At 37.1% G+C, this 57,656-nt stretch overlaps 2 protein-coding genes and 1 long non-coding RNA gene across 3 annotated transcripts; 1 reads left to right on the forward strand and 2 right to left on the reverse strand.

Annotated features, from left to right (window-relative positions):
• Positions 1–10,304: 10,304 nt before the first annotated feature.
• Positions 10,305–17,457, reverse strand: LOC139116132 (uncharacterized). Its single transcript, XR_011548248.1, has 3 exons — positions 17,241–17,457; positions 14,058–14,139; positions 10,305–13,440 (listed from the first exon to the last, which is right to left on the reverse strand). It is a non-coding gene; the product is annotated as an uncharacterized lncRNA (long non-coding RNA).
• An 8,035-nt stretch (positions 17,458–25,492) lies between these two features.
• On the forward strand, positions 25,493–39,681 carry LOC139116130 (transmembrane protein 180-like). Its single transcript, XM_070678674.1, has 5 exons — positions 25,493–25,725; positions 26,232–26,342; positions 34,401–34,552; positions 34,920–35,003; positions 37,948–39,681. Exons 2-5 carry the CDS (start codon positions 26,235–26,237, stop codon positions 38,246–38,248), a joined length of 645 nt encoding a protein of 214 aa, XP_070534775.1. The 5' UTR covers positions 25,493–25,725; positions 26,232–26,234; the 3' UTR covers positions 38,249–39,681.
• A 984-nt stretch (positions 39,682–40,665) lies between these two features.
• Positions 40,666–51,985, reverse strand: LOC139116131 (squalene synthase-like). The gene is given in 9 exon segments (XM_070678675.1): positions 40,666–43,760; positions 45,456–45,490; positions 45,493–45,607; positions 46,413–46,589; positions 47,165–47,356; positions 48,363–48,491; positions 49,126–49,309; positions 50,443–50,540; positions 51,751–51,985. Coding segments are annotated over 9 exon segments (1,233 nt in total). The 5' UTR covers positions 51,850–51,985; the 3' UTR covers positions 40,666–43,556.
• Between the last annotated feature and the right edge of the window lie 5,671 nt (positions 51,986–57,656).

Raw genomic sequence — 57,656 nt, forward strand, 5'->3', positions numbered from 1 at the left:
CTTTCGTGATGTCATTACACCATAGACGCTAGGCAAAAGAGTTGATGACAACACAAAGTTTTCATCCTTTGCCCGCTGATATAACTCTACTAAGCGTACATATGATTTGTTTACATCGTAATTGTTCTCGTGTGCACAGCAAATATTTGACCAGGTTACACCTCTGCGCGTCACCGAATGATCGACAATTGTTCGGCTGACTCGCAGCGTGTTTGCAAGGTTATATCTGATTGGTCAATTGTCACTATTCACAGCAACTTAGGGAGTTTATTTGTATTTTTTAATTATATTGGTAAGATTCAGCCAACCAATAGGATAACAGCTTCGAAATCGCTGCAAGTCGGCCCCAATTGTTTGAACCATGGAACGACTGTCTCCTTGGGCCATTCCCTTTGTTCAAAGCGACTTTCCCCTAATCGTCGTAATTAAAAAAAAACTTTGTGAAACTTTTCGGATACCTGTATGGCCTAGGTGTTTATGAAACAGTCTGTGTTCATGGTATGCCGATACTTTTTGTTTGAAAATCGTTTAGGCTGATTTTCACGGAGCGGTCTACCTAGCTGATGCCAGTTGTCACTCATGGGCTACTATGAATTTTCAATTAGTTGGGGACCTTTTATTCCCCGCACACAGGTTTAAAAACGCTTGTTTCATGCACGGTGAGGGACCGTGTTTCGCGTGACTTTCGGACGAATTCGACTGCTTGACTTCTACAAAAAATGTACAAAACTAAGTTTAAAGATCTTGGACATCATGGGACAAGGCCTTTATATGGATGTAAGTTTAAAGTCATTAGATAATTAAAGACCATTTTATTATTCCATTAGACAACTCCTCCAATCAAGTTAAAATACCTGTCAACTTAGCTAGACTGTATGTGTGTGTGATCACGTGATTACCAATGATATTGTTGGTGCTTAATTTGTTACTCCAATTCATTTGTCAACAATAATATTACACCCTGTGTACAATGCCTTACTTTTATAAGACAAATACATGATATTCGATATACTCTAGGGAGACAGGGACAAATTTTTCTAAAACAAAGATAATGAAAATATCGTTTCACTGATCATCTTCTTGGCAACCCAAAGTAGCATCAGTTATAGAAAAAAAACTCTTGGAATCCTAATGATGTACCAGTACACATATAGCCAAGCGGATTAGCTGATTAAGTCAACACCACAATAAGAGTGGGACGGCTGTGGTGTTGACTCAATCAATTAATCCGCTACGGACAGCCGATTAGCAAGTTGGCAAGGTTTGCGGAGCAATTAGAGTGCAGTGGTATGTACACAGGTTGGAGAGGAGATAAGGACTTGTTGGTAATGAAGAAAGCAGTCAGACGGTTTAGAGTTGAAATCTTTATTTGAAATATCTCAGTCAAAATTACCATAATAAAATAAGATAAAGCGTTTCAAAAAGAACCCCACCCAAGGGACTGACTGCTGTTCCCTGTGAATTGGGCACAATTGAAGGATCCGAGTTGGCGGACTACCGGTACACTATACATTATAACCTTTCAATCTAATTGCCGTTAAACTTCCATTGATCACGTCAAGGCGATATACGTTTTTTGTGCATATTTTAATGCGAATACCAACTAGTCCCTAATGTCAGATTCACCACTGATGTACAAATCATTGAAATTGGACCAATATTGTTTTTTATTTCAATTACATAATGACAGACGGATGTAAAATTCAATGTAGGCGATGAAGCGGTGATGAACACGATCATTGAAAAGCATCAACAGTTGTCAACACTATTATCTGACGCACACCAGATCATTGGTTGTCAGATGTGGACAGTCACCTGTAACTCAAGAAAGGTCATAGGTTGGTGTAATAATGAATAGTGAAGGAACTGACCAATCATTGACAAGTACCGATACCATTGCGGAGAGCATTGACTGTCTTACATTCCGACATCATGTGTAAAACAACGCTTTGATTGGCTGGTGTAAACTGCTTTCCTGTAATAGGCTAATTATGCATTGTGTTTGTTAGTGAATCCAATACCACAACAAGAGATACGTCAGTTGCCCTCGTCTAGTCAAACCACAAAGAGATAGTCATATTCAGCATTTGAGTCAAACTACAAAGTAAGAGATTGTCATATTCACCATTTGATTTTTGTGCGCCAGTTGCCCTCGTTTAGTCAAACTACAAAGTAAGAGATAGACATATTCAGCATTTGATTTTGTTGCGGAGAGTGAGTGTATAGTATATCATATTTAGCATTTGAGGTTTTTTTTTTGAGAGTCAGTGTATAGTACATCATGTTTTTTGAGCTTTTTGTAACCGTGTCTTTTTTTCTTCTTCTTTTGCATTTTTTGAGTACATGTGTTGTGATGTTCATCATGTTCATCTTGTCCTGTGTCTCCTGGTTCATTGAAAGGTAAGAGTTTTTCCGTAATTCAATATTAAACTTTGTCACTTTCCCCAAAACGTTCTACATTAGTAACAAGTATAGAGGATATACAAAGTGATCATAAATTTGCTTGTGTTTTCATAGACAGTTGCTCACATCTGCTGTCTATGGTTTGTGCTACAATTTGACGAAAACATTTACGTAAAAGAATGGTGTAACGGCTATAGTGTCCATCATAGTTCTAGTTAGTGTAGTACCAAAATGGTTTATGGTTTGAATACATATGCACGTGCCAAGTTTTTTTCTGTCTTTGTGTGCAACCCGCGTCTAACTGTCGCGTTGGGACAGTTTGCGTCGATCTTTAGAAGTCTGTTTGTGATGTACTCGTCAGTGTAATAGAAGTTTGTTTGTGATGTACTTGTCAGTGTAGACGTTGACAAGGATAGATATCAGGTCTCTTCTACCTGTACGGTGTAAACAAACAACATGGCGGCCTGCCGAGTCCCTTCGTGCACAACTCGTGCTTCGTGAAGCCCGGCGATACATAAAGACTGAATCACAGGGATTTCGCGAAGCGGTGCCTTTAGTTTATTTCTCACTATGACTAAACGTCACATTTCATAAATAGTGAAACTGAAAACATAGACATGGGGTCCGGGGAGGGAAAGAGGTTTTTCTTATGTATTTACCACGTGCACATTTTCAAGTATACTAAACCTAAAACTAAACCCTAACCCTAATTCGAAACCATAGCAAAATGTATTTGATGTGCTTCTTCAAAGGAAAGTCAGCTATTAAGTTGATTTCCAGGTATGAGGGGACCTGAAGGAACTATTGCCAGGGGGGGGCACCTCACCGACCAGAGTATTAAAAAAAGATACCTCCATGCACCGACGTCGATGTACCTTTGTTTTATTATTTGGCATAAATGTAAAGTAGGCTGGATAATTGCGAAACGTAAAATGGTTTGGACATTGTTAAATTTCGCTGACAAACATGAAAGTTATTTGAACTAGTTGATTACTGCTACAGCATAACAAACTCTAAATGTGACTGTCATGAGTTGGAATATGTAAGTGGAATGTAAGTGTCAGCAGCCTTTGATTCGTGTGAAGGTGTAGGAAAACCTGGGATTCAACAGGATGGAAAATATCCGAAATGGAAAATGGTGAACTTTTATTTTGATTCATTGATAGTAAGGGGGGAAAATAGCAACATATCGTTGACAATGACATAGTCACTGCATCATTTTTGCAATATGACGAAAGTTCGTCGGTAAAATCGCAAAAATCACCGGTTTTTCAGGAGTCGATGTGCAGTGTGTGTTACTCCAGGAAACAGCGCCCTCTATCTCTGTTAGTATGAATGGCATAAAGTTATGTCCTTTTGACAGAATAGGGAATGTCATTTACTTGCTCTTCAAATGTCAAAGTTTGACTAAGGAAATTGGTCTGGTCCAGGTATGTCTGAGTAATGGCTCTTGATTTGAAAAAAATCAGAACACCAGATATTAACCAAAAGTCCCCCTAAGGTAAACTACAGAGGAGACTAAACAGCTATTGGTACTGCTACTTTGTAAGTGCCTTTCTTGACCGTGAAAACTTTGTATGATAAACATTTGCAGCAAGTGTCATCAGCTTTAGTGCAGAAATCAGGATAAAGATCACTAATTACAAACAGCTTTCCCTGTTTAGAGAAGCAACTTTACTACACAAAACAATGGGGGGTTGGGTTAGTCCATATCATGGCAGTGAAAATGTACAGCCAATCTGTATCTGATTACGCAGACGTCCATTTACTTTGCGTACTTCAGAGTAATTATGCATGAACTACGCAGAATTTGCATTAACGGAAGCTCTGTACAACTTAAAAAGAAAAGCAGATGAGCGAGCTTACATTAGCAGATTGAACAGACATTACGCCACCATCCAATTATCCCAAATTAGTTCCAGTCGTGTACGTGTTTCTACACCGTCACACAGAAAATAAAATTTGGGCGATTTATTAAACATTTTTGCTTGGTTCCCAGACTCACAATATGTCTATAGGTCCTATATGGCAACCCTGCATTCACTAGTCTACAATGCATGTTTAAATGAAAAATAAATGTTTATTTAGGAACTGTAAGTCAACAGTACATCTTAATCTGGGAGATAAGTGAACTTACTACCCTTTAAATGTATAGAAATTTAATTCTGAATAATATACCACAAGGAACTACATACAGTATGGTGAAAAACAAATTAAATATCATGACAATGAATTAAGTGTGGAAATGTTGTCTGACAGTCATATGTATCTGGTACAGTATCCTCCATGAAACGAATGATTGTTCATAAATAAGCTTAAGTATCACCCGACTGGTTCATCACTGACATCAGCTTCTGAATCAGATTTTGTGACAGGTAAAAAAGAAATTATACCAAGATATTTGCCAGAATCCTGTCATACAGCATAGCTTGCATTTTTTCCACAGGAGAAGGTCCCGGGCATAGAAATATTAAGTTCACATTCTCGCAAACTGTATTTACGTGTTGGCTTCGGGTAGCACATACATCACGATATTAAATTGTCTTAGCTGATGTACGATACTTGGAAGATGCATGGAGGTAAAAAAATGCTCCATGGAGTTGATACCGAGTAGGCCTAGCTTGCACATATGCAGTTAGGATTCTCATAATTCAATGTTCAATACTGATTTGATGAAACACAATGTCCTTGATTTTCAAAGTAGTATCTCCCATGGATTTCTTCGGTCAGTCTAGACTCTAAAACAGCATTCAGATTATTTACAGTCAGCTACACCTTGCTTGAGGTCACCACATCAGTGCTGATTTTCGCATTGAATCAAAACTCGCTAGTTGATCTTAAAAAGAGCCATCTACCCTGGCAAAACAGTACAATAGCAAGTTGCCATTAGTATGAGGATAATGAGCTGTGGTGTGTTCCTCCTAGATACGTTAAGTGCTTTCAACCTATTATTTTGCGATTTAAATGGAAAGTATAATTTATTGGAATAGTAGTGAAGCAAACTTTATAACAGCAGTGAAAAAACCCCAGATTTATTGGCTGTATCAGACAGTTGTCTTCCATAACTTCAGGAGTCATTTAATATCATAAAGTGTCCTGTTTATTTCTGTTCCACTCAATACTGCCAGATGGCAAAGTCCCCATAAAAGACACAAGCACGCAAAATTTGGCTTGTTTCTCATCCTAGACATATTGCAAAAATGATGCGGTGACGCAGGGTTTTGTTTTCTTTTCAATTTTTTTTTATTCTTCAACCGAAGAGAACGTGCAAGAAACCATGAAAACAACATGGGAATGCTTGTAGAGATAAATGCACAGCAGTTCTGCTTTAGTATTTTTGTCTTGCAACAGTTCTGTGGTTTGACTTCCAGGGCAGCAATGCACAGTTTTGACAGCCTTATTTGACGGTGACATATGTGTACAGTACTGAATGGAATATATGTGTCAGTTATTTTGTCTACAGTTTTGTTTTATACAGCACTGTGTTATGCACTATCGTTGCATATTTTTCCGGTTTTTTTCATTTTATTTCCTTATGAGCACGAAAAAGGTTGATGCAGTAGGTCTGAATCGACGCACGCGAGGATGAGAAACAAACTTTTAATTTTTCTTGGCCTAATCTGCTTTTCTACAATGCTTCAACACTAAATGAAAGCTACAAGACCAGTAGTTCCAGTGAGCATAATATTTGACCAAATTATTGGAACATTGACTTCTGAATAAAAATTGAAAATTTCATCAATATTTTAAAGAATCTTAGGTTGTTAATCCTTAGGGACCTCTATACTAAACATCTAGTTTTTGAAGATGGATTCAAGTCATACACCGCCAGATGGTTCTGTAGCTTACCTGCACCCCTATCATTCTTGATACAAACCAGGGTTCAATGCAATGCTATAGGGTTACAAACATACAAAGGATCAAGGGAAAATGTTGGACATCAGTATGACATCTGCTACATTTTCATAGCATGTCGCAGTTCAAGTGCCATTGAAAAGAAAGTTTCCCTTACCGAAATGACAAAGTGAAAACTAGCTTCTAGCATGCCAGATTCATAAACAGTTCATGATAGTTGGAAATCAATATGCCTAGAAGGTGTTTACAAATAGCTACTGAAGTGTTTAAACCCAGGGACACTTCTGTTGGTGCTGTGTATACACATACCATACATGTTATTTTTTTTGCATTCATGTTTGAAACGGGTAAGTCTGAGAGCGGATTTCAGGTCATGCACTGTTTACATGAGATAAATATGTTTAATATATGCATATTGCTGACTTAGTTTTTTTTTTTCTGAAGGGCAGTTTTATAAAATAAAGCACATCATATCTGTAGAAACCTGCATACCAAATATCATAGCTATCAGACTCGTAATTTTTGAGAAACCCTTTTTCGACGAAAAAATTGTAAAAAATTCCCCAAATTACAAAATTGTAGATTTCGTCATCGTTTGAAAGACTCATCACATTTTTATTATCCCATTAACCCGCATACCAAATATCAAAGCTATAAGGCAAGTAGTTTTGGCGAAAACAATAGTTTGACCAAAGTTTGACCAAAATTAAATCACATAACATTGATAATTTTGAGTGGTAACAAAAAATGTCATCTTTGTTTGTAAACATTTATTGTTTAAATTTACGACACATATTATTCATGAGCACTGGACCAATAAGATCTTCATGTAGATTTGTTTTTTTGTTTTCAACATCGAGTGACTTGAAAGCAGTTACTGTCAGAGTCGAAAATACCATGTGGTTAATTGTCAGCCCTACGACACAAACAAATTGAGTTTCAGTAGTGATATTCAGTCGTCGATAGAGCCACGGTCACTCTACGTTATAGCATGGAGGTAGAAAGAGGGGGCTTACTTCCGGGTTTACAAGAATGCCTCGCTGCAAAACTAAAGTTTGCTTAATTATATTCCCTTAACGAAGAATTAGTTTCTAGTAGTCTTTAAAAGCATCTTGAGTAACTTTCAGGAAATATTTCAAGGATGGACGCATGAAATACATTAGATTTGTACTTACTCTATGCTCATAGTACAGCTCTGCACGATTGAATGAGTCTATCTATCAAGGGTACACAGCTGACTCCGTGTCAAAGGTCATGTGATGTCAGAGGTCATTAAATGAACACCTTAAAAACGCTTGTTTTTGTTCTAAACAAAGAATCGTAACCGTAATTGTCGTATAAATTGTGTGCACAGAAATTTCAATTAGTTGCCAAAAAATCCCAGCGAATCGAATCTTCTGATCGCAAGTAAAACCATAGACCCTCGAGAAAAATTTTGATGTTCGCAATGACAACGACTTTACTTGAACTTCTAAGTAACTCTATGTAGAGCAGTCTCTGTACTGTGAAACTTTCTGTGTTTAGATTACAAAGTTTCCAGTAGCAACTTGGAAGTGATGAGTGACAGTGTTTGCCATTATTTTATGAAAAATAACAAATCTCATACGATAGCATTTTAGGCTATTGCTTACTTGAATAACGTAATAAAGGTACTTTTCCCGACTGTAGGGAGCGATTAACGGTTTGTGTACAGAATTAAATTATTCAAGCATTTCTTCAGCAAGGCTGTGGGAAGGGGATCAAGACAGCTTGTTTGACTGTATGATGAGAGATAGTTCTTCGGCTCTGGTCGTATGGAAAGACAAGAAACTGAATTTACCAACGATATGAAATTTAAGAACTAAGAATCTAGTCTATACAAGGATTTATATTATCTTTCTTGCACACTACAAAGATGGAGGTACAAGTGAGATTACTGTATTTTCTGGTTGGCAGTTTCACTTGTTGTCGTTGTTATACTCATTTTAACACTTCCTTTGTTGTGTTTCGCACCTCCTGCACCCTTTTGTTCTCCTGTGTACATACCTTTTTACAGTGAATAATTATGTGGGTACGTTTGTTTTGGGTCACAGTCCTGTGATTCAGTTTTTGCACGGAGCACGGTTACTCTATTTTTTACATCCATGGTTACTCTACCCATGGAGTTCCTACCTCCATGCTCTACCCCAACGTGCATGGGGATACATTAAAGATGGTCTTTGCTTAGATTTCTTGTTTTCGAAAACTGATACTATATACCACTGATCTAATTTAGGAATACAACCTATTGCTGTAATGTTTACCGTTGAAGATCAAAACGGCGGCTACTGTCTTGCAGTACCGACACTGATAGTTGCAAAGGCGCCTGATATATTCATGAAAGCAATAATACATTACATTTTGTGCAACAACTTCTCTAAGGCTCAATGTGTTCAACTTGAACTGCGAAATATCAAAGACTTTTCCATCATCATACCGTATGGTTGGAATAGTGGAATCAAATGTAAGCATTAATTTGTCAAAATTGGTTAAATTGTAAATGATCAAGGGTGGAGGTGGGCTGAACCATCGTGGCGCAGTGGTAGAGTCCAAGCCTTTGGAACCATAGTCACTAGAAGTCAGGCCGAATAGAGTTCAATACCCGCACAGGCCCACCTTGATGCAGAGACACTTGGCGCACCTCTAATTGCACAAGCACGGTCCCTCCACAGGGGGAGGGACTGTGGCACAAGCTACCAAAGACAGAGCACAGTCCCTCCACCAAAGGACCGTGGACAGAGCAAGGCGCGAAGACCAGGCCCGAATACGGCCCCGAGTCTGCAAAGTAGTCTTTTATTAAAATGGAGACAGTGTTTTCCATGGTTGGTATAGTGTATTTTTTCTTTAAAGATATAACTTTAATAAAAACTTTTGCTTTTATTTCTTTGGAGGTAGTAAATTATAATATATACTTTGTTCTGCTTTCATGACCCATTATCATTATCACTTTGAAAATGTGATGGAAAAAATGTGTGCAAAAGTTGGAAAAAGCCAGGAAAACTCTTTCCATGTAGGATATCCCTATCTAGGCTAGGTATTGATTAAGCAAGAAAGAACTGTTACTGTATTACTGACATCAGAGACATTTTTTTCAAAAAAGCAACATTTGAAAATATGACCAAAAATATACCAACATCACTGTTGTGTAAATCAAAGTCTTGACATGTGAAAAATAAGTCTACTTCTGTGACTTCAACAGGACTGTCTGTACATAATTGCCGTGCCTGTTAACTGAACTAAAAGCGAGATATGTGGAGAGTGAAAACATTTCATGATACCAGATATTAGGGCTACAGTTCAATTTGTTAAAAGTCTCTGCGATAGTGTAGTCCTGGCATGCAGTGAAACAGAAGTGTGACACGGTGATATATTCAATTACATCATATGCCACCATCAGTTCGTATAGAACTTGAAGATGAATTCCAACCTATGATTAGGTTGGCCCTGTTACCATGTCCTAATATCTATCTAACAGTAGTAACAAAAATGAATAAAGATAGAAACATCAAAGTAAGACTAAATTAAGCTTCATTAAACCAAGGTAAGTTTACTTCAAGTTGAGATCGATGCGGTCGTTGAAAGTAATGCTTGAGTCAAGGACGATGTTAAAATTCCTTGTAAGTTAAGCGTCTAATTTTCGTTGTCATTTCCACGCCGCCCTGGAAGATATCCTATAAGCATTGCTGTAAGGCCAACGCCTAAACCGGAAATAGGCTCATTTGGCGTCAAGACACCAAGGCGAGCCTGTAGACCAGTACGCGCGCACCCGGAGTATGTCATGTGGTTGCAAGCCTGTCACACGAGTACCAGTAGGACGTACGCCCTCTATGGTCACCTCTCTCGTCCGAACATGTTATGCAGAGTTGCATTGAACTTACATAACAAGTATTACTGGTGAGACATCGCGTGTTTAGCCTGAAAAATGTCAATAATTTTTCTGTTTTGGTAGAGCAATGGGGTGTGAATTTATTAGAATCTTTTTTTCTCTGATGGTGAAACAAGACGAACAAGAGTGACACAGGATCATGTTTTTACTTTCCAAGATTTTATTCATTTCAACAATTCAAGATTACAACAAGTAACAACACAATTTTACATAATCAAACTTTCTAAGGTTAACAAAGGATGAAGAGTGAATAAAATTTACGTTTTCCCGTGGTAAAAATCTTACTTAGGGAGTCGTCATTATTACGACCTTGGGGGAAGTCTGGGGAATTTCATGGTATTCTGAAATTTCGAGTAAACCCCCTGCCAACCCCAATGCATTTGAGTAACCCAGTCTCTAACAGAAATTTTGACCGATCCCTCCCTCCCCCCCCCCCCCCCCTTAGACCAGTTGAATACAAAGACATGTATTTTTAACATTTACAAAACTACAGCAATAGTACAGACCTTTCATATCCTGCTAGAATATCATCGGTTACCTCATGACAGTTGAAAAAGATGAAACCGGCAAAAGGAAATTCAAAGTCACAATAAAATGTAGATACAAAAGCTCATGCTGTGACCACTATCCAACCATATAATATTGTTTACCATACAGTATTGTTTACTTTGGATGGGTATCATGACAAGGTTTTCACTAAGATATCTGACAGGGCAGAATCTGAAAGCACAGGAGAACAGTCAGGAGGCGGGGGGGGGGGGGGGGGGGGGGGTGTCAGGAGTTGTACCCTCTCGTGTTGAAAATTTGAGAGATTGATGGGTGCAATAATGCAGTCTGGTGCAATATGAGAGATGTTATCAATTTGTGTAAAACTGTTAGAACACCCCACAGGGGAAAAGTGTGAGAGGCGTGTCCCCTCTGCCACGTCGGAAATTTTGAGAAATTAATGAGTTCAATGATGCAGTCTGGTGCAATATTAGGTGTTTTCTATTTGTTTTTACTAAGTAAAACTGTTAGAACACCCCAGGGGGAGAGGAAGTGACAGGGGGCCGCATTAAGAATTTTGAGAAATTGATGAAATGGTGCAATCTGAAAGGTATTTCAATTCATTTTGTACCAAAAATTGAGCAACCCCTTCTTTCTCTCCAATTTTGAGCAACCCCCTTGTAGCTTTCAATTTTTTGAGTGACTACCCTCACATTCCTCTGACCCCCCAGGCCCTAATGTTAAATTACTCTAAAAGACCCATAAAAATATTCTTGATGGCCTTAGAACTAAATTTGTGAACAACATGTATAGTAAAAGTGGTCAATTTTGATGCAGTCTTGCTGATGCATTTTTATGGGGCTTGAACTCACAATATCTACAATACTAATTCGCCTAGCTTAGCAGTTTTCATAAAAACCCCTACAAATAGGCGTTTCAACTAGCAGCAGCCTGGTGGCTCATGTAGCTGTACTGTGATAATATTCAAGAGAATCCATAGGATAGCTAGGTGTGTGCCTCAATCAGGCAAAACAACAATTAGCAATAATAGCAATAATAATAAATATCAATTTCTGCAAGTCATTTAAAAATATACCACCAAGGGCACAGTATTGCTCCTATCTGACAAACAAAGAGAGGTATTCCTATTTCCACTTATTCACTCAAAATGCGATTGTGTTTGCAAAGAGTTTGAACTTTCAATTTTCATAGGCAGAATTCCGTTTTAACAGCCACTTTTCAATTTTGTAGATCAACAGTAAAAATTTGATGGTCCTTTGCTTGAAATGTTAAGATTTACTCAGAGTTAAGTTATACACAGATGAGCCAAGAATACAATGTGCAATATACACACCAGATAAACTGGTGAGAAGGAAACTTACAACAGCTCAATTAACTTTAAAATGTTGGACGTCAGAGAAAACTTGAAAGATTTCAATAACTTCCTTGTTGTACGAGTAGTATGTGTAACATTAAATGTGAAAACTTCTTGGTTTCAGATAAAAATGTGCAACTATATTTTGACAATTACTGCAAGCAAAATATATTGTAAGTCAACATTGTCTACTGCAAGTTCAAAGTTGTAATCAAAAGCAGGCAACCACTGGTAATTGGTCGATGATAACTGATAAATTCGAACCTTGGAAGGAGTAAATATATGCAGTGTACTGATCAAAAAACAATATGGTGTCAGAGGGATAGGTCGTCAACATTAATATCGTTTTTATTCTGTTTGTGTGGTGAAGTGACCTGATATTATCATTCATCACTCATCTTATTCAATCTACACATGATTTCACTCGGCGCCTTCATCTTTGTGAAGATTTACTTAATTAAGTGATACCATGACAGATTTTTTTGTTTATGTAACAAAATGATTGGAACTGATACAAATAAACTGGAGTCTGTTTTAATGGTATGGTGCATCTTGCCATATGCCTTCTTGTGGATTGAAATCCCTCATCAGTGTATGGGGTTTCCTCCATGAAATATTTGCTAAAGTTGATCAACTACATAAAACATAGCCTCACAACTTTTTTCTAGATCATATTTCACTACAAATTGGCACCAAATAAAACTACATTATTTTCAGTGTCTTCAAAATTGATTTACAAGGTATTCAGGGTTGGAATAGGTCATTCAAGCTTGCAGACTAATATATTGGCTCCAAAAATAAAAAATCATGGGTTCCCCCAGTTTGAAAAATGATTTGGCTCAGGTACTCTCCAGGGATTTTTATAAGAAAATGCAAAGCTATCAGATAAACACCAATTAGACAAAAGCACTTTTTGACCAAAATTGACAAAAATTGCTCCAAAAATACAAAATTTTGCATTTTCTCACTGTATAAAAATATCTGACTTAAGTCATCCTAAGGACCTGTATACTGAATATCAAAAAGTCTGATGAGACGTTTTGAAGAAAAAAATAGATCTACAATGACAAAAATAATCTCAAAAATACAAAGTTGCATATCTTGGCACGATTTTACAAAATTGTATTGCTGTCATCCTAAGGGACATGTATAATCAATATTAATGTGTCTGACCAGAACTTTTGAATGATATTTTTGGTTAAATATGACAATAATTGCCTTAAAATTTAAGTTTTAAAATATTTCATAACAATATGGACAAATGTCAATAAGATTATCCCTGCAGAACAGTATATTTAGATTTCTGTGGCAATACTAGAGTTTATTTGCTTCTTCAAGCATAACCATTCTTTTCCTTGACATAAGGTAAACTTCAGCCTCCTCCAACAACACAATTGTGATGTAGTCTACAACAAACCTGAGTGAGAAAAATAGAAATATAGATATACTATTAATACATTTTTGTATATTTCTTTCACCCATGAAACCTTTGGTAGATAATGTCATAAAATGTATGATATCATGATAGGGCTAGCCCATAAACTTGTGCACAGTAACATTGGAAATGTAATTCAATAGAATGTAATAGTTCAATAATTATATGAGTTCTGTGCAATAAAAATATTTGTTAAAGTACTCTTATTTAGCACTGGTGTTGATGACATCCACTGCTTATGCATGTGGCTCCTTGTTGAGTCTGATTACCCAGTATACTGTGCACCAGGATGCTTAAAACAAGTCCTTACGGCTGTTTTCTAATACCAGTGCAATCACACATACAAATGCTATGCTGACAAGCTAAATATTGATTTTTTAGCAATCTGTTTGTTGTAAAATAACAACTTACAGTGGACAAATATAAATAATGAAAGAAATATCGAAAGTAAGCATTACAGGCCCTCTAAATTTTTGAGAGTTGTAATATAATAACTTACACAATTATCCCAAAACCATTCACATGATACAGCTCAAGTTGTAACTACAAAATGGTACACCAATGTGAGAAGCAACATATGAACATAATACCCTACTTACATTGACGTTTCTTTCACATTCCTCTTCCAAAACAAACTTCTTACCATCTGTTGTTAAGGCAGTGTCATAGCATTCAAAGATACTGTCAAAACAAACAAATATCCATTATTACATCAGAATGAATAGACACTGTTCACAGACGTTTCATATTAAAAATTAGTCTTTTTTTAATACTCTCTGTTTTCAACAGACATGCCATAAACCTTCAAAAGACATGCCACAGTTTGTTTTACTTTGCATATAAAAAATGATATCAGTCTTGCAATGGTTATATACAAGTGGAGCTGACAACAGTTGCCCTAAATGGGCAGTGACACATATGATTTGAATAAAATATCAATTTTAACATGGTCGTCATTTCCTTCTTTTGGCAGGTTACATCTGAACATATTTTACAGTACATGATCCTCATACAAATTAAAGTGCCTCTTATTCAAAATGTAAGAACTTTATTGCCAATCAAAAAAGTTTTGTTTAACAAAATTAAAAAAAAATAATGTGAAAATTTAAGAAAGTTTGACCAAGTCAGTATGGAGTTAAATTGTTTGGAAATCTTGAAATTGGAAGAATAGTGAAGCCAGGAAATTGGGTGATTTGCAAACATTTGCAAAAATTAACACTTCTTTATCAAGCAACCTACGACTGCTTGACAACCTTGAAGATGAACCCAAATAATAATATTTTAATCTTGGGTTAAATGTCATTAAATAAATGAAAGTCTACTAAAAAGTGATTTTGGTGCAAAATACCCTGTGTGGGTGCAGCGCCCCTTAATTAGCAAGTTTATACCACTGCAAAGTCTCTGTGCAACCAGGTGACACATTCCGACTCAGAATGATCTAACAGCAGATTCCTGCATAAAATTTTGATTTGAAAACTTGAATCACTTTTTAATAGCATAAAAAGAGCAAAACCAAGGAGAAACTTTGATGACAAAGCCTTATAAGGGAAAAAGAGATGTACCACATGACTCCGTGCAACCAGGTGACACATTGTGACTCAGCATACTCCTAAAGCAGACAATTGCATAAAATTTTGATTTTGAATCACTTTGTAATAGTATAAAAAGAGCAAAACAAATGAGAAAACATAGAAGTCAAAGCCTTAGCACAGTAAGAGAGATGCACCAGAGTCTCTGTGCAACCACGTGACACATTGTGACTCAGCATGTTCGAAACGCAGATCCTGCATAAAATTTTGATAAGACAAGTTAAATCAGTTAGTGATACCATACAAAGATGAAAACAATGAGAAAAGATGTCACAGCCTTAGAACAGTAAGAGAGATGCACCGGAGTCTCCATGCAACCAGGTTACACATTGTGACTCAGCATGTTCAAAACGTGCAACCAGGTGACACACTGTGACGCAGCATGCTCGAAATGCAGATCCTGCAAAAAAATTTAATTAGACAAGTTAAATCAGTTAAAGATAGCATAGAAAGATTAAAACCAATGAGAAAACTTAGCAGTCACAGCCTTGTTATTGTACGAGAGATGCACCGGAGTGTCCGTGCAACCAGGTGACACATTGTGACTCAGCAAACTCCAAATGCAGATTCTGCAAAAATATTTGATTAGACAACTTAAATCAGTTGGCGATAGCATAGAAAGATGAAAACCAATGAGAAAACTTAGCAGTCACAGCCTTAGCACAGTAAGAGAGATGCACCAGTCTGTCCGTGCAACCAGGTGACACATGGTGACTCAGCATACTAAAAATGCAGTTCCTGCAAAAAATTTAGATTAGACAACTTAAATCAGTTGGCGATAGCATAGAAAGATGAAAACCACTGGGAAAACTTAGAAGTCACAGTCATAGCACACTAAGAGAGATGCGCCAGAGTGTCCGTGCAACCAGGTGACACATGGTGACTCAGCATACTAAAAATGCAATTCCTGCAAAAAATTTAGATTAGACAACTTAAATCAGTTGGCGATAGCATAAAAAGATGAAAACCAATGAGAAAACTTAGCAGTCACAGCCTTAGCACAGTAAGAGAGATACACCAGAGTGTCCATGCAACCAGGTGACACATGGTGACTCAGCATACTAAAAATGCAGTTCCTGCAAAAATTTAGATTAGACAACTTAAATCAGTTGGCGATAGCATAAAAAGATGAAAACCAATGAGAAAACTTAGCAGTCACAGCCTTAGCACAGTAAGAGAGATGCACCAGAGTGTCCGTGCAACCAGGTGACACATGGTGACTCAGCATACTCCAAATGCAGATTCTGCAAAAAAATTTGATTAGACAACCTAAATCAGTTGGCAATAGCATAGAAAGATGAAAACCACTGGGAAACTTAGAAGTCACAGCCTTAGCACAGTAAGAGAGATGCACCAGAGTGTCCGTGCAACCAGGTGACACATGGTGACTCAGCATACTCCAAATGCAGATTCTGCAAAAAAATTTGATTAGACAACTTAATCAGTTGGCAATAGCATAGAAAGATGAAAACCACTGGGAAAACTTAGAAGTCACAGCCATAGCACACTAAGAGAGATGCGCCAGAGTGTCCATGCAACAAGGTGACACATTGTGACTCAGCATACTCAAAATGCAGTTCCTGCAAAAAATTTAGATTAGACAACTTAAATCAATTAGTGATAGCATAAAAAGATGAAAACCAATGAGAAAACTTAGCAGTCACAGCCTTAGCACAGTAAGAGAGATGCACCAGAGTGTCCGTGCAACCAGGTGACACATTGTGACTCAGCATACTCCAAATGCAGATTCTGCAAAAATATTTGATTAGACAACTTAAATCAGTTGGCGATAGCATAGAAAGATGAAAAACCACTGGGAAAACTTAGAAGTCACAGCCATAGCACACTAAGAGAGATGCGCCGGAGTGTCCATGCAACCAGGTTTATAATGCTTTGAGCATTTTCGACCGTTGTTACTGAAGCAGTGCCATGAATACAAAAGCAAGCACAGTAGCTTTGTACGGCTTTGGACCATAACAATCAAACACTAAAGTGCTGAATCTGTCGAGGTCGATCATGATGACTGATGTATATAGACACAGTCAGAGGCGGACTGTCATGTAGACCTGGTTTCGTCTGACCTCTGAATTTTAAAACCGCCTGCATGCTAACACCAGAGATATATGAGAAATCGTATCCTTGTGTTACAAGCCTACGATCAAGAATCGAACAGACTACTATACTTGTACTCACTTGCTTCGAAATGGCACAAATGAAAACGTGCTTTGACAACCAGAGCTAGCACAAGGTATCAAGAATGCAAGGAATTACCCATGCTTGGACTTTCAACTCTGATCTTTGACATCGAAACATAACCAAATATGGGTGTGTCATAGCCAACAACCACATGACATATTTACAACCAGATGACAGGACTCCCAAACGCGCGTACTCCCTCTATCACGCGAGCGGATCGGCTTCGCTCATCCAATCTTGCCGCATATGGCAAGCAATAGCGATAATGACGAATGCCTTATTTCCAAAAATCAGTAAATGACATGCTTTATCCATCCCCACTTCAGTGAGACACGTTCCCTAGTCAGTAAATGACAATGCGGCCGGGGTACCCCAGGCCTCCCACAAGTATCAGATTGTTGTAGCGAATTCGAAGCAAGCAGCTTTTCTCACAGAAACAAGTTGCATAATGTACTCAGTAAAACGTTGTCAGGTACATGTAACATGAAAAGTGACTGAGGTCGAAGTGACTAAAGGCACCGGCATTGATCTGACCACAAACAACGACAAGAGGGTGTGAATTACTTGGGTCGAAACGGACAGGGGTCGAGGTGACCTGCTGCCCCGGCCCCCAGCTATACGCCTAGCGGCCCGGCTATGTTTACATATAAGGCGTCCACATTTAAGAAAATCGCTAAAAGTAGGCAGAAAGAAAGCCCCATTACGTGAAAACGCTTGGGGTCGATAGGGGTCGGCTGACAGTTTGACACATTTCGTACCATTAAGAGTCGAATGATACTACATTGACTGGGTTGACCATACGACTTTCATCAAAAAACGTCCGGGGAAAAGTGAATACATTGGATGTTTGACCAAACTTTACAAAGCATCAATTTTTCGATCAAAAAATTCATGCGTAGAACTAATGAAAATTCGTAAAAAAATACCACTATCTTGTACATCAGGCAATAAAATGTTGTAGGCGTGAAAATGAGTTTACTAGAAAATACATAGTGACTCTTAAAATAAGTTTGAAAATTTAGCGTATTTACCGCGGTATCGCTAGATGGCCGTCATTTTTGAAGCGAAGATGAAGTGGTGGATTCTGGGATATCTTCCAGGGCGGCGTGGTCATTTCCTCCCTGATCCCCTTCATTAATTTGTCCTACCGATCACCGGTGCGGGGGCATATAGCCTTGACCAAATAACTCGTTAGCAGCTCTTATGATATGCTAACGAGATATTTGGTCAGGGCGATAAGCCCTCGCGTTAATGAAGGGGAACAGGAAGGATATAAACTGTTTTCTTTGAAATACTATGACGAGTTAGCGATGGTAAAGTAATAGGTACACATGTGACGCAGGTAAGGCTTATATAATGAAAAAAGGTCAAATACACTACATTTATTGATCGTATTCATGACTTCTAGACGAATAATGCCTGCAGTACCCCGTGGTCTATGTGAGTGTTTTGCTTACGCCGATGGCGTACGTAAGGGAATCATACACAGGTAAACTTAGTGAACAGTTTGACTTTTGACCATATGTTGATCATTTATGTAAGGGTATGGAGGTCGTACATCCATGGTACACTGTACTAGCTCCATGGGTAGCTCAAACCACATCCATGCTCAAACCTTATTACATATCTTACACCGCAAACTTGATAGACTTGGGATTGGTCCCATTGCATTTCTTAGATGTAAGTGTAACCTTTCTGAAAGAACATAGTGCAACTAAATATTCTTGTTAAAAGTGTTTGCACTGTGACCAAAAGGTGATAAACTTCGCCTTCCTCGGTCAGTCTGCACAATTCAGCGTCCGACAGCGTGAATGACGCCTCCAACGACGTGTAAAAATTGACGCCATTTGTCAGCCGTCGCAAGTAACGCTTTGATAGGCAGGAACGATATCCATGAGACGTGTAGTGCATTTACACTACAACAACATGTATAAAATAAAAGTAACATTGGCGATCGTAATACGTTGTTTCAAAATATTATTTTTACAAAATATTATTCACTGCGATATTTTTCCATGGATGAACCTACTATACCAGTAGGTTCATACTTTAGATTAAAACTTGCAGACCTGACATCAGAACAGTAACTGAACACTTTTGATTTTGATCAGGGTATATCAAAAAAACGTAAGTCAACTTCTCATTTGCAATCAATTTCAAAACTGTATGATGATATTATTGAAGCTTTGAAGGATGCTGGTTTGCAAAGCATTCCTTCTAATATCCAGTGTAATAATGGGACTAAATCAATTCCAGGTTGGAATCAACATGTTAAAGATTATCATGCCATTGCTCGTGATGCTTTCCTGTTGTGGCGGGACTCTAGCAGTCCCAGACAAGGTCCGATTTTTGATCTCATGAGGACATCACGTGCTAAGTTTAAGTATGTTTTTAAGATGTGTAAAAATAGTGAGTCTCAAATGAGAGCTAACGCCTTAGCGGACAACCTCTGTAACAAAAATGACAAGCAGTTTTGGAAGCGTGTTAACAGTAAAAAGAAGTCACCTTTATCATCAACCATTGATGGCTGTAATGGGCAACATGACATTGCAAACTTGTGACGTGACCATTTTGCTCGTCTGCTTTCCTCTGTCACTAACAACAGTAATGAGTGTTTTGTGAAAGATATTATTTTGATTCTTTCATTCGATGAGGATATGATTGTCATTCAAACTGCCATTAGAAATTCCATTGCAAAATTGGCCAGTGGTAAATCTGCTGGTCCAGATGACATTACAGCTGAGCATCTAAAGTTTGTGCATTCACGCCTGCATGTTCTTCTCTCAGTGATGTTTACTGCATATTCATGGTTATATATTGCATGGACACCACCTTGGTTCCACTTGTAAAGAATAAAAATGGTGATGTTACTAATTCTGGGAATTATCTCCCCATTGCTATTGCCACTGCCATTTCTAAGATGTATGAATTATTCATTCTTGATAAGTGTGATAGTCTACTGTACACAAGTGATCATCAATTTGGTTTTAAAGAAAGTCACTCGACTGATATGTGTGTTTTTATTAAAAGAAATAATTGATTTTTATAAGCGTCACAATACCCCTGTTTTCTTTGTTTTCTTGATGAGACAAAAGCCTTCGATAAAGTGAATCACTGGACACTATTTCGTAAATTGATTGATAGAGGTTTGGGTTATCGATCTGCGCATAATGAGATCTGCATAATGATCTGCGCTCCCATTCTCCACTGTCTATCTTTCTACACTATAGGAAAAAATTGCGAGACTGGAGCGAGAAAGTGACGCTTTCTCGCAATTGGTGAGAATCTCTTGTCATTCTCACTGCAGTGAGAAATGCACTCCTTTGTGAGAATGGAAATTCACACCAAGCACTGTGAGAATGGTGATTTTCATGGTAAGAATGAATTCACCGGTGAGAATCAACCAGATTCTTTGTTCAGTGGTAAGCAGGGCTCGACATTAACTTTTTGCCTGGTAGTCCCATTTGGCTACCATTTTCTGAAGTTGGTAGCCCAATGAAAAGGTCTGGTAGCCCCTGCATGAATGAAGAGGGGTTTTTTTTGTAAAGGGTATTTTTTATTTATATCTAGACAATGAAAAATTATTTTGCATGATTCTCTCCCGGAAGTGACTATTCTAGTCATTTGACATCAATACCTGCAGATCATAGCCTTAGGAGAACGGTATAGCAATAGCGTGTGTAGTGGACAACGGTGACGCCTCAAAGTTTGACAACCTATTCACACATACGCAGACTCAGCTCATATGCAAAGTTTGATGTTCGCCATGACAACGACTTTTCACTCAGCACGTGTAAACAGAACATGGCTAAAAATAGATTGGCTATGAATTTCAGGATGACAACTCGGTACAGTCATGTTCCAAATACTTTCGTGGCTATTTTGGCAATTTTGTATATATTTCTCCACGATAGTACACTATCATGGGATGATCTCGTACACTTCGGAAAGCGTAATTTATGGATGGCCCGATAGCTTTTTCTTTGCAGTTTGAATAATTTTGTGTTCAATTGTGATTGTTGCATTGTGATTAAATAACTATGAAAATGAATTTTCATTGGCCATCATTTCCCGAGCCTGTCATCCTGGTACATCAGTTTAGATAATGATATTTTATTGAAAGTTTGTCGCAAAAAACTCGACTGCACTGTCGCCTCTCAATTTGCATAATAAAGTCATTGTATGGCCTTTTTATGTCCGTAACTGGGTTGACTGTATGAGCGTCGGTCATCTCACAGCGATCAACATTTCGTCCACTAAGTAATTTCATGTCCCGGGCTTTGGTAGTCCGTGTGGGCTACCATTTCATGGGTTTTGGTAGCCCCAGGGAAAAGTTGGTAGTCTGTGGACGCGGGACTACCGCTAATTTCGAGCCCTGCACTTGAACAAGAACGAATGATACGAGGATTTTGTTATGTAATATATTTGTCACTGATGGGAGTTTACTGTGTGTGTATCATTTGTTCCAACCCTATGTTGGGACCTTTACGCATACTGAAATAAAATAAGCCTCAAACTCCACGACTCAGCTCACATGAACGAGTTTGTATGTTTACTCTGCGAGAGTTGCCGGAGAGAGTCTGTCCGACAGTATTTAAATATCCCCAAATGTAATTTAATCACAGACACCAACTCGAAGAAGAGAATCACTATAGGTCGCTCCACAAACTTCACTGAGAAAAACGACTGCCTAAACATCCAGTAATACATGTATCTCTTACTTCAAGTGCTAGACAAAATCAAGCTAGCTATAGACCATATGGGGCTGTGTAGACACTGTTTACACCATAAATAGTCATAAATTGTCAATACAAGTGAATTTCTAGACGTCAACCCAGCAATATACGGCAGCGGAGGAAGCTCATCAAACCCTGTATCACTCAATTTCAAAACAAGTTTTTCTAGCTTTCATATCCATTTTAATATTGAACAGCTTTTCCATTATGATTATAAATTTATTTGTCCTTTCATGACATGGCGATATTGTTCTGAATTTCTTCTTTTTTTTTCTTTTTTTTTTTTGCTTTCTAAACTAAAATCATCGTTTTAACTTTGACTTTTGTTTTGACTTTTATATTCACTCCCGGTTTAATTTTTTTTTTTATTTCGATTTCGATTTTCATTTTTTTAATTGTAAATTCTTTTGATTTTTATTTTAATGTTGACTTTCAAAACTTAAATCATTTTCGTTTTTGGTATTCATTTTGATTATCGTTTCACTTTTAAACCGAAAATTCATCGCCAATTTGATTTTCTTTGATTTTAACTTTTGCTTGCGTTTTGAATTTATTTTTGAAATCAAATTTGCTGGGAATATTTTCCCGAAAATCCTCAAGACCCCCCCCCCCCTCCAACCAGGATAGCAAATGGTCCGCCCCTAAGTTACGATGATGCACTGTCCCTGCGAAACCAGTTGGCACTATCAGTTCGTGTACATTCTAAACAAGAAACTATGACTATGGCGAGCATCCGATTTAGCTGTGCAGGGCTGTGTGTTGGTCGGTAATACACATACCAGCCATGTAGCATTAGCATCCGAACCACTACCTTTAGCGAAAGTTCAAGAGCGTAGCTTAAAGCTCGCCAATACTTACACACTCAGGGCCGGATTAACGGTAGTCCTACATAGCGGGACAACCGAACCTTGCTTTTAAGCGAGCGAGAAAAAACAAACAAACAAGCAAACAAGCAACCATGAATAAACAAACAAACAACAAACAAAAATTAAACAAACACTCAAACAAGCATACAAATACATAAAGAAATGATAAACAAAGGGACACCCCCATCTAAAAACCAGTGCAATAATACCCGACTATAAGCCTGGAAGTCGGGTATTATTCATCCTAATTAAAATCTTTTGCCATCTTGTAAGCTGTTTACAATGTATGCGATTAGAGATAGCGATAAGTGATTGTGTAGGGCAAAGCTCGATGCCTCAAAAACTTTACTCCTACAGACAATCATTTGCCCATGAAGTTGTTGACTCAGTGTTATGTAATATCTGATATAACTACTTAAGATTGCATATTATCAGTGCAGAAAGGGGGCTAAAATGCAACTGTCCCGTTATGCTGCCGTCGCATGTTGAATATGCATATATATATTATATATATATATATATATATATATATATATATATATATATATATATATATATATATATATATATATATTATATGTGATATGTGTGTGTGTATGTATATATATATATATATATATATATATGCATGTGTGTATACATTTGTTTATTTGTTTGTTTGGTTGTATTTATTCAACGTTCTATTATATTGTATGTTTTTTTGTTTATTTATCTATTTGTTTATGTTTGTCTGTATGTTTCTTTATTATTTCTTTATGTATATGTATGCTTGTTTGTATGTTCGTTTATTGTTTATTTGTTTGTCTGTATGCTTGTTTGTTTGCTTTTTCCTGGCTTTCCCTGTGGTCATAAGTTACCCCCGTCACTTACCCGGTGCACTTTCTGTGATTTCATGCTGCCAAAGGAAAACAAATATATGGCTTTAAAGGGACAAAGTCGGCCATTTTTAAGGATTTGATACGAGATACTTATTGTTTGACATGTTGAAAGATACTGACTGAATGGGTGACCATGCATATATTCCACCCCGGTTTTAGAGACGATAAACGAAACCATTGAGAAAATGAATTAATGGTCATAACCATCATAACCATTAATTCATTTTCGCAATGGTTTCATTTAATTTTTTGAAAACCGGGGTTTAACCTCTAATTCTTAGAGGGTGCCTGGAAATAAATATTAGATAAAAATTAATTTTTGCTTCGTAGGCTTTTCAGAAAACTGGTACAGAATGAATGAATGATGAAAGTCAAGTTCTCAAGCTTTTACAATTCTTTTCTGATTTACCACTTGTGGAGGTTCATTTTAAAGCTCTTGACGTAAGAAAACTTTCTACCGGCTTAGTTTTTCCGAAATTCGAAAATTTGTGTTTTTCGACATGAAGTTAACACAGGGATTTAGTTTTGAAATTTAAATCTCGATAAATCTTGGGTTATTTATTTCCCTGGTTCCAAACTTTGCACTTTGACCCCATTTTTATTCTTGATTTTGAAAGAGAATAGTTGAAAGATTCCTCAAGGAAAGTTTGAGCAAAAGTTTAAGTCTTTCACTTTCGAGGCGCATACAAGCTTAATTTTACCACCATGGTTGGGCCAAAACCCATGCATGAACTGTTGTCATTAATGATTACGGACCTGTTTACAGAGAATGGGGTAAACAGGTCATACTGGCTTGTCACTCAGATGATTTATACAGTCAGATCAAGTTCATGTAGACGAATTCCTTGTCTTTGACAATGTCTCCTTTCATGTAGAAATTTAATGGACAGCATTCCATCTGTTATTTGTGATGCCGTGCAGTTTTACAGAGGATCTAATTAAGAGAAACTACACTACCCTTTAACTGCATTGGTTTGGTCCAGGCTAAGGTGTACTGTTACAAAGGGATATTGAGCTGATGGAGGGATTTTTTCCTTTTTCATCTTGAACATGAAGCCTGATGAAGAGCTACCAGAATTAAGAGAGATGGACTTCTACAAACAATGTAAAGTACTACGTTTAAAGATCTTGGACATCGTAAGACGTAAGACACGGCCTCAACATGGATGCAAGTTTAAAGTCATTCATCAACGTTAGATGATTAAAGACCATTGTATTATTCCATTAGACAACTCCTCAAATCAAGTTAAAATACCTGTCAACTTAGCAAGACTGTATGTCTGCGTGATCACGTGATTACCAATTATATTGTTGATGCTAAATTTGTTAATCCATTTTATTTGTCAACAATAATATTCCACCCTGTGCACAATGCTTTGCTTTTGTAAGACTAATACATGGTATTCGATATACTCTAGGGAGACAGGGACAACATTTTCTAAAACAAAGATAATGAAAATACCGTTTCACTGTTCATCTTGTTAGCTACCCGAAGTAACATCAGTTATGGGAAAAAGCTCATGGAATCCCAATGATGTACCAGTACACATAGCCATGTGTTTTGATTCTGTTTTCACTCACAAATGCCCTCACTGGTCCAGGAGCTTGATTTCATACATCATCTTCAGCATTCTGCATGGAACTTTGATTTCCCCTGTGGTTTCAATTTTCCACAATACTAACTTTCAGTAAGAATACAGAAACCTGTAATGGTTTGTGTTAGAAAGTTGTTGGTGAACAGACAAATTAGGACAGACAAATTAGCAAGAACTTCCTACTTCATGACATTCATCAGAATTTGACAATTGTCCAGGATCAGGATTTACTTCTGAAAACCAATACTGGTGTGGATGGAGGTGATAGGGACACATCATTCAGAACTTTTTATTATCCATCGAATCCTGAAAATCTTGCCATAAAAGAAGGACAGCAGAGATGTGGAATTCACACAGACTATGGATCTCTTACACTTCTATTTCAAGACACAACTGGAGGCCTTGAAGTAAGTTGACTGTTTTGTGGAACTGTGGACTTCTCATTTCATTGATAGGGGAGCTGCATGGAGGTTATCTTGTTTTCAAAGTTGACATGGGGTTCACAACAAATTTTGCTGTGCAAAAGAAAGCTGGAACAGCCCATCATTCATAATATAGTTTTCGTTTAGAAATGAAAGAGATCATATGATATGTTGTGATATTCTTTCATAAATTCATATTGTCAATTAACCCATTTATTGAATACACAAAAACTGGAAAATAAGAGCAAAATAAATAAATAGAGATATAATCATACACATAATACACATACTTCTGAATTAAACAGCAATTTTATTGACAGTTCTTTAACCCTTTTCACAACTTCTACATTAGTTTGCATATTTTGTGAATCAACACGTAACTATTGTGAACTCGTGACTTAAATAATTCTGAATGTTGTTGCCGCTTTTTAAAACCAAGTTTTATTTTTTATTACCTAATTGTGTTTTTGTGTTTGTACAATGTTACCAAGATAATGAACATTTCCGGGGAATGGGTTTCTGCCATACCCATTGAAGACACAGGACTGGTCAATATCGGTGACTTGATGCAAAGGTGGACAAGTGATACACTGAAATCTACGGTCAGTAAATCCGTGAAATTCACCATCTCCTATTTCACTCTCTGTTCACTGGTTTATCTTTCAATTGAAGTCTTATGATGAAAATGCTCAAGTCAGGAGGTATGGAGCAATATGACATGCAACAAATTTATCAAAGCATCACCAACTGATTCAATGATTGATTGATTCCTCATGACAAAATGCAAGAACAGAGTGCATGATGTAAACTTTTTCCCACAATGCATTTAGTGATTACAACACTTTCTAACTTGAACTGTTTCAACAAATATGAATCATAAATGATGTTGTACGCATTACAGATGGATTTTTTTATGGAATTTGCCATGAATTTTAACCTTATATTGTATGTGTGAAGTTTTCATTTGGCAATCCATCTTGACATTGTTAGATAAAGTTCTCTGTAAAATACAGACTTTCCTTTGAGTATTCTCATGTAGTTTTCATATATTATGTAATTAAACAATGGTTGAAAACTGTTTTGTTGATTGGCAAATTATAAAAACAGCTATTTGCGAGATATTTTCACCCTTCTTTTATCAACATATCTTGACCAAGTGTCGTCGACAGATGGATGACTCGCTGACATGATAACTGTATCCGAAATGAAACAAGTGTTGATGAGTGATGCGTTGTGGGTATTGCGCACACACTCAAGCTGACATCAACACAGCAACAGACAATAACACTGGTCTAATGTTGCGTCTGGATAGACATACTAAAAGTTCCAAAATAGCTTTATATAAAATCTGCAAAAAAATTGCAAATATGCCGAGCAAACAACACTGCGGTGTTTTTTGCATCGATTCAGCAACCAAATGTATGTGTGAACCATTCTGCCATCATACAAACAGTTTATCGGTATTTTATCAGTGATTTCATGGATCATGACAGCAGCATTGGTGCCATACACTTTTAAATACTAGTACTAAATCTAATACAGGCGTAATTAATACTGATCCTGTTGCTACTCCTAGTTCAGTACTTAGTATTGTCACTTTTTCCAGCGATAACATACAGCTACTATTGGTAGTTAGTAGTAGTAGTAGTAGTAGTAGTAGTAGTAGTAGTAGTAGTAGTAATTTATTGTAGTGACTAGTGATCAACACCAAGCCACAACGGGCTTATTAGTCACTTTAAAATAAAGTTAAATACATGTGAGGAAAGCTGTTCCTAGAAAGTCTAAATACACTGTTTTTTGACAATACGACCACTGCCAGTTATACGAAAGTCCGAACCGTTTGGCAGTTCATTGAGTAGGGTACGCGAATTTAGTTCCAATAAACGCTCTGTATGTGACTTGCTTGCCCGCAGGAACACTTTTTGATACTTGGCAATTTTTTTAATTCCTGCTTACGCCTCAGAATCTCAATTTTCTACTCAAGCGTTTCCATAACAAATTTTACAAACCCAGGGGAGCCTGGGCGTCAGGAACGCAGACGGGCTACTTTTACAACCTGAACCTGTGGTAGATCACTCAACTTACTCAATATATCATTTTTATCCGTTTCTTCCCGAAATATTCGATGCAGTAATGCAGAGATCATTATTATTCAGCGAGTTTATCTCGGCCGCATCGAGGCCGTTGTTCCTCAGCTCTTGTTGTCTTGTTACCACTGCTTTCAGACCTAATAATTTTGAGTCGATTCTTGCAATATCCAACACAAACTCCATTCTCAACTTATCCATTTGAGTATTAACCGATGTCATAATTTCATTTCGGAGTTTTTCCACTTTTCCCTCCAGACCTTTCTGACCAGCTTCCAACTTACGTAATATTGTCATCATCTCATTGTTTCCAGCCTCCACGTTGATGATTTTATCTGACGTGTGTTGTGCACGTTTTCCTGTTTTCTCGCCACTTATTGATGATGCCATAGTGTATACTTTGTCCATCAGGTGTTTGCCATATCCTTAACCTACACGTATCAGCTACAAAATGACGAAGTTCATCGGTAAAATAGCAAAAATCACAGTTTTTCAGGAGTCGAAATGCAGTGGGTGTTACTCGAGGAAACAGCGCCCTCTAATTTATTAATTAATTATTTATCTATTTTATTAACACTAAAAGTAGTTTCCTTCCCTGAAAAAACGTAGTACACTACGTCTCAGTGCTTTGAACAAAAGTAAATATTTACAGATCACAAATAGGTGGCATAACAATCTCTAAAAAGAAGTTTTCAAATAGCGTTTAAAGACGCAATCGAACAATCTCGTACAGTAATATCAAAAGGGGATTCATTCCACGAGATTGGGGCAACAACTGAAAAAGTACGAATGCCATAATTTGTGGTAAGTAGTGTACCTTGTATCACGCCTTAGTTAAAAGAAGTTTATTCGATAAACGAAGAGTACGACGTGGCGTCTGTATATCGATCAACAAGCAACGGATCTTTCAGTCTACGACCTCAAGTAATCTGGACAATTGCCACTCTGAATTTTGAAAGTAAGGAGGATTATTTAAACTTAATCCTCCTTTACAGGTAACCAATGAAGTTTAAAAAGAACACGTGAAATATGCTAAAGGTGTCTCTTATAATATTATATTGCATAAAATTAATGTAGACAATAGTTTGTTTCTCTACGGTCTATGTTTGTACACTGGAAGACTAAAGTGAGATGCAATAATGGGCATTCCTCATCTTCCACTGTTAATGAAGCTGCCACACCTGCATGATAATGGTATGTCCCAAACTGACACCAAGTTAAACAAGCATTGCAGTGTCATAGACAAATGGGGAAATTTCCAAACACAAACATATATAGCAAGAAGCCTGAAGCATCAGATATGTTCATCTGTTTTAAAGCTACTCTAACCAAATTTCAAAGCATCAACCAGGGATTTGTATAGAAGCCATTACTTGACTTACACAGACAAACAATTCCATAAATAAACAATATGATAATGGAGAAAAACAAAATCCTTTCTAACCAAAGTTGGAACATTTTTTCACACAAAATTGTCATATTTACATCCACAGTTGTAAGAGTTGATAAATAACCTGACCTTGTTGGATTAAGTGGCAGGGTTTACTGACTATACATAGATGACACGTATTATGAATATACGTTTGTTATCCTGCATCTTGAAAATGAAAGACTGGTTGTTTACAAGATTTGTATACCATACAACTTCTTTTAGATTCACTCATAGCGACTTCCATGCAACACTTTTTGTACAATATGGTATGTTAGTTGCCTTGCCAAGACAATCTGACCAATGTTTATTGAGATTTTCACCAAGTTTTCACTTTTGTTGCTCATTATCATTTTTACTAATTTACAGTTGAGCATGTACATATATCTACCACAAATACACAGGTAAAATGTGCAGCAATTCTCAATCTTTTGCAATTGGACCAGGGATTTCCAGAATATCATATTTGGCATTAAAAAAAATAGAACATGCAAAACGTGGTACCTCACAACTTCTTTCAAACACAGCATATAGATAGCTCCATGATAATTTTTTTTGTAAAACGGTGTGTCAGCTGCACTGCAAACTTGTCTTCCAATTCACTCATATGTACTTATACAAATTTCATCAATATTTTGATTTATGGTAATCACATGATTCATCGAATTTAAAATCCAAATTTGATACCTGGTATCTAACATGTGATTCTCGAAAACAATACTTTTGACAAAAAATCGGGAAAAAAATTCAAAAATATATATACTCACAAATTTTATGCTTTTCAGTCAAAATGTCGCATACAATGTTCCTCCAATCATACGTACCAAATAATAAAGTAATCACTCTCTTATCAATATTACTTGCAGATTATGAAAAATCCTATTTTTTTCTTATTCTTTTATCAACGCCTACAAGATTCCATTGGATTATAGATAACCATCTAAACATTCCGAAGCTGGCCAAATTTAATGTGGAAATTATTCAGTTATGAGTTCCACAAACTTGGTATACAGAAAGACTGGCGAATGGATGGAGATATATAGACAGACTGACATACACAGACTGGCTGTGATGACGTTGGCTCCTTAGTGTGCTTTGGTCCAGAGGGAGTAATAAGGATATAACAAACAGCAGGGTGTAATAATGAATAGTTATATATACAGGTACTCAGGGTGAATATTATACATCAATTTGATTAGTTTCTTGTCCTCTTTCTACTTATGTGATAATGTTTAAGACAATCAACCCGCAAGGCAGTTATGTGTTGATAAATACAGGCAAACAGCTACCTTTTCTTGATTTTCATGAACAACAGATAACCTTGACTGAAATGCTTAACATGCAACCAAAGTTTACATTTTGCTCATACACCAGATACATGGAGAGATTTCAACATATAACCATTAACTCAAAAACCCTACAGGGAAAAGTAAACATTCTTTTCTTCCAGTGCAACTGGTGCATCCACTTTTGGAATAACTTATAAAACCAATGTGTCACAAGGGTGATGGTACTGAGATCAACTTAAGAATTTTAACTGTTAACAATTATTGGTCATACACGAAAAAGAGTAAGTCCCCTCATACCCGACGGCTAACCCCGTAAATTTGTGACGTCCCTGTGTATTATACGCTGACATGCAAATCTGCACAATCACAGCCAGTCAGTCTCATCTAAGATTTCATCGAAGGTATTTTAAAAGATTGTTTGGGTTTGGTGCATAGCATACGGCAATACAAATACCGTGCAAAAATAACAAACGGGTGCATGCACACATTAGTGAATGTGTAACCTATAATTCCATGTAGAACTCAGTAATAAGTTAAAATTTCCGTTTTCCGGGTCAAACTTCAACACCCGGTTGCCATTTCGCGCGTATGTAAAAAGATATAAAAAAATCTCGCACATGCATATTTGAATCAAACAAGAGAAAATATCGTACGACGTTTTTATGTCGATGCAAACCACATAATGATTAGAGGACGAATTGTGCTAAATTATGGTGATAACTTTGTTGGACCTTTTATACATGCAGTGCCATCCCATCCTAATATATGAGAGAGAGAGAGAGAGAGAGAGAGAGAGAGAGAGAGAGTAATCGTTGTGTACATGTACAGATGCCTTGTATTGAAAAAACTAGGATAACCAAGTTGATGAATGAACCCAATTTTAAAGATGATGACTAGATAAATTTTGGTTGTCTCATTAACATTTACATAACACGTATCCTTGCTGTCAATAAAACAATATTTTAATACAATAAATTTCTTTACTGCTATTAAAAGTGTGCATGCCTGTAACATTACATTTAAGGTCGACATGTTTCCGCACATTTGCATATCCACGCATGCATACGTACATGGACGCGCAAAGCCATACATACATACCTACTTCCCCAAATACATACATACATACATACATACATACGTACGTACATGCATATATGTACATACGTACATACATGCACATCCAGAGTATCACCCAGCAATCATTGTATGTGACGTGATGTGTCATGTGATAATTTTAAGCAGATTGAAACCTCGCTGTTAAAACACAAGCTGGTGCAGTCCGCGGCAGATTTTCTCATTTGCATATGATTTGTTGTGGGGATTAGGACCATCATCGTCAGTATTTAACGGCTATCCATACCGTAAACTACCAGAACGTTGGTGCCACGTTTGCAAACGTAACACGTATCAGAATCTACGATTTTCACCAGAAAATCTACAGCATATGCACAAGAAGCGAAATGATGTGGTCAGGTGACATATCCAGTTGATTCGGACCAGTTCGCTGTTTCTCGGTGAGTGATGCAATTTTCGTTTTAAAACGTTTCACTAGAAGATGGAGGTTGAATTATTATTCGTTCCAGTCAACTTTCCATGGTTACCTTTATATGGCATGTAAATTGCATAGCTGTTCGATGCCTTCGCATGTAAGATTGATGATTTTTTTCAAGGCAAGAGCTTCGAGTTCACTCTTACCTAATTTTTAAAGGGACAATCGGAAGGCCGTATCAATAGTGCGTCGTACAGCTGACATGTTAATACAATTTTCTATAAAGTGTAGGTACAGAAAGGGTGTAGGCCCCCCTACATCAATTATCAGCCCGAAATGTCAAAATGAACCAAAGTGTTGGGCAAAGTGTTGGCATGCTCACATTCGCCGATTTCTATAGAAATATACATAAAATCGCTATTATCGCATTTAACGATGCTGCCTTTCAAATTTATTCGACGGAAGCAAACAAGCAACTTTGGCATAATATGTAGATTTTCTATCATACAATTTGTAATTGGCAGTGCTTTCACTTTTGCATCCAGCGATATCATGTGGTCACTGCCAAAACTTGTATCTATCGCGAATATCGCTATTTTTGACGTAAACGTCTGAGAGTACAAAAATGAACATTTCCGTTTTTAAACATGCCTTTATAAATGCAGAATAGAATGCCCATGTACTAAAATAGCTTTTGTTAATTCCAGGTTCCCTGTATCAGTGACCAGACTGCAAATCCGTTGGTTTATATCCCTGAAAACAAGATTTATTCACTTTGCAGTTGCAATCAAGGTGTGACCCCGAAGATGAAGGTTCATTACAACGCGTTTTCGTTCGCTCTCATCCAATTCTCGTTGAGTATGATGAACTCGCTCTTCACGTTTTATTACGTGAATTTGTTTTTGAACACGTATAAGATATCTCAGCATTGGTTCACCATTGCCGAGACCATCTATCTCCTGTGGAGTTCTCTCAACGACCCAATCTTTGCGTACATTCAGGACACTTCGGCGCTGGCGATATTTCATCGCAGGAGACTTGCTATTTTGTACGGAGCACCGTTTCTAGCAATAAGCTTCGTGTTACCATGGTTTCCGTGGGGAAATTATGAAGACAACGAGTGGTTAGCGGGTTTACATTTGGTAGTGTCACTCTGCTTGTATGACACCACATTGACGTTCGTCCTTCTGGCCCATTGCGCCCTCTACGCAGAAATTTCATTTCGTCACGACGAGCGAGTTAGACTAACCAAATACTGTCAAGTGGCGTCGCTAATCGGTTCCAGTGCCGTCTTGTGGGCGGAAATGATTTCCAATAACTTCGTCAACTTTCGAAGATTCCAGGGTTTCTGCATCATGGTGGCGCTCCTCGGCTGGCTGGCCATGCACATCGCCACCAAAACGCTAAAGAGCGAGTACGAATCCCCGGCAGATGGCGATAGAGCTTGGGACAGAGATATTATCCTTGACAATGAAAGAACATCAATTTGGACGCTATATCAACAGATATTCTCTCAGCGTAATGTCGTGATTCTCATTATTGTAAATTTTGTGACTGAACTCCATATAACATTTGGCAGGAATTTTCTGAGTATTTTCGCAGACGCCCTTATACCACCATCATTTGTGTCGGACACGTTACGCAAAGCTCTCTATGGATCTATATTTCTCCTTCCTCAGGTATAATTCCATTTGTAATGACGTAATTACATGTATGAGGGGTGATTTGCCCGCGCTTTCCACTCATAGGTAATGTGATGCCTAAAAGCACGTATCACCAAAATAGTTTTCTAAGTTGCAATGAACAAATTGATGATCAGACATAATTGAGAGAGAAACTACATGAACACAGAGTCTTCCCCGCAGTCATAGTCCTCAAGCCATGATCACCCGTTCAAATTTACGTTGGTGTTTATCAGCTTAACCTGACAAATCATACTTTATTGACATCCTTATTGACATATTTGACAGATTTAACACCCAATAGCAATCTCATGTAGTACAGTAGATGCTTTTATCAACGACAACTATAACAGTAATTAAATTAACAGTGATAAATAATCGCTGATCGCCAAGTTAAGATTCCAGAACCGCAATAAGAAATTTTGTAGTTATTCTTCAAGAGCAAGCTGTTGTCGATTCTGTTTGTTTAAATTCAAGAAATATTGCAGGCCCCCGCCGAAAAGAAACCAACTTTAATGTATCACTAAACAGACAAAACATTGTTACTGTTTTGATTTGTAGACAAATTTAAAATACTGAATCAGATGCATTTTAATCAGAATATGAACGACATCAATCGATTCATACTGCTACAAATCATTTTCAAAAACTACAACCAACAACGTCATCTTTTTCATTTTGTAGCTGTTCGTCATTGTTGGTGCACCGTTTATCGAGAGGCTTGGAGGATATCGCATCTATCTCCTACTATTCTGTGTCAAGATATTCACATCTATACTGCTGTACCTCTCTGAAGCCCACCCGCTGTTTTTGATGATATTTTTCGTATTAGATACGTGAGTATTGATGTCGCTAATCTAACTTTTCAAACAATAGTCATTTACATACAAGAATGTTGAAAATATGAAGTTGTAATTCACTATTGTCGAAGCGAGCTATTATAACCAGTTAGGTTCTTCAAAAATGAAGATTTTCACTTTATTTCATCGACAGAGGGTTGCTAGATGTATTTGGAGATTATTTGTCTACTATTTAGATTTCTGTTGTTTTCTTTACCACATGCAAAGGTCATTAGACCTAAGGCAGCATTTACTAGTCTAAACCATTGTGAAAATACTTTCCTTGACAAGCACACATATTTTAAACATTTGACACCCCGATGAACAAAGAAATTATATTATTCTACCATTTTGTTTGTTTCAGTTCATTACCGATGGCCACTTCAAAAATCTTCAATTTATTGTTGTCGGACAATATCGACGCAGACATGGAACGAAACAAGAGGGTGTAAGTACAAGTAATTATTAAAGACTTTGTAAAATTTTCGACGATGCAATGAAAGATGAAATCATATTTACATGTCAAATGTCTGTTTGATATATAGATGTATATATAGATGGGCACAATTCAGTTCTTTGGTATCATAAATGTACTAAAATCATGTTTTAAAGGGACAAAGTCGGCGTTTTTCATGAAGTTTGTTTGATGCAAGATACTACTTATATTGTTTGATATGTTGAAAGATACTTAATAAATGGGTGACCATGCATATATTCGACACCGGTTTTAGACAAATTAAATGAAACCATCGCGAAAATGCATGACCATTAATTCATTTTCGCGATGGTTTCATGTATCGTGTCTAAAACCCGGGGTCGAATATATGCATGGTCACCCATTCATTCAGTATCTTTCAACATATCAAACAATATAAGTAGTATCTCGTATCAAACAAACTTCAAGAAAAACGGCCGACTTTGTCCCTTTAACGTCTGAAATCTGACAAAACTGTGAACGTTTTACATGTCACGCCATGTTGGAGAAACTTTCATAGAAACAGTTTTCTTTCTACCTAATGTCTTCAGCTTTCTGCCGTTACAGGCACTTCCGTTTCAAGGGTATACAACCGGGGTATACATATATGTGTACAGTGACTTTGGACCCCATTTAGCCTTGAGGAGTCTTTGAACTCTTGATGAAATGTAGACTAATCCCCTGTTGCTGACGTCATCGTGACCTACATATACGGTTTTGACCCGTCACGTTATAGAAAATGTAGAGTTTTGCCACTTTGACCCATTGTGTATGATATTGGTTATACTACAATTTTTAGCTCCGCTGTCAGCGACGCGGAGCTTATCAAATAGGTTGATTTTCCGTCGTCGTCCGTCGTCCGTCGTCCGTCGTCGTCCGTCGTCGTCCGTCAACAATTGCCTTCTCCTCTGAAACCGCAAGTCCAATTGCTTTGAAATTTTATATGCAGCTCACTTGGGGTGACCTTACTTAAGTTTGTTCAAATCGTGGTGAACTTTGCATATTTGTATTTTTTGGGCATTTTTTGGTGTTTTGGTTGTAAAAAAATCTTCTTCTCTGGAACCGCTTGTCCGATTGCTTTGAAATTCGATATGCAGCTCACTTGGGGTGACCTCACTTAAGTTTGTTCAAATCGTGGTGAAATTTGCATATTTGTATTTTTTAGGCAATTTTTGTCATTTTTGGTAAAAAAATCTTTAAAAATCTTCTTCTTCAAAACTACCAGTCAGATAGCTTTGATATTTAGTACATATGTCCCTAGGGATGATCTATTTCAGATTTGTTCAAATTGTGCAGAAATATGCAAATTTGCATTTTTAAGGCAATTTTTGCCATTTTTGGTCAAAAAATGTATTTCTCTAAAAGTACTGGTCTGATAGTTTTGAAATTTGGTATACAGGTTTCTATAGAGGAACTAAGTAATATATATGGAATTTCTGATGAAATCTGTATTTTTGTATTTTTGGGGCAATTTTTGCCATTTTTGGTCAAAAAATGTGTATTTCCAAAAGTACTCATCTGATAGCTTTGAAACTTGGTATACAGGTTTCTACAGATAAACTAAATGATATTTATTGAAATTATGATGAAATCTGCAATTTTGTATTTTTGGGGCAATTTTTGCCACTTTTGGTCAAAAAATGTGTATTTCCAAAACTAGTCATCTGATAGCTTTGCAATTTGGTATACAGGTTTCTACAGATCACCTTAATGATATTTGTGGAAATTATGATGAAATCTGCAATTTTGTAATTTTGGGGCAATTTTTGCCATTTTTGGTCAAAAAATGTGTTTCTCATAAAGTACTGGTCTGATAGCTTTGCAATTTGGTATACAGGTTTCTACAGATGAGCTAAGTAATATATATGGAATTTCTGATGAAATCTGTAATTTTGTATTTTTTGGGCAATTTTTGCTATATTTGGTCAAAAATGTGTATTTCCAAAACTACTCATCTGATAGCTTTGAAATTTGGTATGCAGGTTTCTACAGATGAACTAAATAATATTTATTGAAATTATGATGAAATCTGCAATTTTGAATTTTTGGGTCAATTTTTTCCATTTTGTTTAAAAAATGTGTTTCTCAAAATATACTGTTTTCGTGTCTTGTAAGCCCTTGGGGCTGGGTGAGGCAACCAAGCTGTTTAAGACCACACATGACACTTTAATAAATTGATATAACATAGCATAACATAACTGCTCTAACAGCTTTGAAATTTGGTATACAGGTTTCTATAGATGAACTAAATTTGATCTTTTGAAATTATGATGAAATCTGCAAATTTTATTTTTGGGGGCAATTGTTGCCATTTTTGGTCAGAAAATTATATTCTCCAAAAAATTACTCGTGAGATAGCTTTGGTTGATATGTTCTTAGGGATGATCCCATGTGATATATTCAAAGTATGATGAAATCTTCGATTGTGTATTTTTGCAGCTATTTTAGCTACTTTTTCTGGCCACTGCATTGAGCTATCAAAGATTTCCACCTTCTTCATCAACATGTGTCAAAAATAGTTATTCTCTACATAAACACAGCGGAGCTATATCGGCCGCTAGGTCGCTTGTTTAGCATTATGATTGTGACAATTGTGACGGCACTACAATATTTATGGCCCATGCTATTAACAGCATTGTATACTAATTTTGCCGCATTGAAAAGCCATTATTTTATTAGGTTGCTTTTGAAAGGCATCACCTTGTCTTGCTGGATGGGACAGGTACCATCACAGAAGTTTTCTCATAGTCGAAAGGTTCCTTTACGGCCTTATCTGCGATGAAACAATATGGGACAGTAACAAAACAGTTACATTCTTTACAACAAAAATCATTATACTTTTTGGTGACCCAAGGTTCTTGAGCCATGAAAGTTGTTTTTCGCGTGTTATTTTCGATTGTTTTCTTTGTGTTTTCAGGAATCCACTGTCTTCAATGTTCTTCGCTGCCAATGCAGTTATAATAAAGCCAGCCCAGTCCATTGCCCCGATCATGGTCGTTGCAGTGCTCAACAGGAACGGGTTCGAGCAAGTACGTTCCGGGCAGACCTACGACCCAGATATTGTCAACCAGTTACGATTTGTCATGTTCCAGATAGCTTGGCTGGTGCCATTCGTGTCTGGGCTGATACAAGTAGCAATATGGCTTAGGTACACCATTCGGGATAGTCACTTATCCACATCAAAGACTGTAAATACGATATATACCAGTAATATATAAACATGCAGAAAATGCCCGGGATCCACAGTAAAATTCAATTTCTATTGTTTGGCGAAATAGAAAATGGTAGCTATAATTTTACAATCACTGAGAGAAAATAAGAAGAAATGGTAACAGGAAAATTAAGAAACAAACTGTATTCCGTGTACGTTCGTGTTAGATTGTGACTTTCCCTAAGGGCACGGATCACAGTTAATGTAGTAATGGTGTTAGGGCCTTGGGCAGTCACCCCCTTGACTTTTAACAAATTATATTTACCCCAACCCTATCCACAGGCGACCCAAGTATTACTGAGTTTTTCACACTGTTTTCTCTATCATTTTCTCTTCTTTCTTCATGCTCTGAATGATCGAAATAAATAAAGTAAATGGTTTATATAACCTAACCAAACCTAACCTTTGACTCTTTATTTATTTATTTTACACTCCATTACAAGGACGTATATCTCTCATACCATGGAGGTCTCTACTACCTCCATGCTCATACACACATGCTGTAATTAATTAGTCAACACAACTAATTATGGTAATCCGTGGACTTATCAGAGGTTGGTCAACATCGGAAAGATAGTGATGCCCGTTTTAGTAACCATTCCTATCTTTCGCGATGTTGACCAACCCGTAAAATCCCTGATAAGTCCACGGATTAGCATAATTAGTTGTGTTGACTAATTAATTACAGCATGTGTGTATGAGAGATATACGTCCTTGTAATGGAGTGTAAAATAAATAAAGAGTCACAGGTTAGGTTAGGTTAGGTTATATAAACCATTTATTTTATTTATTCCGATCATTCAGAGCATGTGTGTATGAGAGATATACGTCCTTGTAATGGAGTGTAAAATAAATAAAGAGTCACAGGTTAGGTTAGGTTAGGTTATATAAACCATTTATTTTATTTATTCCGATCATTCAGAGCATGAAGAAAGAAGAGAAAATGATAGAGAAAACAGTGTGAAAAACTCAGTAATACTTGGGTCGCCTGTGCCCTATCCCAAGTCCCAAGTGTTGGATGGGAATGGGGATGGGGGGATTTGTAAATATCCGAGATTGGTGGGAGTGACTGCCTTGACATTATGAACCCAGAATTCGAAGCACTGTTAGATTTTGTTTCGGTTCGAAAAATTCTAACAATGCACAGGATTACGGTGGAGTTTATTTATTTGTAATATTTTGTAAATAAGTCTGAACGGTTATGTAAAAGTTTTCCACTACGTAGAACAGATTTGGTGCGTGTACACACTGAAGGTTTTTTAAGTTTCGCGCTACCGGTAAGTCGGTTGTGATAGCTTTTAGCCTTTCAAAACCCCAATCTCTGACATAGTGTGTGTTGGTGAACATATTATTGACATAGCTTGAACTATGCTTGAATGTGGTGAATGGAGTGAATTTTTCTGGAAATAAAGTGCAGTCAACACAAACTACTAAGCGGTTGTTTCTGTATCATTGAGCGGGGAGGATTTCACCAACCGACGGTAGTAGTACGTGGCAGATTTCATGATGCCAGGAAAGTTCCACAGTATCTGTTTGACAACTTCATATGAATGTGCTATCTCATATGAAAGGACTAAACACCGGCAAAAGGGAAGTTTTTGATGGTTCAAATTTTGGTATAATTTTACAATTGTAATAACTTTAGACTGGTGACCCAGATTTTGATTTCTTGTGAGCTTTCCAGTCATTTAAAAAGGGTGAATGACATTTGATATTTTAGGTGTAAACTTTATTGACTGTCAAGCACAGACAAATAGAAAGAACAGACCCGGCAGGTCAAGAATATTTGAATTACCCTCTGACTGAGATCCGTGGGTGATTAAAGCACCATGTTTAGTGGAGGCGATGCAGTCGTTTTTATTGGAAGTTATCTCTGTATGCCACGGTTTCCTTGTGGAAACCATATGCCACGGTTATGCGAAATACTCAACCCCCCATTTGGATTTTCATTGGAGTTACCTTTTTTCAAAACTTCTCAACACGTTAATCTTCCAACTATCTATTATTGAGTAACTTTAATAGCTTTTTGAGGGGAAGTTAAAATCATACATTCGTCATCGGATTTTCGCACTTCAAAAGTTTCGATGAGGGATGGGGAGTGTTGATGTCAAACCCGACGAGTTTCGTTGGCTATGAACGTACTGTAGTTATCCGCTGTTTCGGGCAGTGCTGCCGTGTTCGGACAAATGAGGTAGATTGAACAGCGCCCTCTCGGTTTGGACAAATGAGGTAGATTGAACAGCGCCCTCTCGGTTTGCACCATTCGATTCAAACCGTAGGACTATGGAATGAGAACGACGAGAATGTCAGGGACGGTTGTCGTCTGTGGATATGATCAACAAAACTGTGATAATATTCAGACCCTTCTATGGACTCCTTTTTTCTGGGTGGGTGGGGGTGATTGAAGAAAAACATCTGAAACAGTTTCTGATCTTCCACATAAATTTATTTCATTAGAAGTTTTCATATACCTAGTGTACAACTGAGAACACGCACCATCAAGGTGTGTTACAACACCGAGGTCATTCTCAACATAATTTCGGCAACACATACTCTTTTCAACAAACCCCCGATGTGAGTCTGTTACACTTACAAAAGAAAAACTAAGTGTGATTTTTAACAGAAACAATAAGATTACAAAAAGAGGGTAATCATTTGTATACGAACTGAACAACAAAGATAAAAGAGTAAATGATATCAAAGATTTCATAAAGAAACGCCTGGTGATGAAGTGTCATGTTTGGGGTGAAGGGTGGAGACCCGATTAACATTGACCTTTGACCCCTTGACCCGTGATCCTGTTGAGTAAATACCAGCATAAAACTTACTGGTTGTGAGTCAGCAAGTTGATATTCTGTGTCGGTCAAGATCAGAAAATTACAAAGAATAGATCATGAACAATGTGTTTCACAAAAAATTTCACAGATGCATGATGCCACTCCCACTGTCAATTTGTCAAGTTAAGATTCACCTTCCTGGCTGGTAGAAACCCTATTATTCACAGAAAACAAAAATATAATTTGTGCAGGAAATTATAAACATAGGACAAAATCTTGTAAAGACATTCACTTAGTAATGTAATTGAGATGTGCATTCACAGAGATATTACTTGCAGTAACCCTTCTTTTGTGTTCAGTAAAATTAACCCTGTCACAATCTCTACAAATTCTTAGAGCAAACCTTGTCATGTGTCCATAAAAAAACTCAGAGAAATTGTTTGACTTAAAAAATAAGTTACCTTGATACTGTACAAGTTACGTACTGTCTGCTAGTTTATCCAGTGTGAAGCGATGCTGCAGTGATTCAGCATGTAAAATGTTATCAACACTGAGTAAACAATAACCCTACCATTACAATGTATCCAAAGGACAGGCTGCGGACTTTGCAACTCTAACCAATCTAACAGTAAATCATATCGTAACACTGTTAAGGAGTTTGAAGTGACAAGTAATGTGTAAATACTGTGCAAAGGTCTTTGTTGAATTCAAGCAGCATTCCATATGACATTTATAAATAACCAATCTGTTCCACAAAGTGGCATGTGTGCTATAAATCACACAGTTATCTTTCACAGATTTTCATATCTAACTTAAGATAATAAAACATTAGAATTTTCTTTCATCAAACAGAGTATATTCATGAAGGTCACCCTAAAAACAGAATGAAATTATAAGGAAGTCAAACTTCCGACAAAGAAAGAAATCTTAACAACACCAGCAAAATAACAGTTCCAGAGGGCACCTTTGCTAGCCCTGTGGAACTAATTAGGAACACAGCATAATCTTTGTAATAATGGAATATTCTTTCCATGATCAACACTTTGACTTGTTTCAAGTGTGCAGATAATGGCATGCACTGCAATGGATTTTTATAATGTTCCAATTATCCACAGCTACATATTCCATGAATATTCACAGATATAGTTATAATATTTGGTTCTTGGAATTTGAGATATGGCATTATAACATATCTATCCAAAATATTGCAACCACTATAATACTGATCACAAAGATCACATTCTCGGGATTGTATGAGAGTTCCTTAAAGTACAATATCAGTGTGTAAGTATATTCTTGCTCTTCAAAATCAATTGTAGTGCTCAGTCTATACCATTTTGTGAAATGTTAAATGAACATTTTTTTGAATTTCAAAATTAAAATTTGTGTCCATGACTAATGGAACGTGTTTGGCCATTGTTTTGACACTTGCCCTAAATCTGCTTGAGCCTTGCTCTGTATTATCTTCCGGCATTAAAAGGATTACAAAGCATGTGAAAAATGATAAATTACTTGTACTCATAACCGCTTGTTAATTCAACCATTTCTTCATCATCAATTTTACACAAGATGGATACAGATCATTGCAGCATATCACACAAACTGTTTTGGAGATTATTTCAGTTTTACTGTGATTACACATAAAATAACAGGGTCTAGAAATTTACTTCTAGGCAAGGGCTTTCTTTTCATCGTCTCTGATACATCTTGCATCATTTCAAAATCATCTTTGTTCTCAATCATGCAGCAACATCAGCAGCCATATCAATGATGCAACACAGTTAATAAATTATCAAGAAAACACCTGAATATTTCATCACTTCAGGATGGTTTGACCCTTGCAATCATAGTGCAATGTAAACTTTGTGTCCTGATTTGACCTATGACCTATGTTGTATCACCTTTAATATGGCACTCGCTCACAGCTTGAATTCATGTTTCTCAGGATAGCACCATAATATCAGTACCCTACACTATCCTAAAATGCATTGATCCATCATAAACAATTCTGCAGTTTGACTCCAATCTAACCGGAGTTTCAAGACAGTAAAAGGTTACAACAGGTGTGACAGCGTATCAACATTTGTCATCAGGACAATACGTTTCCTGTAATATCATGATAGCCCCTTTATATACTGGCCAGTCTGATAGCTGTCTTCTTAAATGTAACACAATCACCCCCAGTTCCCAGTACATAGGTCTACAATCACCATTGATATCAAAGGCTTTGGGCCACACCATGGTGATGAATAGGTGAAGCTTAGGAATATCTGTTGATTGAACCATTCCTACTGAGAATAAACTTTGCTGATTTCTCTGGTCAGGGCGGCTAGTATTTGGCTTGGAATTGTATGGTGGATTGGACGAGATTGTATTTAAACAACTTTCAAGAAGAATGCCACTTTGAAGTGCAATACGATGCAGATATTAATTGGTCCACACTCAGACACAAGTAGGTACAACTTGAAGATGGGACAGTCTGAAGTAGAAATTCACATCTCCTTGCATTCTCAATCATCTGTTAAATTGGACACCAGATTAAAAATACTCTTCATAGATTTGTGTGATATTTGTCCAGTACTGATACACAACAGCTGACAACATCATGGCACCTGACACATAGAGTGGAAGGTAAACATTACAACTGCTGTCTTTATCAGTCATGCTCAGTTCCTTGATTTCAGATGTGATTTTCCTGGTCCTGTCGGCTGATGGATCATCCGATGGGATCTTCTTCTCAATCTGGAGTTAAAATGGGCAGAAGAAGCGTCAGCATTGGATTGAAGGATCACAAATGTTTATTCTGGAATGTTGTTCATTTTATCAACATGAAAATATCTTCCTGAAGGGAACAACAGACAGTTAAAGCATGAATGGCAAATCACAGTCTTGTTTAGTTTAGTGTAAGAGGGATTGCTCTATTTGGTCATTGTGTGCACATTTGTGAAACTAATCATGGTTTAGATTTTGTTGTGAATTTTTTCTGTTCAACAATACAGCAGATTTAACTTTCAAACCTATACAGCAGATTTAACTTTCAAACCTATACAGCAGATTTAACTTTCAAACCTATACAGCAGATTTATTTTTCAAACCTATTTCAGCAATTTGCTGTGCTTGGTGATATTAAAATCATAATTTCATAGACATCAGTAGGCAAAACGCTTGATATACAACGATATATACACATATACTGATTCTGTATGCCTACATTTGTCGAATACGTTAAGTATATGCATGCGTATACTAATAAAATGCACAAGTACAGTGCACACTTGGTGTGCAAAGATCTGCATTACGAATATCTTGTTCTGCACAGATATACGAGACGTATATCACCATATTAAAATGTTCCATGTACGAAGATATACGTTACGTATACAATTAATTTTGTGTTCCATACAGTTTGTGTCAATATACGTAAATATACTGAACGTATATCAAGCATTTTGCCCAGTGCATCTTTTTGCATTTTCAATCATTTGTTTCCTTTGCCATGCATGTGTTGTAATTTTCCAGTATCCATGGTTTTGAAAGACGTCAGATGAAGACTTTTTCAACATGCATTTCTTGCTTTGACTGAATTATCATCTACAAATGAAGAAAAATTCTTAGCAAGAAATTTAAGATTTTCAACAGTCTCTCATGCTACCTCTTTTGTTCATTCATACCCTGGCACACTGTGATTACTCCAAACCACCAGACATAGTATCAGGGATTAGACCATAATTACAAGTCTTGTGTATCACCGATTTTCCCATACCGTAGTGGTAAAACTTTGGCCTTGCTGTAACTCCTGATCTTTGCTCTTAGCTTCGTGAAAATAAAGAGCAAACTGGCACAAGCAATTGTGGACCTTCATGAAAATTTGAATAAGTTTTCTCTAAAAAATTATTCAATGAACAGTGTTGCAGCTAGGGCGCGTCCCTTGCGACAATGTCCCCAAAATTGAACCCGTTGTCCCACATTCTCGCATACTGCGGGTCACCTCGGGCACACTCAGGAGTCGACTTTGCTGGGTGTAGTCTGCAAGTAATATTATCTGATACTGAAGATAACCTCCATTTTGTATGATTATTTTAAGGCCTATAGTTTCATACTTTCAGAGCTGTGCCATGAATGCACTTGATATTATAACTTGCTTGTAGTCTGACTGAGCTCTCTGATTGGAGACAGATATGGTATACATGTACTAGCTGCTACGATTACTTGCCTGAAATCCAGGCATAGTGATGCAGTTCCAGTAGCTTGCATTTTATTTTTGAAACTAATTTGTAACAATATATGCAAAATTTGATTAACAACTGACACAGTTGTCCCAAGAATGTGCAAAATGTCCACAAAAATAAACGGTAGGGGGTCAGAGTGTCCCCTGGTTTAAAATTCCTGGCTGCAACACTGAATGAGTTTCTTTGTGTATTGGTGTACCATACGTACCTCTGCAGCATAGTCAAACATTATCTTCTTCACACGTCCATGGTTGTTGCTTCCATGATCAGACTGACTGCCTGACCCTTTCTGATCTTTACAACACTTGTAAATACATTCTTGTTATTGTAGCAGCTTGACAGCGTTGCTATGGCCATCACCTACATAAAGAATATATCAAATATTTGACTTAGGAATACAGATTAAATTAAATTATGACATTAAATTACCAGGGTGATGTTTTCCAACAGATGGCATACAGATCTCCAGTGGAGCTACAGTTAACATATATTACATGTTGAATTTAGTTAAATTTAGACCAATGCTAAATGAGCTTCTGGATCCCTTTCAACTGATATGTCAACAACCTGATTATTATCAGAAGTCTACACAGTGTCATAGTTTGGAAAATTGTGCTTAATACAACTTTGGGTGTTTTGAAATGTATATGTAACATATGGCATATTGAGGTAGATTGGGTATAGCCAGGTATTTTCAAATGGTTGAACTAACACACTTTCTCTAAGCTTGAAATAAATAAATAAATACAAATTGATGAGCAATAAAAGAAATATCAATTAACAACAAGTTTCATTAGATAAATCTATTGATTAAACTTTTGTCTGACATCAAAAATATTTTTCATATTTCCATTCTGTTACACAAAATTTGCGATTCCTTTCTTCCACTATCCTGTCAAATGTAAAGGATATGTCAGCAATGAAAGTCAATGTCATGATCTCCTGATGGGTCCCGATTTCCAGCGGCAAATATTTAATTAAAGTTGCATGAGACATCATGCACCATTAGACCTCAGGAAATCAGTGGTCAGGATTTTGACATAAATTTTTGGCTTCTAAAATTCAGCCCATTGTTTTTTCAGGTTTTCCAAAACACGCACACTATGCATGTACCACTCTCTCACCAGATCTAAAGTTGCGTCTCTAAACAGCAATTTTACGGTACCTGTGGTATTGCACAAAAGTTAAAGACACTTTGGTTCTTTATTCTTGACATGTACTTCAGCACATCTGGTACGTGATGCAGTGCATTGGTCACCAAGTCATTCAGACAATTCACAGACTTTTCAATGTTCTTCTTCTCTTTTAGATCTTCAAGTTTCTCAGCGTACTTTCCCCAAGTCTGTCATGAGAAATGAAAACTGTAAGTCAAACTGATCGCCATCAAGTAGGACAAAGTGAAATTTTGGATCATATTTGAAGGACAAACACACCATTATCTATGTTGTTATGATTATTTTTCTTTGATATGGACACTCATGGTAAACATGCATGATGCCGACATATGATTGTTCATTTTTCTCGCTCAAAAAAATTTGTGAAATTGGAACTGTCTGATTGTACCATATGAAAGAAGATGCTAGTTTCTGATAAAATACTGCCAAAACAATCATATATGGGTTGTGTGCTGGCTCATCCAAAACATGCTACTCTAAAAATGGAAACAGGGCATACACCTGGAAGGCCTGATTTCTTGATGGACTAAAAATATCAACTGATGTACAATTACATAAAAGAAAATCTAAATAATCTGGATTGAATGATCAGTTTTCTCTTGTAGACTGGAATACCTGTCACTAGAGGGCGCCCCTCTCCACTATTCCCCTTGTGAAATAAAGTGTATCACACTTCCTGTAAACATTTACAAATTCATTTAAAACATATTACTACCTTACATATTTTTGAAATGTAAATTACCTCTCTGGGCCAAAACTTTCGTCCATCTACGATATCTTCCAGATAGTCACGGATGATATTTGTCTTCTGTAGAAACAATCCCATGGAATTGGACAGGTACGTGTCTTCACCAACTATCTTGTCTTCAAATTCTGACGCAGAAAACAGCCTTGACAAACCAATACCAACAAGACCAGCGACATAATGACAATACTTCAGAGAAGAAATACAAATGGGAAACCTTATTATCAGAAACTATAATTACAAATAAGAAAATTCTTTCAAATATTCAGTTTGACCATGAAACTCTCAATCCTCAAAACATTCAATTGTGTTTTGATACTAAAATCTGAATAATATTTTTGGGGGCTTTTAATCAGTCCGCTACGTGTTGTTTATTTGTGACAAAAATAACACTGGTCTCTTGCTGTTGCGTACTTTTATTTTTGGCCAGATTTTTATCTAATATACACCGGTATATGTTCAATCTTTTTATTGACTTTTATGTGGTGTGTACATGTGCTTGCTGCATTTTTTAAATGTTGGTGTACTTTGTCTTGTGGCGAGTTTTTTATCTGAGTTACATCACTCGTGTGGTATTTTCTAACAATCTTTTTATTTCACAATTTAGAAACAAAAAAATATAGACATAATGCAGTGAATAAAAGGCAAATATTGTCCTACATAAGGAAAAGTTTTTGGATTATAGTTCAATAAGAAGAATGCTCTCACCTTCCTTAATTGTATTTCATTCAAAATTTAAAAATGTTTGGAGGCTAGTGTATGTCCTTGTTTTTTTTAAGTTCATTCATTACATTCATTAATCGTGTGTGTGTGAGACTAGAAGTGTACCAAAAACCACGATGCTGACGGAACCTACCTAGGGTTACCATAAATAGCAACGACACCATGGCAAGAATTGTTGAACAATACATCCTCAGTAGCAATATCTCATAAAAGTGGTGTTTTGCAAAAGCAAAGTAATCTAGTCTACTTAGTACTTTATAAATGCCGTAAATTTCAAATTGTATCACAAAGTTTGTAAACACACAGTAGATGAAAGTTCATCTTGATCTTAAAAGGGGTTGAGATTACTGCTAACAAAGACAGAATCACAACTTTCAAAACTAGTTCAAGCCTATCAACCCCAGACTGAGACAGTGGTACCATCCTGAGTGGAACCATATATCAGGTATAAGGGGTGAAAGGTTGGACCTACCTCATCCCAGTCTTTGTTTGTCATGACTTCTCTCTCCATAAACACTGTCATTCCTGATCCCATACGTTTACAAATATCAGCAATAACATCTTGATAGACAGGTGCCAATGATCTGAATTCTGTTGATATCTACAAACAATATCAAGATTGATTATTTCCTTTTAGAGTTTTTTGTTCTCTTCAAACAAGTTTCTTGCTCTACTTTCAAAAACCATGTCTGAACGCCTTGAGTTAACATGTTCAAAAGAGCTAAGCCTGTATTGTATGTGTAATGTTATTGTTGACAATTGAATTTGATACAGACAAGAATTTGTTTCTTGACGAAAACAAAATGCATTGTACGAAATCTACTGTGTTGACATGGCTACCAATTATATTTCAGTGTACTGCAAGTATAATAAGAATCAAACATATTTACTGTATACATATAACAAAATAATGGAAACACTGTATAATATTAAAGGGATAGTGTCGTCACAACTCCGCGTGACTTTCTTGTTTACAATGTATTTCATTCATGATAGATGCATCAAGTCAACACAGCTGCAACACTTAAATTTTATGATATTCAAATAACATACATGTTTTAACTTTCATCAATCGCCAAGATACCCTACATACAGTGTTTACATGGGTTGTAGGGGTCCCTGGCAACCTTTGAGCAGAGTTCCTATGACCCCCCTCCCTTTAAAGCTTTTGTTCCTTTAAAATTGCAGTAATTTGAAGCAGTCAGTTTTCTGTGATCATTAATTTTGACACTTACTGTTGGAAAGTCTTCAAGTACAACTTTATCCTTTTCGTTGCTTTCTGTAAAATTCCATGACGGCTTATAAAGATAAGTGTGAAATTCCTTCAACATTGGAATTTTCTTATCAAGTGGAATTGTCATGTCATCCTCCACAGTGTCTAGTGCCCTTAATACCAGGTAGAATATACACACTGCATGCCTGAAATATCAATGGATGTCATTTAATTTACAAAATTCTACTGACAGCCAAGTATATCAAGCATACGCTGTTAGTTCTCAAGTTTCTCACCTTGTCATTTGTCATGTTCAGTACACTTGATATATCCTTGTCATTGTCATTCATCTGGTTTTCAGAAAAGGAGGAAAATGTCTGAAATTTTTTACAAAGTACTTCTGTTTCAGAGTAATGGTAATTTTGGACAAACGGTCAAGAGGGAAATCATTATGATTCATTGTTAGCTTTACCTGGGACCATGTGAGAAACAAGTATAATAACATTTTACTGTTTTCCATTGTGAGTCAGCTTACAGTTTTCTTCTTCAAATGAATGGTTCTGGTTTTGTTTTTTAATATACACTTTTCATAGCCAACTTATACTGGTGAACTCTTTCCACAGTGAGATATTGCACTGTGCTACGTAAATCAAGCTAGCCAACACACTGGGGAACCTAATGTGTTAATACCACTAAATGATCAATACTTCAAGTGATAAAATCTCAGCCATTATATCATTATTATATTTACTCTTAATATCAAATGGGTGATACGATAGGAATGTAATGTGTACCACAATTAAAGCTCCATAGCTGTAAATAATATGAATATTTCAGTATTTGTTTTATCTTTGTGCAACAAAAATTCTTGCTCCACTCCCAAAATCGTGTACACTTCCAGCTTGTCAACAAAGCCTGTATGTCCCACATGAATTTAAAGTTTGATTGTATCATTGCCGACAAAAGTAATTAGTTAACATTTTAGTATTGAGTATTACATAATGCAATGTGCTGCAAGAACTCATACTCCGTATTTGATCTTACTTTGGAAAAGATTCAGAGAAAGAATAAGAAAAACCTGTAATATTTACAGCACAAAAATAATCGGTAATCAAAAGTTTCTGTTTTTCGCTTAGAAAGCAACAGTCCAGTCTTTTATCCTCCAGTGTGTCTAGTGCCCTCACGACTGCTGGTCTTATTTCCTTGGTATTAATACAATAATACCAGAAAATGAGGCCACCAGCCTAATGCTCTGCAAAACATGTGTCAAGGAGATAAGTGTGATTAAAAGATGATAGCGAACAGACAATGGTCAGTAACTAAAATAGTAAATTGTTACCTTAAATCTCCATCTAAAGCTTGAATAACAGCTGCAAAACTTCTACTAGTCTGGTTGAGATATTTGTAACTTTGCTTTGCGGTGGCTGACATGTTTTCCTGTCAATAGTAAATAAATAATATATATATATATATATATATATATATATATATATATATATATATATATAAAAATCGGAAGTGAGGATGGTCTCAACAAGACACAACAAAAGGCTTTCACGGTGACTAGCTTTCGCCCTGCTTACAGGCATCATCAGGTCCAACCTGATATATATATATATATATATATATATATATATATATATATATATTATATTATATATATATATATATCTATATATATATATATATATATATATATATGATGATTTGTCTGTTCTTGGAAAAATGTTTATAAGGTCTAGTGTCTCTGAATGTGTGTTTATAAATGTTTAGTTATTTTGGTGTGCTTCATGGGCTAGCTGTGTCTGACACGGACTTTAAAGTAAACTAAATATAATAATATAACCCATTGGTTATTAAAAATCACTTTTTCATCCTCTATGCAAAAATGTCATTCATTCATAATATCATTACATCATTCCCTTTCAACATCTTGTAATGTTTGTCCACGGTCCCTTGACATATACATCTATATGTTATGTAACATTCCCTTTGATTCTGATATCATACTCGTATCAGAGAACATATCGTATCTTTTGGTAGCTCCATGATCATATGTACGACGGAGACTAGGGTGGAACGTACACTGTACATATGATGATGATGTTGAATCGGTCATAGCATGCATAGCCGCAGCTCTGCATGGCAGGGCTGTGTGTGTTTCCGGCGTTATATGGTCGTGGGAGGCCGTAGGGCCGGTATACGGCGGTACAACGCAGAGCTTAGCCCCGCAGCTCTGCGTGGCAGGGCTGTATTGTTACCGGCGTTATACGCTAGCCGATGTCAACCCCTGGCCCTGGCCACTCCACGCAACAAGCACACTGACTCAACTAGTTTGTAGGTAGCTGCATTACTGTAGCTCGAGGTTTTGCCCGGGTATGTGTTCGGACGGCAAAGTTCGACCCACAAACCCAGGTAAAACCTCGAGCTACAGTACTGCAGCTTGTTGTTTGTGATAGTAACCGGAACCTGGAGCATCGAGCAGGAACGATGACCCAGAGTCATCTTACAATTAGTATTGAAATAATGCCGGCGTGATTTGCAGGATTAGTTGTTGGCAATCTAGCATTCCGATAAATCAAGCATAAATAAATGCACGTCGGTGGTAAACTGTATCAAGTATGAAAATGTCAGAAAGTGTACTCACGTAGTCTAGCTTTGGCAAGACAGTGTTGCATCCACCTAGCTTGTATTTCACTAAGGCATACGCCTCGTCGGGATGTGTTAGCGATCGTAGAAATTCCATTTCGAGGAGCCTTCAAGCATGGATAGAAAAGTCCAAAAAGGAAAATATGATGTTAGTGACAGAACCTTCAAACCATGTTCACTGGGTAGCCCTTGATTGAAACACCGGTTGTAGGCCCTGACCTCGTCTGGTGTCAGACAAGGTAATCAGCTCAGCTGTAGTGTAGTGCATAGTATGGCCTACTTATTGTATGGTGAGAGCTGATTGGCCCCTCCACAACAGCAGACAAAATCTTAACCAATGGGAGTTTCAGAGTAATGGACGTACTTTTTTAGGAAAAGTTCGAGATTAAAGATTTTTACCATTACCTAATGACAATTGAAAATGTTCCTAGGGTCTTGATCGAGCGGATCGGAAAAAGGATGTGTCACTGATAAATACGACACTGCCGCTGCTCGACGTCGACAGGTCGACAGTCGAGTCTGAGATGATTTTTTTCACCCTCGGTAAGTGCGCCCGCTACGTTCGAAAATAATGCTTACTTTATCTGTGTCGCTGCATGCTCCGTAGCATGCAGCACAGCGTCGGTGGTTGCAGAAATCTGAGAAATGTCCGTCCCCAGGGGTGGGGATAGAGGTGTCTTGGCTTCAGCATAGATTTTTTGTTGCTATTGTTTATTTTATTTTAACACGTTTGACGATGATATGTATTGTCAATAAAGATTTACACTGCCAACTTTTGGTGTCTTGCTCTCATCACACTGTGAGACTAACAATGATAGGCCACCAATATTATTAAATAAGCTTAATGCCTAATGGTACAAACAACATAAACTGCTTGTTGTAGATGAGCTGAAATGACAAGTACATGCAATTCTTTTGTAAATTACAGTTTTGCAACTTGTGTTCAACCAAGAATCACAAGTTACTATAATATTCACTGCATACAACGCTGGGCAATGACCGATGTGGCATTTGATCATCAGATGTAAGCTTACACTCTGTATATCGCTATTGGAAACACGGATGCTGTCAGGAAAAAAAAAACCATTTTACTGATTTGGAAATACAAACATAAATAGTGTAAACGTGAATGTAAATGCGGCTATGATATGGAGCAATTCCTACCTCGAAAAATGCTTCAAGTTGATTGCCAGCGACGCCACAAGATGTCTGTACATGTAAGCTTAGAGCTGGTAATTGACAGCTTTCATTAGCTAGCCAAGGTATTTGCAAAGTTGCTGTTCACAGTGGCCACATGAGGGAACTGGACTTATTAAAACAGTGAACATCAAGTCTATACCAAAGTGAGTGTAAAAATCGGTCTCGGAAAATATGTACATGAAAAGTAGCCGTTTCTCGTTGAAAACGACCGTCAAACGACAACATCAGAACGACATCATCAGAATATGATAAGGGAGCGAAGAGAGTGATGAGGTATCCGTTCATGTATATCCACATGTACAGAAGATTATATGGGAGTTTAAATCACAATATGTAAACAGTGTTTTCTCTGCATGAAGGGGGCAATTTCTGCCCCATTCATAGTGAGTAGTAATACTAGGTTGAGAATCTTGGTATACAGAGCAACCTCTTAGTTGGAAAACGTAGCACTGGGTGAAATTGTAATGAGTGATCGAAAGGTACAAAGCAAACTGCACGAAGACAAGACGACCCAACCAACATACGACGAAATGATGCTGGGACTTCGACTAGCAGAGTTAAGACCCCGGTAAGAACTTTTCCTGTGTAAAATTACGCACACTGAAGGCTTGATAAACTTAATGACGAATTCGAGTTCGAATATCATCAGCTGAGAGGAACGACTGAGACAACCGACGACGTGGCAGCGATGTAAGATAACCGATCAGTTTTAACAGGAAAACAAAGACCAACCGGACGCTTCGAGGTGCGCACATCCGCCTATTCAGGGAAGATGTCCATAAGCATCGTATTGAAGTTCAAAGCATAAGGACTCTTTGGGAGACTCACGAACCTCAATGAACTCTAATCATGATCTAGTAACAAACGTTATCTTGAAAACGATTCATGCATCGATGTATTTTGTGGTTACGTTATATATAGGCCTATATATAGTATTTTCAATCGACTTTCATTGGTCGAAGATCTGATCAGTGAATATTGACATGTAAAGTAACAGTGATTATTGTACACGTGTATGCCAGAGTCTAAGAAAATTCAAGCGCTACATGTCTGGAATCACGGCAGAATAGTCTTGAATGAACATCAATGAAAGTTGTTTACTACACTTTTGCTGGAATAATTTGTAAATGCATTAGTGCAGAGAATTGACCTCAGTGCCACACTTGAGTGATATCACAATATGACATTTCATTTGAAAATATTCCCCTCTGAAAACCCTCCCCAAATACAGTGCAAAACATTATGTACTAATCTGCTGATGGGGGCTGGTCTGTGTTCGTCAGAAATATTGATCAAAGAAATCACGATTGAAACTAATTTGGGATAATTGGATCTTGATATTTTTCAAATTTCTCGAAAATGTTAGGTTTCCTGTTGCTAAATGTCGTAATATTGTAAATCTATCATAAAAACAAGTGTATAACTTAGAAAGAAAAGCAAGTGATCTTACATTTGCAGATTAAATAGACATTACTTCACCATCCAATCATCCCAAATTAGTTCCAATCGTATTAATATCATTTTACAATTTCAACATTGCATTGATTCGGTATAATATGACAATCTGCTGATTGGTAGATTGCTATGCATACACTGTATGAAATCACTTAATTTTCGCCATTAGGAGTTTTAAATAGGATTATTTATTTGCCCTCCGCGTGCGCGGTGCTGGTAGGTTTTCAGAGAAAACTAATAAAATAAACACAACGCAAACACTATTACAAATAAAATATTATTTTTCCAAAAGAAACCAAATAAAAAAATGAGCTTATGTTAATAAACTTATGTTGTTATCTGTGCTTGTTTTGTTTTTTTTTCCTGGCTGGCTGGTACCGCAAACAAAGTATGCTGATATGATTTTCCTGCTTTAACCCTTTCACCACTATGGTTTGCTCCAAAACCATTGTTTTCTATGGTAAAGTTGGACCTGTATACAGGGAACTGGGGGTGAAAGGGTTAAGAAGTGATTCCATGCTAAAAGGCACGTACTTTAATCCGTAAACAATCGAATATAGAAGTAAACTTCATTGACTATCATTATCTGTGTGATTATCTATTTATGACGCAATAGAGTGAACCATGTCAGGTTCATAAACCTTTACAATATTCCACTACATGGCAGAGAGCTCACCCTTGTAATTATAAGTTTTTTGACATTATCTTATAATTACATGATAATGTTTATTGGTGAACAGTTCTTGATAAAGTCTGACTCCAATACCAAGAATAGGCTTGACACAGGCGCTTTAATACAAATATTGTTTTTCGTCCACACGAAGCAGCACCCGATTTTGTTCTGAGCTTTTTTCTTTTATGTTTTGAGAATAAACATGTTCAAGTTTGGCTAAGTTTACAGGAAACGTGTTAAATTGGCTTCTATACTTGTATTCATTCCCATTCTTTTCCTTCGGAGAGTTACGTTTAACATATGAATTAAGGAAACTAGAGAAACCATAAATGATATTTAAAAAACGCCCATGATTAACTAAATTCACGGCGTGCAGCTTAGCGGAGTTGTGTTTTGTTCACTTTCGATTCGATCATTGAGTGCAAATTTGCACCGACAGTTTACTTGATATAGGAATGGCGTACTCTACCACCCTTAAGATTTCATTTGTGAACGCTTGTCTTTTAACGGAGGATAACTAAACATTTATTAGCTCTTTTGGTAACCATCTTCCTCAAAGTATACTTGGGGCATTGTTCTTTATATAAGTCAGGCATTATTCTTTCTGAAAGTTAATGGCATTTCTTTCAAGGGTTTTTAAACTTGTAGGTTCAAATTTGACAAATGGCAAGAGGGTATACGGGTCACAAATATATGAACACGCTTTCTTTGGAGTCCAAATATCTGTCCGCGGGGCGCATACTAAACTAAATCAAATTTTGTCTTCAACAACTGTTTGTTATGCGTCGTCAATGTCAGGCAATACGTAAAGCAATAGCATGATTATTAGTCCCCACGGACACCGTCCGGGGGGACTTATAGGTTTGGTCATGTCCGTGCGTGCGTGTGTCTGTGCGTGCGTCCGTGCGTCAGTGCGTGCATCCGTGCGTCCGTCCGTCCGTTCACGCAGATATCTCAGACATGCCTAGAGCGATTTCATTCAAACTTGGTACAAGGATTACTTCATATGTCATACAGATGCACGTCAATTTGTTTTGTGATACGATCCAATATGGCTGCCAGGCGGCCATTTTATTACGATTTTTTCATGTACAGAGCCATAACTCGGGCATGTTTCAACCGATTTTATTCAAAGTTGGTACAAGGACATTGACCAATGTCATAGATATGCACGTCAATTGTTTTGTTATACGATCCAATATGGCCGCCAGGCGGCCATTTTGTTACGATTTTTTCATGTACAGAGCCATAACTCAGGCATATCTCAACCGATTTTATTCAAACTTGGTACAAGGACATTGACCTATGTCATACATATGCACGTCAATTTGTTTTGTGATACGATCCAATATGGCCGCCAGGCGCCCATTTTATTACGATTTTTTCATGTACAGAGCCATTACTCAGGCATGTTTCAACCGATTTTATTCAAAGTTGGTACAAGGACATTGACCAATGTCATGGCTATGCACATCAATTTGTTTTATGATACGATCCAATATGGCCGCCGTGCGGCCATTTTGTTATGATTTTTTCATGTACAGAGCCATAACTCCAGCATATCTCAACCGATTTTATTCAAAGTTGGTACAAGGACATTGACCTATGTCATACACATGCACATTGATTTGTTTTGTGATACGATCCAATATGGCTGCCGTGTGGCCATTTTATTATGTTTTTTCATGTCCGGCACCATAACTCAGACATGTATCAAGCGAATTTTTTAAAAGTTGGTACAAGGAGATTGACCAATGTCATACACATGCATTCAATTTGTTTTGTGATACAATCCAATATGGCCGCCGTGTGGCCATTTTATTACGATTTTTTCATGTCCTGAATGGTAACTCAGACATGTATCAAGCGAATTTATCAAGTTCAAAAGTATTTTTATCACAGTCCTAATGAAGAAGACTCTATCCTCTCTGAGGACCTGTAATCAAAGTACCCATTAACAAGTGGGGACTGGTCATCAACGATGACTTGTTGAATAATATACCTGGTTCTTTGTCAATATAGGAAATGTCACACATGATTTGCACATGCTCAGCACACACTCTGTACTGGCTGATTCTGGTATATCCTCTGCTGGAACAAAACAATAAGAACGCATTTTTTGTGTATACGAGTTTACATAAAACAAAAGGATGTATCATCGGCAGGCTGTTATGATTCGCATATCTTGGTTGTCAAGTATCCTAGCTTCATATCAGTAAATGTCAGTCGTCCGCATCACGTGTCTGCATATCCAGTTAAAGTGCAGCTGTGTCCCAACCCTAGGCCGTCCATTCATCCCATTAAGTTCATTCGACATTTCAAAACAGTGGATATTCGAAGTTCTATGGAAAGAACGAAAGAGTATAACAAGCTTAAGATTTTTAATAAGACGATTGTAAAGTTTACACCTTCAAATAGTGAGTAACAGGTAGGTGATACATTTAGTTACTTACAGAGCTTCGTATAGTCATATGACATTATGACTCATAAATTCCGCGAATTGGCCTGTAAATCACAGCTGCCCTAAAGTGGTGTGGCGCACTTGGTGGGTACCATAAACCACACGGAAGCTTGAC

This window comes from Ptychodera flava, chromosome 17 (genome assembly GCF_041260155.1).
Source record: "Ptychodera flava strain L36383 chromosome 17, AS_Pfla_20210202, whole genome shotgun sequence".
In the NCBI taxonomy this organism is placed as follows: Eukaryota; Metazoa; Hemichordata; class Enteropneusta; family Ptychoderidae; genus Ptychodera; species Ptychodera flava.

Coding starts and splice junctions, on each gene's coding strand:
- LOC139116130 (XM_070678674.1), top strand. CDS start 26,235: ATGAACATTTCCGGGGAATGGGTTTCTGCCATACCCATTGAAGACACA. Junction 26,343..34,400: donor GTGATACACTGAAATCTACG/GTCAGTAAATCC, acceptor TTCATTTTGTAG/CTGTTCGTCATTGTTGGTGC. Junction 35,004..37,947: donor ATGGAACGAAACAAGAGGGT/GTAAGTACAAGT, acceptor TTGTGTTTTCAG/GAATCCACTGTCTTCAATGT.